Genomic DNA, 72,089 nt, shown 5'->3' on the forward strand with positions numbered 1-72,089 from the left:
TGAGATTTGATGATTGTTTAGAGCCCTTGTCTCTTCCATTGAGGAACAGTGATTTTTTTTAAATTTATTTTTTTGCTTCATACTATTTGCTGACTTGTTGAACTCTTACTTAGTGTAGGGTTAACTATACAATCATTAAGTAAACTGAAAACAGATTTTGTAAAATTAAGTGGGAATGTGAGAGGGAAGAGGAGAAAGGGTTGGAGTGTGTGTGGGAGGGAGGGTATCGGGGGAAGTGTCACTTACATTCATTAGTCTGTATATATGAAATATATCAAACTTATATTAAATAAAATTTTAAAAGGAAGTAAATATTTAAAATTCAAAAAATTTATACCAATAACAAGGAGAATTTTAAAGGTGTTTATATATAATATATATGTGTGTGTTTAATTTATGACATTACAATATAAATGTACATATATATAATTTGCAATATAAATATATAGAGAGCAACATTTTGAAATTTTTATAATGTATTTATCATCAGAAAAGAATAGCTCAGATTTCTGTAATAATCCAGTTTCTGATCATTACAAGAATGAAGAGTAAGCCACCAAGTTGTAGCTCATAAGCTGTTTCTCTGTGTCTCCAAGTCTACCAACCTCTAAAATTAAATAAACATACATGATTCTGGGATAAAAATCACATTAAGATCCCACTATTTTCCCGTGTAATTTTCAGAAAATATGCTAGTATCTAGACACACAATTGGCAAATTTATCTATGTATAAAATATATGTATATTATATATGTTACATATATTCATATATATATATATGTATATTACATTGAGGAGGAAGAATTATTACCCTTGGCTAAAATGGCCCTGAGACACTGTGTACCTGACAGTTTCCAGGGCAACTTACAGAATGTTGGGGGTGATGATGATCTTACAATAAAAGTGAAATCACCATGGCCACAGATTCACAGAGCTAGGATTGGCCTAGAATAAAATATTTGTGCAAAAGAGTGACTCCAGTGAATTTAAAAATTTACTTAAATTTTCATAATTAAAGGTTGATTTCAAGTTCCATGAATGTCTGTAAGGCGAAGAATGAAATCTCCTGCTAATGAGTGATGAAACTGGCCCTAAATTGTTCTCATATACTGTGAAAATAAAATTTGTACATCTTCCAGAATTTGATGGCCTTACAATGTTAAAGTAAATCATGGTAGACTGAAGTTCCCTGCACTAGAATTGGCATAAATTAGGTTATTATTTATTGAGGTGGTAATAATAAATTTGAATCAACATGAAAAATAGAGAAATGTATTCAATATATTGACAGTTGTGTGTACAAATGGTAAATTTAGTAGAAGCAGGAATAAGGTTACAAGGAGATGTAACAGATATTAATAAAAATGGCCCTAAATACACATTTAAATACAGAAAATTTGTGCTCTCTTAAATCAAAGAAAGCTTATGCCATTGAATTCAGTAATTTTAAAACCAAGATAAAATTGTCTTGATCCAATGCATGGAAATTTTAAAGAGAATGACAATTTTGATTCTCGAAATATAAAGAAGCTATAAAAAAGCGTCCTTGAAAGTGTAAAAGAATGTAATGTTCTAAAATTATTTGATAGGCCATAAAGATGGAGGTTGCTAAGACAATTTGAACATTATTTAGTGCATTCATGATATGAAAATGTAAGTGCCCAAAAGAATCATCATTCCTTGGCAGTGCTAAGATTGCTGTCCATGTGGATATTGACATACTCAGATGAAATTAATAAAATGAAAGACAAAATAAAAAATAGAAACCTGATGCACATGGAAGTTAAAACTTTGCCTTGCTGTTAGTAACAATGTGTATTTTAATGTGAGCCATAACTAAAAAATATGTGGATGAATATTTGGTGAAAAAACAGTCCAGAATAAACTGGAAAAATTACAGTATGATACAGACTTGCAGTTTGGAAAATTTCCACAATCAGAAAATAATTTACAGTTCCAGGAGCATCTAGAAACATTAAGAATGTATCCTATGCTGATGACCATGATGGTGCTGGCACTGCAATGTACTCAAATCCTATACACATGACAGTTGCTTGGACAACTTCCAGCATTTAGAGTGAGTTGATGACCACATAATTATAAATCAAACCATGGTACCCATCATTTCCCTGTTAGGAATGTCACAAATTGGGTTATTCATTACACATGCAGGTGATAGTAGTAAATGACAAAATAAATATGCATTCCATGGAAGGCATTTAATTTTGATTATATGGTGTATAAATTAGTAATTTGGAAGAAACAGAGTCATAATCATATAGAGATGGGCTAATAATTGGATGGTAGAGTAGGGAGGGAGCTTACTGCTCTAGCCCAGGAGAAGATAGTTTTAAAAAAGTGGAAATAGAGTAGTCTCAGGGAAGAGTTAGGGAAAAAATGACAGAGGAAATTCTACTGACATGAGAGGGACATGGTGGACCCACATGGAGGGCATGGTGCCCACGGCTCATGACTCCAACAGCTGAGAACCTATGCACTCGAACTGGAAAGTGAGGTGAGACAAGACCACAGTGGCCTGAGCCACCAGCAAAAATGTGGCAGGAACCTAGAGGTAATGAGGCTTAAATATCCAAGGGAAAGTGTGCCAGCCAAACTAGAGGAGAGAAAAAAAAAGGGACAGTACAGACACGTTTCTCTCTCTCCAATCACCTCAAAAGGCATGCAAGCTGATAAGCAGGAGCCATTTTGGACATACATAACATCTGTGCCAGCTTGTGTCTACACCAGGCAAGCAGCCAAGTGGAGACTCCTGATGCTGGTAGGGAAAAATAACAGGAAACTAGGAACTTGTGACTGTGTGAAACTTCTGAAGCAGGACTGTGAAAAAATAAAAAACTGAGGGTGTGCGGGAAGATTTGCGGTGTGACTGGGACTTTGAGCACTCTCAGTGGGAGAGGCCACAAGCTTGGGGGTTCCTGGTTACCTGATGAGAGACATTTCTGGAGAATCTGAATTTATACTGAGGACTACACAGATCCTTTGTGTTGTTCTTTGGACAGAGCAGACAAATATTATACCTACTGGGGCTAGTACTCAGGCACTGGTCTCCATTGAGGAGAAGAGCCCAACTGAGCAGAATATACTTCCCTTCTGATTAAAAAAAAAAGGAGAAATAAGACTTAACATGCCAAACTTGGGTGTGTCACCTGAGGCACACCCTTAACCCTAGAGACTGAAGAGTTCTCTGGCCACATCCACTACAAGCCTCCAGAGATTCAGTGAAAGCAGAAAGGCCACTTATCTACCGTACAAAAATAAATCCACCACAGTGGAATAAAAAAGAAGAAATCTTGCTGGTCTGGACAAGTGGTGGCAAATTCTTTCAATTTCTGTTTGTTATGAAAGGTCTTTATTTCACCTTCATTCACAAATGAGAGCTTTGCAGGGTATAATAATCTGGGATGACAGCTTTATTCTCTTAGGACTTGGGCTAGATTTTGCCATTTTCTCTTAGCCTGCAGGGTTTCTGATGAGAAGTCTGCTGTGAGTCTAATTGGAGATCCTCTGAGAGTAATCTGATGTTTCTCTCTTATGCATTTTAGAATCTTCTCTTTTTGTTTCATTGTGGCAGTTTGATTACAATGTGTCATGGCAAGGTTGTTTTCTGATCATGTCTATTCAAAGTTCTGTGTGCTTCCTGTACTTGGATGTCTCTTTCTTTTTCCAAACCCGGAAAGTTTTCTGCTAGTATTTCACTAAAAATGCCTTCTAATCCTTTCTCTCTCACCATGCCTGCAGGAACTCCTAGAACCAGAATGTTGGTCTTATTTTTTTTTATATATAGTATCCTGTAGATTCCCAACAGTCTTTTTTAGATTTCTAATCTCCTGTTCTTGTGTTTGCTTTGACTGTATACTTTCCTGTACTCTGTCTACTAAGTCTGGTATTCTCTCTTCTGCCTCACTGATTCTGTTTTTAAGGCTCTCCACTGCTTTTTTTATTTGTTGTATTGAATTCTTCATTTCATTTTGATTTCTTTTTAATATCTCAGTTTCATGTTCTGTTGAATTCTTCATTTTATCTTGATTCCTCCTGATAATTTTTATTTCATGGGAGATATTTTCTTTCATGTCCTTCATGGATTTCAGTAGTTTGTGCATTTGCTTTTGATTACTTCTATGTAATCTTATGACCAAATTTTTGAGTTCTATTTCTTGCATTTCTTCTCTCATCATCTTCATGACCTAGTATTGGAATGTCATGTTCTTTTGGGAGCATGATGATGTTTTCCTTATTCTTGCTTCTTGGATTGTTGCATTTGGCATTTGTGGAAATACTCGTCTTTTTTTTTTTTTTCTGGCAGTTTTTATCATTGTATTATGACTATAGATAAATGGACTTTCTGCTTTCACTGAATCTCTAGAGGCTTGTAGTGGGTGTGGCCAGAGAGCTCTGTTCAGTTTTCAAGGGTAAAGGGTATGCCTAAGGTGACACATCCAGGTTTGACATGGTAAATCTTTTTTGAATCAGAAGGGAGTTATATTCTGTTCAGCTGAGTTCTTCTCTTCAATGGAGACCAGTGCCTGAGTACTAAATCAAGTGGGTATAATATTCACTATGTCCCAAGGACCACATAAGGATCTGTGCTCTCAATGTGGGACCTCTGTCCTTAGTGAGAATTAACAGTAAATCTAGTCTTCAAACACCTGTTTAGCTGGGAGCCTAGGAAAAAGTGCTCAGGCAAGTAATATTGTGAAAAATTAGTTCTAAGTAATATGAAAGATAACCCAGACAAAACAGCAGTCCAGCAAATCATTCAACCTCACTGAAACTACCAGCGGCTACATCATTCATTTTCTATTAAATCTGTTTATAATAAGATTTAATTTGATGAACACTTGCAAGAAGCTGTGGGGACTTAAACAGGGATGAAGAGCTATTTCTTATGGGTAGTAATGGAGTTGAAATGGATTAGTTGCACAGCTATTATCTAGATGGGAAATAAAAGAGCTACTGCAGCTAGATGCATCATAGCATTTGTAGCCCTGTTGTCATGGGATAGCCAGGCAACCTAGGAAAAGTGTTCCTCCTGAGGGTATCCTGAGGAACTAACTGAATGTAAATCAGATTTATATCAATCCAGAAAGGACTTTGTAAATTGGAAGGAATAAAAATACACATTTTCAATAAAAATGAGGGCCACCTGCAGGAGCAGGGAATAATGCAACAAAAAAAGGTTGTGAAAAATTATAAGTTAAATTAATACAAAAATGTACTACAGGGGCCAGCACTGTGTCACAGCAGGTTAATGCCCTGACCTGAAATGCTGGCATCCCATATGGGTGCTGGTTCAAGACACGGCTGCTCCACTTCCAATCTAGCTCTCTGCTATGGCCTGAGAAATAGTAGAAGGCCCAAGTGCTTGGGTCCCTGCACCTACATGGGCGATCTGGAGGAAGCTCCTGGTTTTGGATCAGCACAGTTCTGGCCATTGTGGCCAATTGGGGAGTGAAGCATTGGATGGAAAATTCTCTCTCTCTGCTTCTGCTCTTTCTGTGTAACTCTGACTTTCAAATAAATAAATCTTTTTTTAAAAAAATACTACATTTATGCTCCTGCTTCTCTATTGCAATGGGTACGACATGGATAGACTTCATTCCATGTTCTTGTCTCAAGGCAATTAGGAATAGAATGAAAAAGAGTAGAAAAGTGGCATCATGAATGAAAAAGGCATTATGCATTCAGTAATACAGGAAAATTCAGATGAGTGTTGCAACTTATAGGGTTTGAGGTTGTCCCTTTAAAGAATGAGGGTAATGTGTGTGGCAACATCTACTTGCATAATCAAATAGACCTTGGGTAGTGGAGTCTAATCCAGATGTGCACACAGATAAGTTGAAATTTCTCATGGGTATATAGGTCACCACACACTCATTCCCTTGTGTTGCACACAACACTTATTATCCAGGGCCAGGGTACACTATTATGGCTGGAACATGTGTCACTTGATATGCCTATGGTCACATCACTGGTTTGCACTACAATAATGAGGGGAAAGAATCCTGGGTGGCCAAAAAAGCAGCTATAAAACAAGTAACTTTGTAATTGATGAAGATGGTATTCCAAATAACTGTTGAAATAACTGTTACTCAACTTTTAAATATTTATTAACAAAATTTACACAAGAGAGCACAGTTCAGTTCATATACTTGATTCCACTCAGAATAATGAGAAACCAAAAGTTCTGGTTGAATAAGAGAAAAATTTCTGAAGAGCGGTTAACCACTCTCTGTCACAATTCATTATGAAAACTGCCCAATACTCACTAAGGTGTGATTCCACCAAAGAATTCTTCCAAACAAATTATACTTCAGGGACTTCTCTCTGTAATCTTGCTATGTTTTGTGGAAGTTTGCCTAATAATAAAGGTATTTCCTATTACAATAAATCATAGGATTTTTTCTTTCTGTGAGTTGTCAGGTAACCATTGACAGGTGACATATGGTACATAACTTTTCTATGCATGTATGTTTTCTCATTTCAGAGTCTCTTCATGTGAATTGATTAATGGCAGAAAATTTTTTCACATTCATTAAATTGACATTTTACTGTATGAATTCTCTGGTGTTAGTTGATGTTTAATTTCTTTTTTTTTAAGATTTTTATTTATTTGACAGGTAGAGCTACAGACAGTGAGAGAGACAGAGATAAAGGTCTTCCTTCTGTTGGTTCACTCCTCAAATGGCCACAGTGGCCAGAGCTGCACTGATCTGAAGCCAGGAGCCAGGTGCTTCTTCCTAGTCTTCCATGTGAGTGCAGAGGCCCAAGCACTTGGGCTGTCTTCTACTGCTTTCCCAAGCCACAGTAGAGAGCTGGATTGAAGAGGGGCAGCTGGGACTAGAACTTGCACCCATATGGGATGCCAGCATAGCAGGTGGAGGATTAACCTATTGCTCCACAGCGCCGGCCTGATGTTTAATTTCTGGCTATGGTTTTTTGAGTTCTATTGCACTTGAAGGGTATCGCCTTTCTTGAGTTGCATATTTATGCAAACCTGAATTCTATGAAAATATACTTCCACATTCATTACACTCCTAAGAAACCACTTGTGTGAATTTTCTGATGTATAATGCCATTTCTGACAAATGGCTTTTTGTCACACTAATAATATTTCTGAAATTCTTCATTTTCTTTAACAATTTGTGTTATTTATTTGAAAGTCAGAGTTAGAGAGAGACAGGGAAGCAGAAAGAGGTCTTCCATCTGCTAGTTCACTCCCCAGATGGATGCAATGGCTGGAGCTGCAGTGATCCAAAGCCAGGAGTCAGGAGCTTCTTCTGGGTCTCCCACGTGGGTGCAGGGACATCTTCTACTGCTTTCCTAGGACATAGCAGAGAGCTGGATCAGAAGAGGAGCAACTGGGACTAGAACCAGTGCCCACATGGTATGCCTGCATTTCAGGCCAGGGCTTTAACCTACTGTGCCACAGCGCTGGTCCCAACCTTTCTTCCTTATGGGAGTGCCTATTGTATGGGATGTAATTTCCAGCAAAAGGCTCTGTCACATGGTTATGTTGACTTTGGAAAAAGTCCTTCACATTCATTATATCCTTAAGTTCTCTCCCTTGTTTGATCTACATGTTATGAGGTATTCCTTCTGACAAAAGGCTTTCCCACATTTATTACAAGATTTCCATCATGTAATAAATTCTCTGATGTTATATTGTGTAATTTTGGCAGAGTTTTCCAACATTCATTCCATTCATAAGGTTTCTCCCCCATGTGAATTCTGATGTTTTATGAGGTGTTACTTATGGATAAAGGCATTATATCCAAAGTGTTTTCCCCCATATGAATTAGATGATGTGCAATGAGGGCTGAATTATGGGAAAAAGCTTTCCAAGTCATTATGTCCAAAAGGTTTCTCTTTATGTGCATTTTCTGATGCATTCTGAGATGTGACTTATTGCCAAGGGCTTTTCTACAGTCATTGCATTCATGAAGTTTCTCCCTGGTGTGAATTCTGTGGTGTAATATGAGCTATGATTTATAACATGATTTATAAAGGCTTTTCCACACGTACTAGATTCATAAGGTTTCTGCCCTGTGTGAACTGTTTTCATATGAGTATAACTTATAGAAAAAGGCTTTTCCACAGTCATTACATTTATGAGGTTTCTCCCCTGTGTGAATTCTCTGGTGCACGATGAGGTGTGACTTTTGTCCAAAGGTTTTCCACAGTCATTACATTTATGAGGTTTCTCTCCTGTGTGAATTCGCAGATGTTTCCTGAGGCCTGACTTGTATCCGAAGGCTTTTCCACAGTCATTACATTTATGAGGTTTCTCCCCTGTGTGCATTCGCTGGTGCACGATGAGGTGTGACTTGTGTCCAAAGGCTTTTCCACAGTCATTACATTTATGAGGTTTCTCCCCTGTGTGAATTTGCTGGTGTATGATGAGGTTTGACTTTTGTCCAAAGGCTTTTCCACAGTCATTACATTTATGAGGTTTCTCCCCTGTGTGAATTCTCTGGTGCACGATGAGGTGTGACTTTTGTCCAAAGGTTTTCCACAGTCATTACATTTATGAGGTTTCTGCCCTGTGTGAATTCGCTGATGTATGAGGAGGGATGACTTGCGTCCAAAGGCTTTTCCACAGTCATTACATTTATGAGGTTTCTCCCCTGTGTGAATTCGTTGGTGTATGAGGAGGGATGACTTGCATCCAAAGGCTTTTCCACAGTCATTACATTTATGAGGTTTCTCCCCTGTGTGAATTCGCTGATGTATGAGCAGGGCTGACATTTGTCCAAAGGCTTTTCCACAGTCATTACATTTATGAGGTTTCTCCCCTGTGTGAATTTGCTGGTGTCTGATGAGGTCTGAGTTTTGTCCAAAGGCTTTTCCACAGTCATTACATTTATGAGGTTTCTCCCCTGTGTGAATTCGCTGGTGTATGATGAGGTCTGGCTTTCGTCCAAAGGCTTTTCCACAGTCATTACATTTATGAGGTTTCTCCCCTGTGTGAATTCGCTGGTGTATGAGGAAGGATGACTTGTGTCCAAAGGCTTTTCCACAGCCATTACATTTATGAGGCTTCTCCCCTGTGTGAATTCGTTGGTGTATTATGAGGTGTGACTTTTGTCCAAAGGCTTTTCCACAGTCATTACATTTATGAGGTTTCTCCCCTGTGTGAATTTGCTGGTGTATGATGAGGTTTGACTTTTGTCCAAAGGCTTTTCCACAGTCATTACATTTATGAGGTTTCTGCCCTGTGTGAATTCGCTGGTGTATGAGGAGGGATGACTTGCGTCCAAAGGCTTTTCCACAGTCATTACATTTATGAGGTTTTTCCCCTGTGTGAATTTCCTGGTGTATGATGAGGTCTGGCTTTTGTCCAAAGGCTTTTCCACAGTCATTACATTTATGAGGTTTCTGCCCTGTGTGAATTCGCTGGTGTATGAGGAGGGATGACTTGCGTCCAAAGGCTTTTCCACAGCCATTACATTTATGAGGTTTCTCCCCTGTGTGAATTCTCCGGTGTACTATGAGGTCTGACTTCCACAGAAAGCCTTTTCCACATTGAAGGCATTTATGAAGTTTCTCTCCTGTGTGAATTCGCTGATGGTGTATGAGGTATGACTTCTGTGTAAAGGCTTTTCCACAGTCACTACATTCATGAGGTTTCTCCCCTGAGTGAATTTGCTGATGTTTCCTGAGGAATGAATTTTGTCTAAAGGCCTTTCCACAGTCATTACATTCGGAAGGTGAATTAAAACTGAGTGATTTTCCACAAGGTTTACATGTGTAAACTTTTTCCCTTGTATTTAGTCTCTGGTTTATTGCAAGATGTGACTGGTGAATGACAGGTTCAACATACATAATGTACTTATAAAATTTCTTTCTTGTGTGAGTTTGTTGATGCATATTGAGGCTAGAATTTTCATGGATAGCTTTTTCTATTTGTGTTGCTTTTCCAAAAGGGACAGTTGACTTATTATGGTTTTCTGCCATATGAACCCTCTCAGATTTACAGAACATCTTTCTTGTGAAGACTTTTGCTTGTCCAGTGGGTCCAAATGGCTGCTTCATGATGTGAATATTGTCAAGCTGACTAAGAGGCTCACAGAACTGGAGAGATTTTCCAGGTATCTTAGTGTTATCAAATTTCTCTCCAGCCTGTAGTTGATCAGGCCCACTGGGGGGATACACAGTGTGACATTTATTGCATTCCTCAGGCTTCAATCCTGAATAGATTCCCTTTTTAATAATCAGTGTTGGAACATGGCTTGAATTTAAACTAAGTGTTTTTCTTAATTCAATTCTCTTGAGAGCTGATGTCTTGTTATTTTTCATAAAATCCTGATTCAGATTTTTGTCCTGACTTTCCTGGTTGATCCTAATCAGGTCATCCCTTTTCATGACCACTGAAATGAGAAAAAAGCAATCATGTCACTGAATCACATGTAACTGTTTCTCCTGGCATACTCATGTAAAGGGAATGAAGTTACTTGTTATCCAAATGGCATAAGATGTTCACAAAATCAGTATGAGGTACTTATTTGTGACCATTATATGGTTTTTCTCCTTAATACATTAATATACCATAAGGTTTCCCAATGTTCAAACATGATCCGTTCTACTATGGGAATTTGTCAAGGATGGTAGAATGACTTTTGTGCTATGATGTGTGGGATACCTGCATCTCAAAACAGTGTCAGTTTGAGCCCTGGCTACTCTGCTTTCAGTACAGCTCTCTGCCTATGTAAACTGGAAGGAACCAGATAATGGTTCATGTGCCTGGGAACCTGTGAGAAACTAGGGAAGACTAGAGGGATTCTAGAGTTTTGGCTTCAGACTAGTTAGACCTAAGTGTTGCAGGCATCTGGGAAGTGAGCTAATAGAGGACCTCTTTCTCTCTCTCTCTTCTCTCACTATCACTCTGCCTTTCACAAAGATGAAATAACTATAAAATATTTTAAAGAATGGGCAAATATGTAATAAAAACATTCACCCACTACCTAGCAACCATTTTTTCCCTGTGCTTTTTCTCCAGTTTATTTTTATAAAAATTGTGTGCTTTTTGCTTCTCTGATATCTCAACCATAAACATGAAAAAGTTTTACTGATCATTTACTTGCAGGTGGAGAAGAGTGAAATGTGCCTGTACTTTAAGCAGGACAACATTTAAGGAGTAGGACTTAAATCTATGAGTGTCTCATGCTCAGTCTTCCTAGGTAAACGTCATTTGTGGGATTTTTCAAATGAAAAACTACTTTGTCTCTACTCTGTGACAGCTTCCCCAAATTCCTAAGGACACCCAACACCTTCAGCTTCTCAGAAGTACAACAGGTACAGAAAATTCCCAATATACGACTTTAGTTAAACACTCCCAATCAGTTTGAAGAATTTGTTTTTGCAAACCAGGATGTGCTCATCTTCTTTCAAAAGTGGTTTCTAACTCATTCTGAAATCATCAGTGCTGGTTACCTCCTCTAAAGTCTTTCTAGAAACATTCCTGTGTGATAATTTGAATTTCTGGAGGCATTTGATCAGTTGCCTCCTATTTTCACTGAAAGCTTCATTTCCTATGTTTTTCTTATCTTTTTATTTGCATATTTTTCAATGATACTGAAAATAAGAGAGAAATCATACTTCAAACTCCACCCTTCAAGAAATCTGAGCCACTCAACATAACCCCATGAGGCTACTTGACCTTAGGTCTCAAAATCTCATTACTTTCTTGGTGAGTCTAGGATCACTTATTTTCATGTTTTATATAAGTTCATGCTTAGTTTAGGATTTCTTTTTTCAAAGATTTACTTTATTTATTTAAAAGCTAGAATTAAAGAGAGAGAGAAGTCTTTCATCTGCTGGTTCACTCCCCATATGGGAACAACAACCAATGCTGGGCCAAAATGAAGTTAGGAGCCAGGAGTGTCTTTCTTGTCTCCCACATGGGTACAGGGGGCCAAGGATTTGGGCCAACCTCTGCACTTTTCTCAGGTGCATTAGCAGAGAGCTGGATTAGAAGAGGACCAGCTGGGACTTGAACTGGCACCAATATGAAATGCTAGTGTTGCAGGCTGGAGCTTTAACACACTGCACCACAGTGTCATTGCTAGCTTCATAATTTCTGATGTCACAGCACAGAGGCTTACTCATGACCATCTTTTATTTTTTTTTTTTTTAAGATTTATTTATTTGAAAGTCAGAGTTACAAGAGAGAGGAGAGGCAAAGAGAGTAAGATCTTCCAACCAATGGTTCACTCCCCAATTGGCCACAATGGCCAGAATTGTGCTGATCTGAAGCCAGGAGCCAGGAGCTGCTTCTGTGTCTCCCTCAGGTGCAGGAGCCCAAGGACTTGCACCATCTTCTACTGCTTTCCCAGGCCATAGCCAAGAGCTAGATGAGAAGTGGAGCAACTGGGTCTCAAACTGGTGCCCATATGGGATGCTGGTGCTCCAGGCTAGGGTGTTAATTCACTGTGCCACAGCACCGGCCACATGACCATCTTTTAGCATTTACTTATTTACTTACTTGAGAGTAAGAGAGACAGAATAAAGATAAAGACAGACAGAAACAGAGCTTTGCCAACTATAGGTTCACTCCTCAAATGTTTCCAACAGACTATAATTTTCTTATTTATTTTAGAAGCACAGAGGGAAAAAAAGAAAGAGACTAAGAAAGAGAGAGTTCACATTTATTGATTCAGTCCTGAGCAAGTTCTATGCCTGGACAAAATCATGAGTGGGAACTCAATCTGAGCAATGAGTTAGAAATAAGTTTCCAGGGGCTGGCATTGTGGCATAGCAGGTAAAGCCACCACCTGAGGTGCTGCCATCACTTATGGGCACCAGTTTAAGTCCTAGCTGCAGACTGACCTGAAAGGCTCTGATTCAAGCATTCATCCACCATCCATGGCTCTTCTCCTTGCTCCAACTTGAAGATCAAGTCAGGTTTGGTAATGCAGTGCCCTATTAATGGAAACAAAGTAAGACTTTGTAAACTCACTATCTTGGGTTATTTAAAGGACTACAGCTTGGTTCAGGAGCTATGCAACAAATGTTCCAATTTGAATCTTTTGTTAGATGGTAGATATTCAGATTATTCACAGACTCAAATTCTAATCCTGCCCAATATTAAACATTATAAAGTGTTCCCTTATTTGTCAAATAGCAAGAAAATGTTATCACTGGGCATGTGATGGGTGTCACTCACCCAAGGAGAACAGGCTGCTGTAGGTCTCCAGCATCACATCTCTGTACAGGATCTTCTGAGCATTGTTCATTTTCTGCCATTCCTCCCATGTAAAGTACACAGCCAGGTCTTCAAATGCTGTCATTACCTATAATAATACACTTCCAGTCAACATGTTAACTCTGTCACAAAATAAACACTGACAGTTGTGTATGGATATGAAGGAAAAAAGGAAGGATATGGTTTCACATTAGATTTGTGGAGTGTTTAGAAAGCCACACGGAGCATTCAACAGAGTCAAACCCATGATCTACAGGCTGTGAGAAATGCCCAACCTAGAGGGAAACAGGAGGTTCAAATCACAAATGCCACATCTGTCAAGGGGAATTGCACAGCAGGCTAGAAGAGGGGCAATACTGACTCTTGACTGGGCAATGTTAAGGAGAAGTATGTAGAAGCATTGAGAAAAAAGGCAAGAAACCATCAGTGAAACTATGATGGGAATGAACAGAAAACAATTTCCAGGAAAACACCATGCTTATCATTTCCAATATGTCAGAGAAAAAATATATTAAAAGACAGGGCAGACATTTAGCTTAGTGTTGTTTATGATGCCACCTCAGAGTGTCCATGACTTCCAATGCCAGCTGTAGTTTCTAGCTCCCAGATAATGCAAACCTGGGGAAGCAATGGTGATGTCACCAATGAAGGAGGCCTATATTCCATTCCTCAATCCTGGCTTCAGTCCTGCCCCACCTGTTTGGTATGCTTATCTAGGAAATGAATCAATGTGTCAAAGCTCTCTATCTCTCAGTCCATCAACTTTTTTCTCTATCAAGCTAATAAATATTTTTAAGAGAGAAAATACAGGTAAGACAAAGAATACAAATTAGCTTTTGCCCTTGTCTATGATTATTCTACTGATAAACAATTGAAATAACATTATACCTAATTAAAGTGAAAGCAATGGAAATACTTGCCCAAAACATTCAAATGATAAACATTTGAAATGACATTATACATAATTAAATGAAAGCAATGGAATTATTTGCCCAAAAAGAGAACCTGGGAATGTCTGCAGTACAATCTGCATTTGTGACTCACTGAGAAAAATGCTTAGAGATTTGTTTCAGAACTTGCAATAGTCACCAGAATTGTGATCCAGCAGGCTAAGCCTCCACCATCAATGCTGGCATCCCATGTAAACAGAGGACTTGACTCCTTGGTGCTCCACTTCCAATCTAGTTCCCTGCTAATCTGATTGAAAGAGCAGTGAAAATGGCCTGAGTATTTGGACCCTTCCACCAATGTGGGAGACCCATGGAGTCCCAGGCTCCTGGCTTTGGCCTGGCCCAGTCCCAGCCATTGTGGGCATTTGGGGAATGAACACTAGATAGAAGATATATCCTTTTGTCTCCCTGTCTCTCCCAATCTCTGCAAGTCCACCTTTCAAATAAATAATCTTAAAAAAATAAATGAGCCTCCAGTAGATTCTTTTCTCCACACATTCCTTATCCTATTCCAGAATCCAATTCAACTTCTCAAAGGTATTAAGAACTCCATTACTCTAACAATTTGAAAACAAACTTAACTGATTTGTGTTCTAGCACTAGGTAACTCTTCCTCTTGCAGAATGCTAAGTGTTTACTTTATAGGTAGCACTAAAACACTGTTCAGTACATCATCTATGTGTAGAATGTTTCAGACATGACCCCAAAAATGTAGCATATTGTGCTTAGTTTCAACTCAATTCATGTAACAAATATATATTTTGCTATAGCAACAGAAAGACAAGAGACCAAACTGCATTATTATAGATGACAGTAATGTTTCATAATCATGCCAAATTCATCATTCATTTCTGTATATTCTGTGATAACAAATTTTATGTTTATTTTTCTATTTTAAAATTTTGTAAAGATTTATTTATTTATTTGAAAGTCAGAGTTACACAGAGAGAGGAGAGGCAGAGAGAGAGAGAGGTCTTCCATCTGCTGGTTCAGTCCCCAATTGGCTGCAATGGCTGGAACTGCTCCAATCTGAAGCCAGGAACCAGGAGCTTCTTCTGGGTCTCCCACATGAGTTCAGGGGCCCAAGGACCTGGGCCATCTTCCACTGCTTTCCCAGGCCATAGTAGAGAGCTGGAACAGAAGTGGAGTAGCCGGGTCTCAAACCAGTGCCTATATGGGAAGTCGATACTTTAGACCAGGGCATTAACCCACTGAGCCACAGAGCCAACCCCATATTTTCCATTTTAATTAACTAGTATACTGGGACTGGCACTGTGGCTAGCAGGTAAAGCCACTGCCTTCAGTGCTGGCATCCCATATTGGTGCCAGTTCAAGTCCCAGTGGCTTCACTTCCAATCCAGCTTTCTGCTATGGCCTGGGAATTCAGTAGAAGATGACCTAAGTCCTTGGGCCCCTGAACCCATGTGGGAGACCCAGAAGAAGCTCTTCACTTCTAGCTTTGGACCAGTGCAACTCGGGCCATTGTGGCAAACTAGGGAGTGCACCAGCAGATGGAAGACTCTCTCTCTCTCTCCCCCTCTGCCTCTCTGTACCTCTTTCAAATAAATTTAAAAAAATCTAAAAAAATAAATAAATAAACTAGCATTAAACACCTAAAATGAGTACTGACAAGCTGGGGAATAATTAAAAAAAAAAAAAAACACTTACAGGTGATATATTAATTTTCTTTCCTCTTAGAAACATGTGGAGGACCCAGAATCATACCTGGGAGAGAAGGTGAATGGCAGGAGTTCAAAGAAAACTCTAGAGGCCAACGCTGTGGCATAATGGGTAAAGCTGCTGCCTACAGTGCCAGCATTCCATATGGGTTCTGGTTTGAGTACTGCCTCCTCAACATACAATCTAGCTTTCTGCTATGTCCTGAGAAAGCAGTGGAACATGGTCCAAGTCCTTGGGCCACTGCACCTGCATGGGAGACCCAGAAGCTCTTGGGTCTTGGCTTTGGATCGGCTGAGCTCCAGCCTTTGCAGTAATTTGGAGGGTGAGCCAGCAGATAGAAGACTTTCTCTCTCTGCAACTCTGTCAATAAATAAATGAAATCTTAAAAAAAAAAAACCTCTGGTTTCCTTCTGCACTGAACAGTGGGGAAAAAAGGGATATAGTAGAATGAATAAAGAAGAATAAATACATTAACCAAGAAAACATCAGCTTCACTGTGGAGGAATAAACCTCTAAAAATAGAAATACATAGGAAAATGCACCCACCTATATTAAGTGGCAGAGATTAAACAGAAGTTATCATTGGTTTAATGAAAGCATTATCTACAAATTTTGTAAAATAATAATGTGAAAGTAAAAAGAAAAGTTGAGTGTTCAAATGAATAAGGTTATCAGAGATAAACATTATGTTGTTATTAAAGTTTATACTAAAGAAAGTTAACAAATACACATAATGTATATTTAATGCAGTGCACTTTACCAGTAATGATTCCAAGTAGCACCTTTCCCTGTATTCATCCCTTCACAAAACCCTGGATTGGGGTTGGCACTGTGGCCTAGCGGGTAAAACTGCCACCTGCAGACTGGCATCCCATATAGGCACTGGTTTGATTCCCAGCTGCCCCACTTCTGATCCAGCTTTCTGCTATGGCCTGGGAAAGCAGTAGAAGATGGCCCAAGTCCTTGGGCCCTGGTACCCATGTGGAAGACCCAGAAGAAGCTCCTGGATCCTGGCTTTGGATTGGCATAACTCTGGCCATTACAGCCAACTGGGGAGTGAACCAGCAGATGGAAGAGCACTCTATCTCTCTCTCTGCCTCTCCCTCTCTCTGTGTGTAACTCTTTCAAATAAATAAATAAATCTTTTTGAAAAAGACCACGAATTTCACCATTTCAATTGATTTACCCCATGAGATACCAGTAAATGTGATAGAAATAGACAATTTGTAAAATATTTATTTATATGAAAGAGTTGCACAAAGAGAGAAGGAGAGGCAGAGAAAGAGAGAGAGGGAGAAGGAGGAATAAAGAGAGGTCTTCGAACTGCAGGTTCACTCCCAGATAGCTGCAATGGCTGGAGCTGTGTAGATCCAAAGATATGAACCAGGAGCTTCTTTCAGGTCTCCCACAAGGGAGCAGGGGCCAAAGGACTTGGGCCATCTTCTACTGTTTTTCCAGGCTGTAGCAAAGAGCTGGATCAGAAGTGGAGCAGCTGAGTCATGAACTGACACCCATATGAGATGCTGGCACTGCAGGCGGTGTCTTTACTTCCTATGTCACAGAACCAGCCCCAGAAATAGACATTTTGTAAAGTATTTGCCTTCTCAGATTTTCTTTTTCTGACAGTTATCTTCTGAAAAACCCTGGGGCCTGCCTGTTGAAGAGATAGTATGTAGGCTGGCGCCGTGGCTCACTAGGTTAATCCTCCACCCGTGGCACTGGTATTCCAGGTGACAGTCTCAGTTGGGGTACTGGTTCTGACCCAGTTGCTCCTATTCCAGTCCAGTTCTCGGCTGTGGCCTGGGAAGGCAGTGGAGGATGGCCCAAGTTCTTGGGCCATGCACCCACAAGGGAGACCAGGAGGAAGTGCCTGTCTCCTAGTTTTGGATCAGCACAGCATGCTGGCCATAGCAGCCATTTGGGGGGTGAACCAATGGAAGGAAGGCATTTCTCTCTGTCTCTCTCTCTCTCACTAACTCTGCCTGTCAAAAAAAGAAAAAAGAGATAATATATAGCCAAGATTCACCACAAACCTCAGACACTTAAGTGAAGCCTCAATCAGTTCCCCAAATGGCTAAACTCTCATTTCTGCTCCTGGACTGATCATAGGAACTGCCCAGCTGAGTACAGCCCAAAACACAGAGTCAGAACTGCAAATCAAATGGCTATTTGTTAAGCCATTGTGTTTTCTGATTTGTCCTACATCAAATGCTGATATATATCAGTAAGTATGGCAGAAAGTTGAATTACATGCAAACTACAATGCATACAACTTCAAAATTTCATTTGGAAGTTCCCAATGGCCAACAGGCACATGAAAAAATGTTCAAGGTCATTAGCAATCAGGGAAATGCAAATCAAAACCACAATGAGGTTTCACCTCACCCCGGATAGAATGGCTCAGATGCAGAAATCTACCAACAACAGATGCTGGCAAGGATGTGGGGAAAAAGGGACACTAACCCACTGTTGGTGGGAATGCAAACTGGTCAAGCCACTATGGAAGTCAGTCTGGAGATTCCTCAGAAACCTGAAGATAACCCTACCGTTTGACCCAGCCATCCCACTCCTTGGAATTTACCCAAAGGAATTTAAATTGGCAAACAAAAAAGCGGTCTGCACCCTAATGTTTATCGCAGCTCAATTCACAATAGCTAAGACCTGGAACCAACCTAAATGCCCATCAACGGTAGACTGGATAAAGAAATTATGGGATATGTACTCTTTAGAATACTATACCACAGTAAGAAACAACGAAATCCAGTCATTTGCAACAAAATGGAGGAATCTGGAACACATCATGCTGAGTGAAATAAGCCAGTCCCAAAGGGACAAATACCATAGGTTCTCCCTGATCGGTGACAACTGACTGAACACCAAAAAGGAAACCTCCTGAAGTGAAATGGACACTATGAGAAATGGTGACTTGATCAGCATAGCCCTGACTGTTAATGAACAACTTAATACATTATCCCTCTTAGTAGTTTTTTTGTCTGTTCTACTTAATATGACTGGTTTAATTCTGTAATTAATACACAGTTATTCTTAAGTGTTGAAATTTAACTGAAATGTGATCCCTGTTAAACATAAGAGTAGGAATAAGAGAGGGAAGAGATGTACAATTTGGGACATGCTCAAGCTGACTTGCCCCAAATGGTAGAGTTAGAAACATACCAGGGGACTCCAATTCAATCCCATCAAGGTGGCATATACCAATGCCATCTCACTAGTCCAAGTGATCAATTTCAGTTCACAATTGATCATAATGAAAGGACTAAGAGTCAAAGGAATCACATAAACAAGTCTAGTACCTGCTAATACTAACTGATAGAATAAATAAAGGGGAGAGTGATCCAACATGGGAAGTGAGATACTCAGCAGACTCATAGAATGGTGGATGTCCTAAACAGCACTCTGGCCTCAGAATCAGCCCTAAAGGCATTCCGATCTCATGGGCTGAAAAGCCCATGAGAGTATTTCAGGCATGGAAAGCCAAGACACTCTGGGAAAAAAAAAAAAAAAAACCCTAAATGAAAGATCTCTGTGAGTGAGATCTCAGTGGAAAGAACAGGTCTTCAAAGAAGGAGGTACCTTTCTCTGAAGGGAGGAGAGAACCTCCACTTTGACTATGACCTTGTCTAAACAAGATAAGAGTTGGAGAACTCAAGGGGCTTCCATAGCCTTGGAAACTCATGATTGGTGCATAGGGAGATTACTGATGCCATAAACAGGAGTGTCAATTTGTAAAGTCAACAACAGGAGTCACTGTGCACTTACTCCTCATGTAGGATCTCTGTCCTTAATGTGCTGTACATTGAGACTTAATGCTATAATGAGTACTCAAACAGCATATTTCACTTTGTGTTTCTATGGGGGTGCAAACTGTTGAAATCTTTACTTAATGTATACTAAACTGATCTTCTGTAAAAAAAAAAAAAAAAGAAGAAGAAGAAGAAGAAGAAATTATCAATTCCCAACTTGACTCTCACTGGTATTAAACATGACAATAGGTCTGATCTGATTTCATCATCATTTAAAAAATCATCTATTATTTTTCACTTGATGTTTGTGTGGTAGCAAACTGTTGAAAACTTTACTTAATGTATGGTAAACTGATCTTCTGTATATAAAGAGAATCAAAAATGAATCCTCATGTGAATGGAAAGGGAGAGGGAGTGGGAGAGGGGAGGGATGCGGGTGGGAGAGATGTTATGGGGGGAAAGCCATTGTAATCCATAAGCTGTACTTTGGAAATTTATATTCATTAAATAAAAGTTAAAAAAAAAGCTCCTATAAACACAATCTTTGCCTATCAATTAGACCTTAGAAAAGCTGCTACTAAAAAAAAAAAAAAGTCCTGGGATTCATAAAAATAAATTATCTGGAGACCATAAGGTTGTTCTTCACATTTCCGCTTATATATGGTCATTGTGTTCTTTTGGTTTATATTTTAAGAAGCTTATTATATGAAATCTAATTTAATATAATTTTACTATCTCAGAAGGCAGGATAAAGGTTCACAGTAATTTTCTGTAGCTGCATGTATACTGCATATTGTTCAAGAAGAAATTACTGAAAGGGGGAAAATTTTTATGATATGCTTTTTGTTTTTTTTTAAAGATGTATTTATTTATGTGAAAGTCAAATTTATTCAGAGAGAGAGAGAGAGAGATCTTCCATCTGATGGCTCACTCTGCAAATGGCTGCAATGGCCGGAGCTGCACCAACCAAAGCCAGGACCCAGGAGCTTCTTCCAGGTCTCCCACATGGGTGCAGGAACCCAAGGACTTGAGCCATCTTCTACTGCTTTCCCAGGCCATAGCAGAGAGCTGGATCAGAAGTGGAGCAGCTGAGTCTTGAACCCGTGCCAATATGAGATGTGGGCACTTCAGGCCAGGGCATTAACCCACTGTGCCACAGCACTAGCCTCATGATATGCTTTTTGAAGTCATACACTCCAAACATTGCATTAGTAGCAAAAGGAAGGCATGCTCATGAAAGTTTTCTAAAGCAGTACTATTTGAACTGGTGACAATTTCTGAAATGGATCTGAAAAATAAATGTTTTTTAATTAAGTGTGGCAAGATAGAGAACATTAGGCAGAAGTTAAGGTGCTGGGTATTTACAAATCATGTGACACTACACAAAGCACTTTTCTCCTGAAATACAATTTATTTCATCTTTTTTACAGAGATCCTGGCAAAACTTCCTTGAGCTACCATGAAGGACTATTAGAATACAGGGGGCAAGAGTCCTCCAAGATGGTGGAATAGGGAGGGAGCACACTAATAGTCCAAGAAAAGATAGTTTAATAAAAGTGGAGATACTGTAGTTTCAGGGAAGAGTTAGGGGAAAAAACTGCAGAAGAAACTCTTCCAGAACTAGTGGGAAAAGGTGGACCTATGTGGAGGGCATGGGTGCCCATGGCTCGGGACCCCAGCTGCCAAGTCTACACGCCAGTGCTGGAAAGGGAGGTGAGGCAAAACCTCAGTAGCCTAAGACACTGGCAGGGAAGTCGCAGGAAGAGCCTAGAGGGAATGAGGCTTGAAGCCCTGTGGGGGAAAGTCCACTAGGCTAACTAAAAGAGAGAAATAAAATAAATAAAATAAAATAACATAAAATAAAATAAAATAAAAGGGACCAGTATGGACATGATTCTCTCTCTCCACTCACCTTACAAAGGTGAGCAAGACAAAGAGCAGGCACCATTTTGGACATATGTAAAACCTGTGCCACCTCAGGGCTGTGCCCACCCTCAGCCAAGCAGAAAAACCTGACTCTGGTGCAAGAAATAAAAGGAGGTTAGGACCTAGTGATGTGTGGGAGCTTATGAACTGTGACTGTGAAAAAAAAAATTGAGGGTGTGTGAGAGAACTCATGGAGTGCCTGAGATGTGAGTACTCTTGGGAGACACTGCAAACTTGCTAACCTTGGCATCCTGGTGGAAGACTGCAGGGGAATCTGAGCTTACACTGAGGACTGCATAGATCCTTTGTGTGGTCCTTGGGACAGAGCAGACGAATATTATACCCACAGGGGCCATAGTTCAGACACTGACTGCCTTCAATTCCACTCAGCTGTGAGGAATTACTTCCCTTCTTAACAAACAAACAAAAAAAAAAAAAAAGAGAGAGAAAGAGAAAAAATTTAATATGTCTAACCTGGGTGTGTCACCCTTAACCCTGAAGAATCAAACAGAGCTATCTGGCCACACCCATCACAAGCCTCTAAGGATCCATCAAAAGCAGACTGTCCACTTAATCGAGTCATAGTATAATAAGAAAAACCACAACAGCAAAAAAAAAAAAAAAAAAAAAAAAGAAGAAGAAGAAGAAAACCAAAAAATATCTCCATAATGCCAAGCAAGAAATGCAGAAACTGAGGAAACAAGAACAAGGAAGACATTATGATGCCCCCAAGTGAACAAGACACTCCAAGCCAAGATTATAAAGGTGATGAGATAGAAGAAATGCAAGATATGGATTTCCAAAAATATATGATAAGAACACGTAGAAGTTCTCAAAAACAAATTCTTGAACTACAGAAATCCTTACTGGACAGGGTAGAAAATCTCTCTCATGAAAATGAAATCTTAAGGAAAAATCAAAATTACATGAAGCAATTAGTAGAACATGAAATTGTGATAGTGAAGAGAAATCAAAATGAAATGAAGAATTCAATAGATCAAATGACAAATGCATTTGAGAGCCTTAAAAAGAAAGACTACCAAACTTAGAAGACAGAGCACAGGAAAGCATACAGTGAAACCAAAGAAAAGAAGAGGAAATTAGAAATCTAAAAAATATTGTTGGGAATCTACAGGATACTATTAAAAAACCCAACATTCAGGTTCTAGGAGTTCCTGAAGGCATGGAGAGAGAGAAAGGACTTTTTAGTGAGATACTAGCAGAAAACTTCCTGAATTTGGAGAAGGACAGAAACATCCTAGAATAGGAAGCTCATAGAATGCCTAATAAACATGACCAAAAGAGATTTTTGACATGACACGTTGTAATCAAACTCACTACAGTGAAACATAAACAAAAGATTCTAAAATGTGCAAGAGAGAAACATCAGATTACTCTCAGAGGATCTCCAATTAGACTCACAGCTGACTTCTCATCAGAAACCCAACATGTTAGGAGGGAATGGCAAGATATAGCCCAGGCACTAAGAGAGACAAATTGCCAGCCCAGAATATTATATCCTGCTAAGCTCTCATTTGTGAATGAAGGTGAAATAAAACCTTTCATAGCAAACAGACATTGAAAGAATTTGTCACCACTCGTCCAGCCCTGCAAAAGATACTTAAAGATTTGTTACACAGAGAAACACAGAAACACAGCCATAAATATGAAAAAAGGTAAAGGAAGAAAATCTCCCAGTAAAAGATCACAGGAATTTCAAAGCATATATTAGAAATATCTTTGGGAAAATGGCAGGGCAAAGTTACTACTTATCAACAGTCACATTGAATGTTAATGGACTCAAATCTCCAGTTAAAAGACACGGACTGTACGAAAGGATTAAGGAAAAAAACCCATCTATTTCCTGCCTACAAGAAACACATCTTTCCAAGCGAGCCCCGTGGCTCACTAGGCTAATCCTCTGCCTTGCGGCACCGGCAAACCAGGTTCTAGTCCCGGTTGGGGCGCCAGATTCTGTCCCGGTTGCCCCTCTCCCAGGCCAGCTCTCTGCTGTGGCCAGGGAGTGCAGTGGAGGATGGCCCAAGTACTTGGGCCCTGCACTCCATGGGAGACCAGGATAAGTACCTGGCTCCTGCCATCGGATCAGTGTGGTGCACCAGCCACGGCGGCCATTGGAGGGTGAACCAACAGCAAAAGAAAGACCTTTCCCTCTGTCTCTCAGTGTCCACTCTGCCTTTCCAAAAAAAAAAAAAAAAGAAAAAAAGAAAGAAACACATCTTTCCAACAAAGATGCATACAGACTGAAAGTAAAAGGTTGGAAAAATGTATTCCATGACAACAGAAACCAAAAAAAAATAGCAGGTGTAGCCATATTAATATCAGACAAAATAAACTTTAACACAAAAACTGTTAAGAGACAAAGAGGGGCACTATATAATGATTAAAAGAACAATTCAACAGGAAGACGTAACTATTATAAATGGATATGCACCTAATTACAGGGCACTGGTTTATTTAAAAGATATGTTAAGGGAGTTAAAAGGGAGACATAGACTCCAATATAATAGTATTGGGGGACTTCAATACTCCACTCTCAGAAATAGATCAACCCGACAGAAGATCAATAAGGAAACAACAGATTCAATTGACACTATTGCCCAAATGGATCTAACAGATATCTACAGAACTTTCAATCCTACACTTAAAGAATTTAAATTCTTCTCAGCAGTGCATGGAACCTACTCTAGGACTGACCACATACTAGCCCATAAAGCAAGTCTCTGCAAATTTAAAAGAATTAGAATCATACGATGCAGCTTCTCACACCATAGTGGAATGAAGTTGGAAATTAGCAACTCAGAAATCCCTAGAGCATATGCCAACACATGGAGATTGAACAACATGCTCCTGAATGAACACTGGGTCATAGAAGAAATCAAAAGAGAAATCAAAAACTTTCTGGAAGTAAATGAAGATAACAACAAAACATATCAAACTTATGGGATACAGCAAAAGTAGTGTTAAGAGGAAAGGTTATAGCAATAGGTGCCTACATCAAGAAATTGGAAAAACACCAAATAAATGAGCATTCAATTCATCTCAAGAATCTAGAAAAACTGCAAAAAACCAGACCCAAATCTAGTAGAAGAGAAATAATTAAAATCAGAGAAGAAATCAACAGGATTGAATAAAAAAAAATTACTAAAGATCAGCCAAACAAAGAGCTGGTTTTTTTTTTTTTTTGAAAAAATAAATATAATTGACACACCATTGGCCCAACTAACTAAAAAAAGAAAAGACCAAATCAATAAAATCAGATATGAAAAAGGAAACATAACAACAGACGCCAAAGATTTAAAAAGAGTCATCAGAAATTACTACAAGGACTTGTATGCCAGCAAACAGGGAAAACTGTCAGAAATGGATAGATTCCTGGACACAGGCAACCTACCTAAATTGAACCAGAAAGACCTAGAAAATCTAAACAGACCCATAACTGAGATAGAAATAAAGGCCCTCCCAAGAAAGAAAAGCCCAGGACCAGATGGATTCGCTGCTGAATTCTACCAGACATTTAAAGAAGAACTAACTCCAATTCTTCTCAAACTATTCAGAACAATCAAAAAAGAGGGAATCCTTCCAAATTCTTTCTATGAAGCCAGCATCACTTTAATTCCTAAGCTGGAAAAAGATGCAGCATTTAAAGAACATTCAGACCAATATCCCTGATGAACATAGATGAAAAAAACTCAATAAAATTCTGCCTAACAGAATGCAATAACACATCAGGAAAATCATCCACCCAGACCAAGTGGGATTTATCCCTGGTATACAGGGATGGTTCAATGTTCGGAAATCAATCAATGTGATACACCACATTAACAGACTGCAGAAGAAAAACCATATGATTATCTCAATAGATGCAGAGAAAGCATTTGATAAAATACAACACCATTTCATGATGAAAACTCTAAGCAAATTGGGTATAAAAGGAACATTCCTCTATACAATCAAAGCAATTTATGAAAAACCCATGGCCAGCATCCTATTGAATGGGGAAATGTTGGAAGCATTTCCACTGAGATCTTGTACAGACAGGGATGCCCACTCTCACCACTGCTAGTCAACATAGTTCTGGACGTTTTAGCCAGAGCCATCAGACAAGAAAAAGAAATTAAAGGGATACAAATTGGGAAGGAAAAACTCAAACTATCCCTCTTTGCAGATGATATGATTCTTTATCTAGGGGATCCAAAGAACTCTACTGAGAGACTATTGGAACTCATAGAAGAGTTTGCAAAGTAGCAGGATATAAAATCAATGAACAAAAATCAACAGCCTTTGTATACACAGGCAATGCCATGGCTGAGAAAGAACTGCTAAGATCAATCCCATTCACAACAGCTACAAAAACAATCAAATACCTTGGAATAAACTTAACCAAGGACGTTAAAGAGCTCTACGATGAGAATTACAAAATCTTAAAGAAAGAAATAGAAGAGGATACCAAGAAATGGAAAAATCTTCCATGCTCATGGATTGGAAGAATCAATAGCATGGAAATGTCCATTCTCCCAAAAGCAATTTATAGATTCAATGCGATAACAATCAAAATACCGAAGCCATTCTTCTCAGATCTGGAAAAAAATGATGCTGAAATTCATATGGAGAAACAGGAGATCTCGAATAGATAAAGCAATTTTGTACAACAAAAACAAAGCCGGAGGCATCACAATACCAGATTTCAGGACATACTACAGGGCAGTTGTAATCAAAACAGCATGGTACTGGTACAGAAACAGATGGATAGACCAATGCACCAGAATAGAAACACCAGAAATCCAAACATCTATAGCCAACTTATATTTGATCAAGGATCCAAAATCAATCCCTGGAGTAAGGACAGTCTATTCAATAAATGGTGCTGGGAAAATTGGATTTCCACATGCAGAAGCTTGAAGGAAGGCACCTACTTTACACCTTACACAAAAATCCACTCAACATGGATTAAAGATCTAAATCTATGACCCAACATCAGCAAATTTTTAGACAGCATTGGAGAAACCCTGCAAGACATTGGCACCGGCAAAGACTTCTTGGAAAATACCCCAGAGGCACAGGCAGTCAAAGCCAAAATTAACATTTGGGATTGCATCAAATTGAGAAGTTTCTGTACTGCAAAAGAAACAGTCAGGAAAGTGAAGAGGTGACCAATAGAATGGGAAAAAATATTTGCAAACTATGCTACAGATAAAGGGTTGATAACCAGAATCTACAAAGAGATCAAGAATCTCCAAAACAAAACAAACAACCCACTCAAGAGATGGGCCAAGGACCTCACAGACATTTTTTTCAAAAGAGGAAATCCAAATGGCCAACAGACACATAAAAAATGTTCAGGATCACTAACCATCAGAGAAATGCAAATCAAAACCATAATGAGGTTTCACCTCACCTTGGTTAGAATGGCTCACATACAGGCCGGTGCCGCAGCTCACTAGGCTAATCCTCCGCCTAGTGGCGCCGGCACACAGGGTTCTAGTCCCGGTCAGGGCGCCGGATTCTGTCCCGGTTGCCCCTCTTCCAGGCCAGCCCTCTGCTGTGGCCAGGGAGTGCAGTGGAGGATGGCCCAGGTACTTGGGCCCTGCACCCCATGGGAGACCAGGAAACGCACCTGGCTCCTGACTCCTGCCATCAGATCAGCGCGGTGTGCCTGCCGCAGCACACCGGCCGCGGCGGCCATTGGAGGGTGAACCAACGGCAAAGGAAGACCTTTCTCTCTGTCTCTCTCTCTCACTGTCCACTCTGCCTGTCAAAAAAAAAAAAAAAAAAGGAATGGCTCACATACAGAAATCTACCAACAACAGATGCTGGCAAGGATGTGGGGAAAAAGGGACACTAACCCACTGTTGGTGGTAATGCAAACTGGTCAAGCCACTATGAAAATCAGTCTGGAGATTCCTCAGAATCCTGAATATAACCCTACCATACAACCCAGCCATCCCACTCCTTGGAATTTACCCAAAGGAATTTAAATTGGCAAACAAAAAAGCGGTCTGCACCCTAATGTTTATCGCAGCTCAATTCACAATAGCTAAGACCTGGTAGACTGGATAAAGAAATTATGGGACAGGTACTCTATAGAATACTATACAGCAGTCAAAAACAACAAAACCCGGTCATTTGCAACAAAATGGAGGAATCTGGAAAACATCATGCTGAGTGAATTAATCCAGTCCCAAAGGGACAAATATCATATGTTCTCCCTGATCTGTGACAACTAACCAAGCACCTAAAAGGAAGCCTGTTGAAGTGAAATGGACATTTTGAGAAACAGTGACTTGATCACCCCTTTTCCTATCTATTGATGAACAACTTAATACTTTATCCCTTTTAGTACTTTTTTGTTCTACTTAATACTTTGGTTGAACTCTTTAACACACAATTATTCTTAGGTGTTTAACTTTAACTGAAAAGTGGTCCTTGTTAAATATAAGAGTGTGAATAAGAGAGGGAGGAGATGTACAATTTGGGACATGCTCAATCAGATTTGCCCCAAATGGTAGATTTAAAAACGTGCCAGGGGATTCCAATTCAATCCCATCAAGGTGGCATATACCAACGCCATGTCACTAGTCAAAGTGATAAATTTCAGTTCACAATTGATCATAATGATAGGATTAAGAGTCAAAGGGATCACATAAGCAAGAATAGTATCTGCTAATAGTAACTGATAGAATTAAAAAGGAGAGAACGATCCATCATGGGAAGCAGGATACACAGCAGGCTTATAGAATGGCAGATGCCCTAAACAGCACTCTGGCCTCAGAATCAGCCCTTAAGGCATTTGGATCTGGCTGAAGAGCCCATGAGAGTATTTTAGGCATGGAAAGCCAAGACACACTGGAAAAAAAATAAAAAAATAAGAAATAAAAGCCTAAATAAAAGATCCCTGTGAGTGATATCTCAATGGATAGAACAGGCCTTCAAAGAAGGAGCTACCTTTCTCTGAAGGCAGGAGAGAACTTCCACTTTGTATGACCTTGTCTAAGTAAGATCGGAGTTGGTGAACTCAAAAGGCTTCCACAGCCTTGGCAACACATGACAAGAGCCTAGGGTGATTACTGATGCCATAAACAAGACTGTCAATAGTTAAATCAACAACAGGAGTCACTGTGCACTTACTCACCATGTAGGATTTCTGTACTTAATATGTTGTTCAATGTGAATTAATGCTATAACTAGTACTCAAACAGTACTTTACACTTTGTGTTTCTGTGTGGGTGCAAACTGTTGAAATCTTTACTTAATATATGCTAAATTGATCTTCTGTATATAGAGATAATTGAAAATGAATCTTGATGTGAATGGAATGGGAGAAGGAGCCGGAGATGGGAGGGTTGCAGGTGGGAGGGAAGTTATGGGGGGGGAAGCCATTGTAATCCAAAAGCTGTACTTTGGAAATTTATATTTATTAAATAAAAGTTAAAGAGAAAAAGAATATAGTGGGCAGAAGCATAGCCCAGGTACCAAGTATATAACAGACTAGATTTTACAGACCTCCATTTCTAGAGATCCTGATAGTGGAATGATGTAATGGGCATGTGGTAGGAAGCAATGCAAATAGTGACTCTCAGACTGGAGAGGTTATCCCTCCACTCCAGGCTGCACCCTTAAGACCACTGTCTTTCTAATCCACTCACAACTCTCTTTTGAATGCTGGTCCAGAACTTCTATTACCACCAAGTTTTGAAAACTAATGGATGAGGTAATGTAATATTAAGTACATCTTGTTCACTCTGGTCAGTATGATCCATAACTGCTTGAACCATGCAACTAGGATCTTTACTTTTTAATGATTCTTCTCTCTGCTCTGAGCCTTAAGGTGTTATCTCAGAGAGCATTAAGTTGTATTCTGTTAGAAAAGATTCCTATTTATTGAGCTCCCTTCTTCAAATGCCATAAAAACTTCTCACTTCCAAAGGAAATGGGACTGTCCCCCAGTACCCAAACTTCCATGTTCCCAGAAACTGTTTATTGTATAAGTTCTGTAACCTCAAATGAGTAGCACTGGGAAGGCTATACAGTGCAGGAAATAAGAAACTTCATTTAAAGAAGATACACCAGAAACCCCATAAATGCAATTGCAACACAGTGTAAGTCAGCGTACACACATTTCACAGTGAAGACATTTCACTAGTATTGTTGCTCTGCTAATCTAAAAGATGAGTAAATAGTGACAGAGGTGCAACCTACATTCAGCTCATATACAATTCAGCTCAAAAGGTCTGAATACCCATCTCCATCCCACGGCCATCTTGTATGAGACTAGATGTCTACAGAGATTTTAGAACCCTTTTCTGTATACCTGGAGACCCACTGGTCTTCTGTCAGACACATCATCGTCTCCTTTTTAAAAAAGATTTATTTTTATTTATTTGACAGGCAGAGTTACAGAAAGGTGTAGAGACAGAGAGAGAGCTGTTCCATCCGCTGGTTCACTCCCCAAATGGCTGCAACCAAGCTGTGCCAATCTGAAGCCAGGAGCCAGGAGTTTTTCTGGGTCTCCCACATGGGTGCAGGGGCCCAAGGACTTGGGCTATCTTCTACTGCTTTCCCAGGCCACAGCAGAGAGCTGGATCAGAAGAGGAGCAGCCAGGATTAGAACCAGCAAACATATGGGATGCTGGCACTTCAGCCCAGAGCGCTAACCCACTGAGCCACAGCGCTAGCCCCTCATCTTCTGACAAAAAAAAAAAAAAATCCTTGAAAATCCAACATTATTCATTCCTTCTATGACTTTGGAACTGAGGATCTACCACTGGTATCCCTTCCTGAACCAGCCAAGGTCTATAGGGCGTACCTGAAAGAGAGATTATAATGTCTCCAATCTACAACTGCACCTATGCCATCAAGAGACAGGAACCTGTCCTGCTCTCCAAAGTTCCTTTTACCCCCACACTAACATTCACAGACATAGAAACCAATCACACAATTCTTGAGCAATATGAGGACAGCTTCAGGACCAGAAATTCTCTAAAGATGGTGGGAGTGGTTGCAATGGCATATGCTGAGAAGGAAAACAAAGGAGACTTTCCATGATCTTTCCCTGTTGACATCACAGGCTGATGAAGCAACTTTCCCTGTAAAACAGTGCACAGCTCCATTAGGAATAAATTTGCTGGAAAATCAACCTCTTAAGATACAGCGAAGATACATAAAACTTGTCTAACCACATGAGGTACTCGCATAATATTCCAATTCCTCATTAATTCCTGGCTTGGCAAATACATTTGAAAGAAACATACTATAACTTGGCCAGCACCACGGCTCACACGGCTAATCCCCCACCTGCGGCGCCAGCACCCCGGGTTCTAGTCCCAGTCGGGGTGCTGGATTCTGTCCTGATTGCTCCTCTTCCAGTCCAGCTCTCTGCTGTTGCCCAGGAGTGCAGTGGAGGATGGCCCAGGTCCTTGGGCCCTGCACCTGCATGGGAGACCAGGAGGAAGCACCTGGCTCCTGGCTTTGGAACAGCACAGCGTGCCAGCCGTGGCGGTCACTTGGGGTGTGAACCAACAGAAAAAGGAAGACCCTTCTCTCTGTCTCTCTCTTTCTCTCACTCTCTCACTGTCTAACTCTGCCTGTCAAAAAAAAAAAAAGAAAAAAAGAAAAGAAAAGAAACATACTGCCGGCGCCGCGGCTCACTAGGCTAATCCTCCGCCTAGCGGCGCCGGCACACCGGGTTCTAGTCCTGGTTGGGGCGCCGGATTCTGTCCCGGTTGCCCCTCTTCCAGGCCAGCTCTCTGCTGTGGCCAGGGAGTGCAGTGGCTGATGGCCCAGGTGCTTGGGCCCTGCACCCCATGGGAGACCAGGAAAAGCACCTGGCTCCTGGCTCCTGCCATCGGATCAGCGAGGTTTGCCGGCCACAGTGCGCCGGCCGTGGCAGCCATTGGAGGGTGAACCAATGGCAAAGGAAGACCTTTCTCTCTGTCTCTCTCTCTCACTGTCCACTCTGCCTGTTAAAAATAAAAAAAAAAATACTATAACTTGAGAAATTAAAATGTGGAAAGAATTTTTGGAAATTGTCATTATATATTAATATTTTTTAAATTCTCATAATTAAATTGTGGTTCTAAAACCTCAAATACTTCTACAGATACTTAGAAAAAACCTTCAAGGACTCACTTTAACTTTAGTGTTTAAAGAAGAAAATAATATCCTGAATAAATCATTTTTAATCCTTTAAAATGATGCTTGATCTTACCTATTAAAATAATTTGTGGACCATCAATGGATCATATTTTACAGTAAAATAGTAATAATTTGGTGCATTAATATGGCTGGAAAACAGGGTGAATGCCTTGTAAAGTCTTTGTGAATATTTAAAACTGCACTATCTAGAAATTCTTTACCCAAAACATCCTGAATCCATCTATCCATCACATCCAGTTATCTGTATATTTTTAACAAAGCTATATTTTAAAAAACCCACACTTAATTAGTGGTTTCTGACACAAATTAGGCCAGAGACAAATATTAGGGTGTCACGGAGCTCCCGCTTTTACTCCTCTTCTAGTCTAAATGAGAATTGCCATGAAATTATAGACAAACTCTTGAGGATTTGAGTGATGGTCTCATGGGCCATTGACTGTTGGCCCACAGCTACTGGTCATTTTTTCTATGTATAGTGTATGAATTGTGCCATGCAAGTGCCTATATCAGCACTTAACTGGTAATTGCCTTTCAGTGACTTCATTCTGCAAATTGAAGGACCTCAGTCTTGAACTTCAATCTTACATAACTTCACCTCAGACCCAGAATAAAATTATTACTTAGTTCCCAGCATCATACAATGTAAACAGAAGATGAAGTTGTAGGCATCAAACAAGAATAGTATCATGAAATAGTGAATTCCCTTGTCCTTTCTAAAAATTATTGCTCCCCATAGTGGTAGCCACACACTTCTGACAGCAGGAGTTGCTGATTTTAGAATTATGGTTGAAAATTCTGTGGATTTCCTGAGAAGAAAGTGGGAAGGTAGCACGCAACACTCAATTGTTGTTGATTGATCTTTTACAATTCATTTTCTCTCACTGATTTTAAATACACCTTTGTTTTTATTTAACAGGTAGAGTTATAGACAGTAAAAGAGAGACAGAAAGGTCTTCCTTGTGCTGGTTCACTCCCCAAATGGCCGCTGTCACCAGCGCTGCATTGATCCAAAGCCAGGAGCCAGGTGCATCTTCCTGGTCTCTCATGGGGGTGCAGGGGCCCACGCACTTGGGCCATCCTCCACTGCCTTCCCTGGCCACAGCACAGAGCTGGACTGGAAGAGGAGTAACCAGGACTAGAATCTGGTGCCCATATGGGACACCAGTGCCACAGGTGCAGGATTAACCAAGTGAGCCATGGCACCAAACCCTAAATACACCTTCTGACCAGCATTTGTAATTTCAAGCACTTAGAAATAGGAGCTCTAACACTTGATTTTACTGAATCAATAATGAAAAACATAGTCCCTAAGATATAAAGAGAGTGAGGATCACAGACTGAAACTAATTCAGGATCCTACAAGGACTAAATTTGAGGTCAAGCTTGAGCTACTTATCACTAATAGAAGCAACCAGTGTTATCTGATCAAGTTTTACTAGATGGGAATGGTATCCCATATTTGTGCCAGTTTGTGTCCCAGTCTCTCCACTCCTGATCCAGCTCCCTGCTATTGAACCTAGGAAAATAGCAGCAAAAGATGGCCCAAGTGTGTGGGCCTCTGCCCACACCACAGTGCCAGCCCTAAGAAGTCTTAAAATCCTAAAGAAAGAAAATGTATAATATATCAATTATAGTTGTATATAGGTATAAATTTCTGAAAAGTACATAATTTCATCCTTTTAGTCATCTAAAACTTATTTGTAAATTATATAATTAAAAAATGATAAAAAAGACATTGATTCTTATGTCTCTTCAGCATAAGACATCAACTTTTCCAGGTTCTAGATGCATTTATTCACAGATTTTCATAGAAGTACTCAGTAATGTGGCTCAAATAACAGTCTTACCCAGGGAATCCCCCTAAATTTAAACAGGGTGCTCAATACCATTTTAGAAAAGTTCCAAAATATGTATCAGAAGAAAAAAATTATTTATTTGATACATCTCATTTTAACTATAGTATTACCTAAATTTCCAATAGTCAGATGTACTCAAAAAATCTCACAGGTGGGAGAAATGGCCTAACACAGCAAGTAATTATTAAAATAAAAATTTTAAGCTACAACTTAACTAGGGAAATAACACTCCACAGGTCCCAAACTAAAATAATTAAGATGACATAATAAAAGGAAACTCAATGTCTTCATGCATTAAAATTTATTACATTAAACTTAATAAACAAAAAGGTGATTATTCCAGCTGTTTCCCACTTGGCAGCCCAATTTTACCTGTTGAATCTGGAAAAAAGTAAATGGCATCTCATGGTAGATTGCTAAAATCTTAATGCTATATGCCATCGATTATGTCCACCATACTTTATATATAATATTAACATATCTGATGCTTCTTAGTAGATAAATGACCTGTCTTAACTATTACAAAAGTGGCAAATGTGTTTTTGCTCAAAGCTTTTCCAACAGCTCTTCAGTCTAGTTTGCCTTCACTTTGAAAAGACACTTTTTCTAGGTTATACATGAGCATCTCATTGACTTGGCCATCAAACATAATTTTTGCAAAGAATTTAACTGTACCCAGCTTTTGTCAGGAGCACAAGAATATATCACATTGATGACTTCCTCCCTTCATGAGACTATTTGACACACTTCTGAAGAACATACAATACTAATACCTTTTAGTCCTTCCTGGGTTTTGGTGCAATGCATGCCTCATTTAAAAAATTAATTGTCATGGATGCTACAAAGCAGTCCAGCTTATATGGCCCCTTTTCCAATGAAAAGTCAAATTGAATTCTGTAGGTACTATCCTTAGTGCTCTCAGTGACTTCTTCACTCGAGGAGATCATATGCCTTCTAAATCCTCTGGATCATTTGTGATATCCATTACTTCTCAAGGGCTGTGATGCAAGGAATAACCTCTCTTGGAACCTTGCTATGTGCCAGTAAAATTAAATTAGATTTCTATTAATTGTGCTATACTGGAAAAAGTCACCTACACACCTTGAGCCTGTGATTCTCCAAACCTTGTTATCTAGTAGGACTTTGGCCATGGATATAGAACAGTAAAACATGAGAATGGCTACTAAGGCCTCCTTAATAGATGATGCACCCAAACTTGACATACTCCATTTGGCAAAGGGGATGGCTTCCAATGTCTGCTGTCTATGTCCAGATGCCAGGGTACAGCAGGAGGTCACTATTCTAACAATAATAAAGAAAAACCATTTAAGTTCAGCTGGACACCATTCTACTGACTGCTGATTTCATTACTATTAATCTGGATGCCTTCACTGGTGACAATCCAGAGACCCAAAGTAGTCACAGCTGTTATCTGCTAACAAAAGCTTAAACCAAGAGTTATGGATTTATATCTGCTATAACACAATTCCTCAGAACCCATCTAGTCCAAACCTTGAGAGTTGGAAGCTGTTATACTTGGCCCACCCATAAATAGGATGTTAATTGTGCCAGATGGGCTCTATATCCTTGTACTGCAAGGAAGATGTCATATCATAGATATTGATGCTCCAAATTTATCCAGCTCCCTGCTAATGTCTCTGGGAAAGCAGCAAAGACTTGCCCAGATGCTTGGGCCCCTGAACCCATGTGATATCTGGAAGAAGCTCCTATCTCATGAGATCAGCCTGGTCTAGCCCCAGTCATTGCAGCCATTTTGGAGGAGAACAAACCAGAAGGAAGATCAGTCTCTCCCTTTCTCACTCTAACACTGCCTTTCAAATATATAAATAAATCATTTAGAATGTAATCATTTCAATAGATTCCTCAGTGCTCAATCATGATGACTTTTACTATCTTAAGGACATTTTCATTTCTTTTTTAAAGATTTGTTTATTTGAAAGGCAGAGAGGAGGACAGTGTGCTGCAGTATGCAAAGCTGCCATCTGTTATACTGGCATCCTATATAGGCACCAGTTCAAGTCCCACTTGTTCCACTTCTGATTTAGCTTCATGCTAATGGCCTGATAGAGTGGAAGATGGCCCAAGTACTTGGACTCCTGCCACCCCCATGGGTGACTCAAAAGACGCTCCTGGTTTCAACCTGGCCCTTCACCAGCCATTGGAGAAACCAGGGGTGTGAAACAGATGATGGAAGATCTCTCTATGTCTCTCTCTCTCTCTCTGTAACTGTGATTTTCAAATGAAGAAGTAAATAACTTTTAAAATGATTTTAGAAAGGGCAGAGAAACACACAGAAAGTGGGTGAAGAGAGAGAGGAAGAGAGGTCTCCCATATGTTGGTTCACTCTCTAAATGTCTGCAACAGCTATGGCTGGACCAGGCTCTCAGGTCCCCTAATAAGTAGTAGATCTTGCACTTAGGTGAAAGGAACTGAAGAATTTGAGCCACTACCCCATGCTTCTCAGAGATATTAAGCAGGAAACTAGATTGGAAGTGAAACACTGAAAACTTAGATTAGCGCTGCAATATAGAATGTGGGCATCACATGCAATGACCAACAAATTAGAAAACCTGGAAGAAATCAAGACACATGCTAGGTAAAAAAAAATGAGCCATGAAGACATATAGAAAGCCTAAACAAACCAAAAACCAAAAGATATTGAATCAGTAACAAAAACCCTCCAAAGAAAAGCCCAAGACCAGAAAGCTTCACTGCTAAATTCTACCAGATTTTCAAAAATAGAACTAATTGGCCAGTGCCGTGGCTCAATAGGCTAATCCTCCAGCTTGTGGCACTGGCACACCAGGTTCTAGTCCCAGTTGGGGCACCAGATTCTGTCCCAGTTGCCCCTCTTCCAGGCCAGCTCTCTTCTATGGCCCAGGAGTGCAACGGAGGATGGCCCATGTGCTTGGGCCCTGCACCCCATGGGAAACCAGAAGAGGCACCTGGCTCCCGGCTTCGGATCAGCACGATGTGCCGGCTTCAGCGTGCTGGCCGTGGCAGCCATTGGAGGGTGAACCAATGGCAACGGAAGACCTTTCTCTCTCTCTCTCACTGTCCACTCTACCTATCCAAGAAAAAAAAAACTAATTCCAATTCTCCTTAAGCTATTCAAAGCAATTGAAAGAGAAGAGTATTCCCAAACTCCTTCTATTTGGCCAGTGTCACCTTATTTTGTAAACCAGAAAATGATACAATAGAGAAAGAGAATTAAAGAACAATATCTCTGATAACCACAGATCCCAAAATTCTCAACAAAATACTAGCTAATAAAATGCAACAACAGATCATAAAGATAATTTACCTGGACCAAGTGGAATGTACCTATGGTATGCAGGGATAGTTCAACATATGCAAATCAATAAATGTGATATGTGACACTGGCAAACTAAAGAATAAAAACCACATGATGATGAATAGATGAAGAGAAAGTATTTGATAAAAAACAGCCTTTCACTATAAAAACCTTAAGCAAGTTGGGAATATAAGGAACATTCCTTATCACAATCAAGGCCATATATGACAAATCTTCAACCAACATCATATTGAATGGGAAATCGTGGAAGCATTTCCACTAAGATCTGAAACCAAAGTTGCTCTCCCTCACTACTGCTGTTCAATACACTACTGACAGTTTTAGCCATGGCAATAATGCAAGAAAAAGAAATCAAAGGAAAACAAATTAGAAAGGAGAAAGTCCAATAATTTGTTTGCAGATGACATGATCCTAAATATTGGGAAACCAAAAGACTCCACCAAGAGATTATTGAAACTCACAAGAAAGTTTGGCAAAGTTGTAAAATATGAAATCAACACACAAAAATCAATAACCATTATATACACAAAAATGCCATGGCTTAAATATAACTTATCAGATCAGTGCTATTCTTGATAACCATAAAATTTTTTATTACCTTGGAATAAATTTAATCAAGGGTGTGAAAGATCTCTATAAGAAAAATTACAAAACATTAAAGAAAAAAAAAGAAAACACAAAAAAAGGAAAAATCTTTGATGTTCATAAATTGGAAGAACAAATATCATCAAAATTCCCATCCTACCAATAGAAATTATTTTTAATTTTACTTTGACAATCATTTATTTATTTGAGAAGAAGTTAATAGACAGAGAGACGGAGAGACAAAAAGTGATGCCTTCTAACTGTTGGTTAATTCTCCAAATAGCTGTAATGGCTGGTGCTGGGCTGATCTGAACCCAGGAGCTAGGAGCTTCCTCCTCATCTCCTATGTGGATACAGGAGCCCAAGCACTTGGGCCATCTTCCACTGCCTTCCTAGGCCATGAGCAGAGAGCTGGATCAGAGGACCAGCTGGGACCCAAACTGGCATCCATATGAGATGCCAATGCCACAGACAGAGGCTCAAACTACTATTCCACAGTGCCAGCCCCTCAAAAGCAATTTACAGATTCAACATGATCTCAATCAAAATACCAACAACATTCAGAAAGAAGACCTTTCTCTCTCTCACTCTGTCTATAACTCTACCTGTCAAAATAAAAAAAATAAATAAAAAAATTTTAAAAATAAAAGAACATACAGCATCACCTGATGGTTCAGGAGCATGACAAGTAGGGCCCTGTGGTGGCTTATTACTGAATAGTTGCTCAGGAATTGATCTGAGGGGTGTTTGTTGTCAGCCACTGTTTGATCATTATGTATTTCATGAAGGGGGTCATTTATATGCCATGCAAACTAGAATGAAGATTCATAATAAAACTCATGAGTGTCATAAATTTTTATCAAAATTAACAGGTCAGTTAGGAGCTCTTAATAAATAGTTGGGGGGCTGGTACTGTGGTGCAGCAGGTTAAAGCCCTGGCCTACAGTGCTGACACACCATATGTGCTCCAGTTCAAGTCCCAGCTGCTCACTTCTGACTCAGCTCTCTGCTCTGGCCTGGGAAAGAAGTAGAAAGATGGCCCAAGTCCTTAGGCCCCTGCACACATGTGGGAGACCTGGAAGAATTTCCTGGCTCCTGGCTTCAGATCAGCACAGCTCTGGCCATTGTGGCCATTTGGGGAGTGAACTAGCACATGGCAGAGGCCAACTCTCTTTCTGTTAGACCGAACTTGGATGGGACTCAATTATCCCAATGAGAGACTTCAGTGATGCAAAAGCAAAGAGGTTTATTGTTCTAGCTTGATCTAGGGTCCACTCCTCCAATCATCACAGTGGTCATCTAATGAGGACCCATCCCATATACTTTGTGGGGTTTATATAAAGTTTTCAGAGACATTCTACATATTATAGCACCATTCAGAAAATCATCTCATTCTGTGGGAATTTAAAGAACATCTCTTAAAATTGATTAGTAAATCCAGTGATGGGAATAGACCTAGTAAAGGTGGTTAGATGGTTTTGGGGTTGATGCTTTTTAAAATGATTGGCTAAAGTGTAGGGTCCAAACCGCTAGGGTGTGTGTTCCAAACTACAGGGTTTTGGGATGTTATCAATCGCCTTAATGGCCTAAAAAGACACCTGGAAAAGATTCAGATTCCTTTTGAAGCATTCATCAGTAGCCTGAACCAGTTTTATTGTCCATTTAATGGCTCCAATAATTTAGGGGTACATAGGGCTGATGTTGGCAAGATCCTAAAAACACCCTTTGAACCCTGCTTCAGCAAATGAAAACACAGAAAATATATATTGGAAATAAGCTTTATTAATTTACATACATGAAGAGAATTTTTTAAAAGCCATAATATTTGGACAGATCATGTTACTTTGCTGTAAAATTCTAAATCTAATGAAAGAGTCCAGAATTGTCTAGATTAGAGATTACCCTTTTGTTTTCCTTAAGGCTTATAAAACAAATACAAATGTCCTAAAGTGCTAGATTAACCTGAAAAAATTATGTTCAAAACACAATTTTTATTCATTAGAGTTTAACATTGACAGAAGGGAAAGTCATTCAGTAAAGAGGTAGAAATGCTTTCAGACTTAATATTAAGAATGTTGGTTTCCCAAATGCTTTTTCTTATCCATTCAGCTTAAGGCGAATTGGTATTTGCTGCATCAGCAGTCTGACTGCATGTCTTAGAGAATGAAAAATAAAGGTCTGTAGAGATGCCTGAAGAGTTGGTGCTTTTAAGTTAAGATTCTTCTCAGCTGCTGAGGAGTACATTCCATCGAGTGCATAACTATGAATGATTCAGAAGATTTATAAGACTTAAGATACTCAGTTGTTAACTTTATGAATTTTGTGGGAAATTATGGACTTACTGTGTCACCTGAGTTTGCTGTGTTAAAAAAATGAATACAAAGATTCTTTTTAAAGAAAACTTAAAAAAAGTATAGGCTTGTATTGAACAAGATGTATCTAAACTTCATAAAATGCTGTTATTTTAATACAAAACATACGTAAGCATATGTTTTAAACATAAAAAATTGATTATAAAAGCTTGTGTTTCTACTCAAATACACTTGTGAAAAGAAATTACAATTTATCCCCAAAATAATCTAGAATTTCCTAACAGTATCTAACTTAAATAATGAAGGAAAACATCCTAAAACATCTTTTGTTTGTGTGAACTTAATTACAGTACCTTAAATTAGCATTCTCCATCCCAAAAGTTATTAAAAGTTTTGAAAGGGAGATAAACTCCATGAGGTTGGTAGATTTTCTGTTCTAAATTCTTCATGTACTTGGGGCTGGTGATGCGGTGCAGAGGTTAATCCTCTGCCTGTGGTGCCAGCATCAAGTATGAGTACCGGTTCTAGTCCCGGCTGCCCCTCTTCCAGTCCAGTTCTCTGCTATGGCCTGGGAAAGCAGTGGAAGATGGCCCAAGTGCTTGGGCCCCTGCACCTGCATGGGAGACCAGGAAGAAGGAGCTGGCTCCTGGCTTTAGATCCATGTAGATCTGGCCATTGCAGCCATCTGGGGAGTGAACCAATGGAAAGAAGACCTTCTTCTCTGTCTCTCACTCTCCCTCTGTCTGTAATTCTACCTCTCAAATAAATAAATAAAATCTTAAAAAATATATTCTTTAAATATTCATATTAATTACAACCTCTTATTTTAGAAAAATGAGGGTTAATGGTTTATGACTTCTGCTAGTCTGTGATTGTTACAAAGTAAAACTTCTAGTCAAGGTATGAATTTGTAAATTCCTTATTGGCAATGAAATTATTATAACAAAAATTGTCATACTGAGTTAATAGTCTTTAAATAAACACAAATTAGGAGAATATTTATTTAGCAACTTAAAAACACCTGGCGGCTGGTGCCATGGCTCACTAGGATAATCCTCCACCTTGTGGCACCGGCACACCGGGTGCTAGTCCTGGTCGGGGCATCGGATTCTGTCCTGGTTGCCCCTCTTCCAGGCCAGCTCTCTGCTGTGGCTTGGGAGTGCAGTGAAGGATGGCCCAAGTGCTGGGCCCTGCACCCCATGGGAAACCAGGAGAAGCACCTGGCTCCTGCCATCGGATCACCACGGTGTGCCGGCCACTGCATGCCAGCTGTGGCGGCCATTGGATGGTGAACCAATGGCAAAAGGAAGACCTTCCTCTCTGTCTCTGTCTCTCACTGCCCACTCTGCCTGTCAAAAAAAAAAAAAAAAACACACCTGGCTATCAAAATTATTCAGATGCAGACAAGATAAGACTCCTTGTGGGGTAACCACATGCTGAATATCTGTTTTTTTATTTACATGTCACTGTCACAGCCTGAACAGCAACAGAACACAGTATGAGAATGATGAGCACTCCTCTAATTCTAGAGACATATGTGCCCTGTCAGGACTTCATTGGCCTAACTCATCAAAAGACTCAGGAATAAATGTTTCTGTTTTCAAGAGAATTGTGGGGCCGGTGCCATGGCACAGTAGGTTAATCTTCCACCTGTGGCACTGGCATCCCATATAGGCACTGGTTCTAGTCCCAGCTACTCCTCTTTCACTACAGCTCTCTGCTATGGCCTGGGAAAGCAGTAAAATGTGGCCCAAGTGCTTGGGCCCCTGCACCCATGGGCAACTAGGAAGAAGCACCTGGCTCCTGGCATTGGATCAAGCAGCTCCAGCTGTTGTGGCCATTTGGGGAGTGAACCAATGGATGGAAGACCTTTCTCTCTGTCTCTACCTCTCACTGTCTGTAACTCTGCCTCTCAAAGAAATAAATAAAATCCTTCAAAAAGTCTGTTAAAGTGAATTACAACCACCATTGTATGTTTTCTTTCACAACTTCAAGTGGACATAGCTCATAAAATAAAATAAATCATAGGCTGAGGCCATGGCTCACTTGGCTAATCCTTCACTTGTGGCACCAGCACCCCAGGTTCTAGTCCCAGTTGGGGTGCTGGGTACTAGTCCCATTTGCTCCTCTTCCTGGGTCCAGGAGGGCAGTGGAGGGTGGCCCAAGTGCTTGGTTCTCTGCACCCGCACAGGATAACTGGAGGAAGTACTTGATTCCGGGCTTTGGATAGGCAGAGCACTGGCCATAGTGGCCATTAGGGGAGTGAACCAACGGAAGGAAGACCTCTGTCTCTCTCTCACTGTCTATAACTCTGTCAAATATAAATAAACAAACAAATAAATAAATAATAGTTTCATAAACACTAAAGCTTAGACAATTGGTACCAATTAATAGCTTCTTTCATAGTCTCTCTTTATAAATAATTAATAAACCAATTATTTTCTTCCTACTCTGCAAAGCCAGTCAATGTAATTGATTTCAAATTTAGAGTTTCCAAATCACCCAGAAATGCACAATGTTAATGCTTTTGCAGCGATATAAGAGCATAAAATAATAGCAATTTTTAATTCTTGCACTTTTTGACATTAGAGAGTTCTAAGACATTAAATGGCATTTTTTTCTAACCCATGTAAGACTAACAATGTGCAGAAAAACATGAGGATTTTTGTTATGCAGATAAATAATTGTGCTTTGCCTAGAATCATGCTTCAACTGTGGTTATTTTTCCTCTCCACTGAAGCCAGGAAGAAGAGAGTCCTGTGAAACTAATGAAATGCCCCTGGTGTTCTTAAATGATTACTTTTTGGCAGGAACTTCCAAGGAACAACACCACAGTCATAGTGAACTTTTTCTATGGTTGGAATCTTCTCTTTGCTTCCAGGAGACCAAGAGAAGCCACCTGGAGATCTCAGGGGAAGGCCACATGGGAATGAAGAGGCTTGTATCTTCTCTGGAAGCAGTTGTGTCTGTGAAATTTTTTGCTCATAGTAAATTTGACAGGTCTCTATCCATTGATAAAGAAGAGACTCATCATAAAAATTAGTAATACATAAAAAAAATCATTGAAATCTCATTTTTTTTCTGCCACAGGCAAGTGGAACAACATCTCTCACAGTAAAACAGACTGTAAAGAGTCTATCCAATATCTCTGGCTCTCCTCACATTCTAAGGACAGACCTCAGAGAACTTCCAGCTGCCTCTTCCAGAAAGGTAAGTCAATAAATAAATTATTAATAAAAAGAAAAAGGAAGTAACTTTTTTTCTGTATTTCTGGATAGGATTCCTGTCTTTGAATCACTATCTCATGATTTTTATTCATTTTTCCTTCTTTGGAATTGGAGTAGGAGTAGGCAAAAACATGCATGAAAGAAGGGGGAAAAAAGCTTAAAGTACTAGATTGTAAAGTAAGAACAAATGGACAGGAAGGCTGGAGGTGAAGGGGTAAAGACTAGGTTAGGGAAAAAAGCCAGCTTATTAAATCCTTAAAAAGAGAAAGGAAGAAAGGAGGGGGAAATAGAAAAGTATGGTTATGTTCTTCTGGAATTACCATCTTATGCAATCTGTTCTCTTTGCATTAATAAAAATAAAAATGTTTAACAATTGAAAGTTCATTCCTTTATTGCATCACTACTGCCTCATTCCAACACTCTATGAAAGCAGAATCCAAAGGCAGGCATAGGTTGCAGGGTGGAAGTGACAGTGCTAGCTCTATTTCTCTAATGTCAACCTCTACACCCCAACTTCTGATCCAGCAAAATTCTATACAGTACCCAGAATCAGCTTCATAAAATAAACCACTTAGGGCAAAAGCTCAGAAAAAATCAATGTCCCCATTATTCTTTGCCTATGAAGTACTCATAAAAATTAGCATTCTGCTAAAGAAAATGAGATTGTGTCCAAGCTATGTATAAAGAACATAGGGATGCAAAGTCAGGAGGCAGTTTGGTGTTTTATGAGCACCCAAAGTGAACTGCAGATGATGGAAGGGGATGCATTACAGAATGGGAGCTGAGTAGGCAACCCAGGCAGTAGTGACCACCAAGCCTTTAACCTGAGATTTGTGAGTATTTGTGAAGTGTACAAATGAGTTCTACCTATAAGAACAGTAATTACTTTTGCCTTAGGACACAAGGCAAAGCACATTTTTTCAAATTTTTATCTGTTTTTCATTTTATTTGAAAGGTAGAGGGAAATGGAGAGGGAGAGAGATTTTTTCCATTTTCTGGTACACACCCAAATGCTCACAACAGCAGGCAATGTTCAGCCTGAAGCCAGGATCCCAGAACTCCATGCAGGCCTGGGTGAGCTCAGTTGATTCTGAGGATACACAGCGTTCAGTGACACCTGTCTTTATAAAGACACATCTCAATACAAAATAAAACTCCCTACTCAGGACTCTTGAGATCCAAGAGAAAACTCAAATATTTTCCAGATGAGTGCAAAACAGAAATCTGGAGCCAACAAGTTCCCTGCCTACCTGAGAATCAGCCTGGTCACCAGGGAGATCTAGGGAAGAGGACCAAGCAAAGCCACTTGGGACCTGTGCCCAGAGTCTTATCTCTTGAGTGAGCATAAAGGCAGCCCAGTCATTGGGCACTGGCAGTTTTGGACCACCTTAATCCTGAAGTGGTTACACAAACTAGTCAACTCCAATTTGGGCTGAGTTATCAGACGGCAGTCCGGCCAAAGATTGTCACCCATTAAGGAATCTGGACACAGGAATGGCCAAAAAAGAACCATCAGGAGATGCACACAATAGGAGTCAGAGTACTAAGTGGGTAATAAATGCACAGATCCTAGACCAAGGCAACAGGCAGTTCCAACCTTCTCTTTTGTTGCAAAGTTTTCTTATTTTATCTTAAAGGCCTTGAGAAACAGATCTGTAGACATCTCATGTGTAAGACAAACATGCATCATTCATAATTGGCCTTTAAATATTAGCATTCTTGGCCTGATCAATAAGCCTCAGGAACTAGCTCAGGGAGGGGCAAAGAAAGGGAATCACTTCTGTCTCATTTCTAGGGAAGTACACTTCCTCCATGAACTGCTTCTTACAAAATATTTCTCCAATTTTCCAGGAGAAATACATCAACTCTGAAGAGGCTACTTTTTTTTTTTCCATAGAGCCCAACACCTGTCTTGGGAATCACCTGTGATGCCAGGTAGATGGATAAGAAAGCCAATTGGAATCATCTACTAGAAGACAAGATACTTTACCCAAATCACTATATTTTACTCTACAGAAAAATGTAAACTGAATCACAAAGAACTCCAGTCGATCAATCCCCTGGTTTAAGCAAAGGGCATATTTGCATTACTCCAGATATGCAGGCCTCTCTTTCTGCTGTACCTTCATGTGGACTATCTGCATAGGGATACAGAGTGAGGGGGAGGCTGCAGCAGTAAAAATGGTCAATGTTTCAATTATGAAACTGATTTTTAATTATCTCAAATTCAGTCATAAAAATTCTGCTCTAAGCAAGAAACACATAAAGCCAAGCTCATCCCTTTCTCAACAAAAATTTAATGCTAACTGCATATTTAGGAGTGTACTATTGCATTTAATTCCAGTACTTCTCTACATCTTATTTTTTAAGATTTTATTTATTTGAGAGGTCAAATTATAGACAGTGAGAGGAAGAGACAGAGATAAAAGTCTTCCATCTGCTGGTTTATTCCCCAAATGACTATAACAGATGGAGCTGCACTGATCTGAAACCAGGAGCCAGGAGCTTCTTCTCTGTTCCTTCTTGGGTACAGGGGCCTAAGCACTTGAGCCATCTTCTACTACTTTCCCATGTGAGAGCAGAGAGCTGGATCAGAAGAGGAGAATCTGGGACTAGAATGGTGCCCATATAGGATGCCAGTGCCACAGGCAGAGGATTAAACTACAATGCCACAGTACCAGCCCCTCTACATCTTACATCTGTAAGAAGAAAACTGAAAAGTGAGTCCAGTATATCACAAATTATGCTAGAAATTATCTCTAATTAAAAAAAAAAAAAGGAAAACCCTATAATAGAAACCTGCACAAATGACCTGTGTCCTATTACTTTATCCTTTGGAACACTTTTCAAGATTTCTTCTGGCCTTCCCATCTTCCCTTGTTCCTCATACCCTTTCAATATCACTGCCTCTCTGTCCCTACAGCTCTCTCCCTTTGGAAGCAGTCTTGTGGACTGTCAATCATTATTTCAAAATGTAACGTAGGAAGGGCCTGAATGGCCTTCTAATGTCCCTTAAATATTTCCATAAAACAGATAGAGGGGCTGGTACTGTGTCCCAGCAGGGAAAGCTGCTGCCTGCACTGCTGGCATCCCATGTGGGCACTGCTTTGAGTCTCGGCTGCTCCATTTCTGATCCAGCTCTCTTCTAAGGTCTGGGGAAGCAGTAGAAGATGACCCAAGACCTTGGGCCCCTGCACCCATGTGGGATAACTGGAAGAGGCTCCCGGCTCTTGGCTTCAGTTCAGGGTAGCGCCAGCCATTGCAGCCATCTGGGAGTAAACAAGAAGATGGAAGGCCTTTCTCCCTCTCTCTCTCTCTCTGCCTCTGCTTCTCTCAAACTCTATTTCAAATAAAAATAATAATAACAATAAAAATAATAATAACAATAATAATAATAATAAAAACAGACAGTAGAGCATAGTGGGAAAGCTGTTGCCTGTGATGCTGGTATTCCACATTGTGCATGAGTTCATGTCCCAGCTGCTCTACTTCTGATCCAGCTCTTTCATGTGCCTAGGAAAGCTACAAAGTTTGCTGCCTATGCTCCTACTCCCACATGGGAAATGTGGAAGAAGATACTGGCTCCTGACTTTAATCCAGTTTCAACCCCAGGTGCTGTGGCCATTAGGGGTGTGAAACAGTGGATAAATGATTTACATCTCTCTTTCTCTCTTTGTAACTCTGCCTTTCAAATAAGTGAATATTTTTAATTTTTTAAAAAATTTAACAAATGGCCCTAAATATTCTGACTCATCTTGACATATAACAAGAGCCAAGAAAGTTGCTGCTGACTTTATGTAGTGCCTCCTCAATTCATTCTATAAGAAAAAAAAAATATGTATTTCTTTTGCTCTCCAAGCACTCAAATCCAAAAGAAATAATACTACCCAGTACAGCTCTCTTTAAGGCTGCTCTTGCACTGAAGAAAAGTAAAGGAGCAAGGGACCCAAACCCTGTGTGGCAGGCTGGCAGTCCCCTCCTTACTCTGCATCTGAGTTTCTAGTTAGAGATAGAGACAAAGGCAACTCCAGATACTGCAGTGGTACACAGCCTCAATCACAGACACGCCTTGTGTGTGTGCAACAGAAGGAGAGCACAGAGCACTATGTAAGGGAGGAATACAATGAACAAAAAAGGAAAGGATGTGAATGGACATAGCAAAGAATTTCCCCACTCTGCTGATCATGATCTCAAGGATGTCCAGGCCAGAATTCCATTTCACTTTGGAAAACCCACTCCTTGAAGTTTTCTCCACCTAGGTGTATTCTTCTGTGAGGAATCTGTCCTCCTGTGAGAGAGGGCACCACCACAAATTGAAAACCAGTCAAAAAGCAGAGTGATGGCTTTAATTCTCAGAGGTGAATGGACAACCACATCTATGAATTCTGTCTTGAAAAATAAGCTTCCTTCTGCTCTAGGAATCTATATAGGTTTGGGCTAAAATGAGAAACACAGAGACCAGCTGGGTCTGTTAGGTGAGAAGAAAGGAAGCTTGATTTCCAGTTGTTACTTTGTAGCATGTTAGTTTTTGAGAGGATTTCATTTTCCACTTCTACTTGAAGAACTGGAAAGGTAGAATCAGTTCCAGCCTAACACACAGCAGCTTTAGCCACTGATGACATCACAGCTTGCTACCCAAAAGTGGCAGCCAAAATAAACTCAACAAATGAGAACCAAAATAAAACAGAAGAGTCTAACATAATACCAACAGTTGTTCAGCAGATATTACCCAGATCTTGACACACAAGTCACCAGGATAAAGGGTGGGGCTGGCTTTGTGGCACAGTGGATTAAACCACCACCAAATAAAATGCTGGGATCCAATATGTGTGCCCATCCTTTAAAAAAGATTTATTTATTTGAAAGTCAGAGTTTTGGGGGCCAGTGCTGTGGCACAGCTGGTTGAGACACTGGCCTGCATCCCATATGGTCCCTGGTTCAGGTCTTGGCTGCTCCACTTCCAATCCAGCTGCCTGCTAATGTGCTTGGGAAAGTGGCACAGTATGGCCCAAGTCCTTGGTCCCCTATATCCACATGGGAGATCCAGAAGAAGCTACTGGCTCCTGGTTTCAGATCAGCTCAGATCTGGCCACTGTGAACCAGCAGACTGAAGACCTCTCTATCTGTCTCTATCTCTATCAGTAACTCTGTCAAATAAATAAATCTTAAAAAAAGTCAGAGTTATGGAGAGGAGGGAGAGTCAGATGGGATGGCATTGTGGACTAGCAGGTAAAGCTGCTGCCTGCAGTGCTGGCATCTGGTATAGGCATCAGTTCATGTCCTGGCTGCTCCACTTCTGATCCAGTTCTCTGCTAGTGGCCCTGGAAAAGTAGAAGATGGTCCAATACCTGGGTCCTTGCCACCCAAGTGGGAGACCTGGATGAAGCTCTTGGTGCCTGGCTTGGGCCTGGCCCAGTCTTGGCCATTGCAGCCATCTAGGAAGTAGACCAGCAGATGGAAAATCTCTTTCTCATTCTCTCCCTTTCTCTATCTCTGCCTTGTAAATAAATAAATAAATGCTAAAAAAGAGAGATCTTCCATCTGAGATGGCTGCCATGGCCAGGGCTGAAGCACACAGAAACCAGGAGCCAGGCACTTCATCTGGGTCTCCCACATGGGTTACAATGGCCCCAACACTTGAGTCATCTGCTGCTGCTTTTCTCAAACCATCAGCAGGGAGCTAGGTTAGAAGTGGAGCAACTGGAACATGAACGGCTGGTCATCTGGGAAGCTGGCATTGCAGATGGTGGCTTTCCCCATTGTGCCACAATGCCAGCCCCATGAGTGCCAGTTTGAGTCACAGCTGTTCCACTTCTGATCCAGCTCCCTGCTAATGCAACTAGGGAAGCAGAAACAGATGGCACAAGTACTTGGGTCCTTGCACCAATGTGGGACACTGGGTTGGACTTCCAGGCTGGGCCAGCATTATTCATTGCAGTCTCTTGAGTGAACCAGCAGACGCAAGATCCCCATCCTTCTGTCTCTGCCTCTTTCTCTGTAACTCTGCTTTAAAATAAAATTTTTAAATCTTAATAAAATAGGGTGAGAGAGTAGCCACAGTAAAGTAACAGAGCAAAGCTACAGTTGTGCTGTCCCTCAGCAGCCTTCTATCTTAAGTGGGAAGTCTCCAGCTTACAGACACTGACATAAAAGACACATTCACAACACATTTCAAAACAAGAGATGAGAGGTTTACAAGGCATATTGACTTTATGATGACTTTCATTCAATAGGTACACTGGGTTTAGATATATGCCTTTTGTGCAGCCAAGTTAACCCAAGGTCTAATTCAAAGAGACGTAATGAGGAAGATATGCTGCCAGGGGAGAGAGCTGCAATGTCTCATTGCTCTTGTAGTATCATAAAGAGAAGGAAAAGGGCTACTCATGTTCATGGTTATAAGGAGGACAGAAGCACAAACATTTCAGAAGGGAGGAGCAAATTTCAAATATAGTTATTTTCAGAAAATAAAAGGAAGTAAATTTCAGAATATAATGTGGGGTAGAAACACACCATCAGCTCATCAATTCTCATAGGGATCCAGGAAAACTGCCCTGCCTACCCACAGACCAAATGTTTCAAAACACATTTTCTGATTAAATTCAGAAGATTACAGGAATCAGTATGCTGGGTGTTCAAATGCCAAATTAAGTTTTAGTTTCCACTACAGGCAGATGTAGAAATTCACTCAGATCATGAGAAAAACTTTTCCATAAGAAGGAACATGAAATATGCAGTCACACAGAATAACTGTGCTTAGTACTCAAAGTGAACCCCAGGATAAGCACCCAGAAAACCTGTTAGGTCTTGGGGCCAGCACAGTGGTGTAGCATGTAAAAATTTATTTATTTATTTAAAAGGCAGAGTTACAGAGAGGCAGGGAACAGAGAGAAGTTTTTCATGCACTGATTCACTCCCCAAATGGCTGCAATGGCCAGAGCTGGATCTATCTGAAGCCAGGAGCCAGAAGCTTCTGTCAGATCTCCCATGCGGTGCAGAACCCAAGAACTTGGGCCATCTTCCACTGCTTTTCCAGGCCACGGCAGGAAGTTGGATCTCAAAGAAGCACCCATACGGGATGCCAGCACTGCAGGTGGCAGCCTCACCTGCAATGCCACAGTGCCAGCCCTCAAAATAAACCTATTTTAAAAAACATTTTAACTGAGGGATGGAAGAGAGTTTGTTTATCCAAAGCAAGGATAACATAACATAACTACTACACAGAAGAAGCTCCTGGATCCTGGCTTTGGATCGGCACAGCTCCGACCACTGTAGCCAATTGGGGAGTGAACCAGCAGATGAAGACTTCTCTCTCTCTGCCTCTCCTCTCTGTAACTCTGACTTTCAAGTAAAATAAATAAATATTTTTAAAAAAGTAAGATAACTACTAGTACTCATTAACTTAAAAAATATAGAAATTTAATGAAACTCAAAATACAACCAAAACCATCATCTACTGCACATTATAATCTTTATTTTGAGAGTTATATTAGAAAAAATTTAACCCCTCCCCCTCTTTGAAAAATGCACATGGGACTGGTGTAGTAGGTTAAGAAGACCCTGGCAGTGCCAGCACCCTACATGGTCACTGGTTCAACACCTGGCTGCTTCATTTCCAATATAGCTCCCTACTAATTCACCTGGGAAAGCAAAGGATGATGGCCCAAGTATTTGGGCCCCTGAAATCAAGTGTGAGAACCAGAAGAAGCTCCTAGCTCCTGGGTCCACCTGGCCCAGCCCAAGTCATTGTGGCAATTTGAGGAGTGAAACAATGGCTGTAAGACCTCTCTGTGTCTCTCCATCTCTCTGTAAATCTGCCTTTCAAGTAAATAAAATGCATTAAAAAAAAACCTATACAATGTAGTATTTTGGTTATTCCCTCATACAAGGAAAGCTCAGATAAACTGTAGAGGAATCCTCCTGGCTTGATGCAATTCAGAAGGAGGATTGCTTCTGTCACCCTATGCTAGACATCAATGAGAGTTATTAATGGAAAGATGAATGGACACATCAGACTGCTTCCTCACATGGCACCTTTTCTTAAAGACATCACTGCTGCATTACCAGATTATGTCTCTCGTGAAATATGTCTCTCCTAAAAATTTTAAAGAACTTGCCAGAAACTTATTGCAGAGCAGGGAATGATGTGCCAAGGACAGTGAGTTAGCCTGAGTAGTCCAGGAATCCTGTTCTTGGCTGTTTTCAAGTTTGTATTAATGTACACACAACATAGTTGCTGAGAATGTGTCTTACAGTTGTTTCCTGGGTGTGAAGCAGCTCTTTTCAGCAGAAACACATAACTGCTTGTCCACTCACAAGCACTGTGATAGGGAGTACATGGGAGAAAAGGTCAAAAACACACTGGGTTTGAGAGGAAGAATGCTGTCACCCTAGCAACCTCTATCCAGGATTCCCTTTCTATTCTTACTTCCTAGGTAACCTTACCATGCTACATGAGTTTCACAGATTAGTAATCTGGTGACAACAGGACTCAAACAGAACCTTTGAATCACTCAGTTAATCAAGTGAAAACTTCATTACACTGAAAGTTAGTCTATAGCAATAGTTTTCAGGGCCACATCTCTCTTTTTTTAAAAGATGTTTTATTTATTTATTTGAGAGGTAGAATTACAGATAGTGAGATGGATAGACAGACAGAAAGGTCTTCCTTCTGCTGGTTCACTCCCCAGTTGGTCAAAATGGCCAGAAAATCTGCACTGATCTAAAGCCAGGAGCCAGGAGCTTCTTCTGGGTCTCTCACATGGGTGCAGAGGCCCAAGCACTTGGGCCATCTTCTACTGCCTTCCCAGGCCATAGCAGAGAGCTGGATCAGAGGAGCAGCTGTGACTCAAACTGGTGCCCATATGGGATGCTGGCACCACAGGCAGAGGATTAACCTACTGAGCCACAGTGCCAGCCCAAAGCCACATCTTTTACCGTACTGTGTGGGCATCTCTGTGGGGGAGAGGGGCACATTTTCTCTTTTCTTCCTTACCTGTCTTCACATTAACACCTTGTACAAAGGCTTCCACAGACCAGTCATTTTGAAAATCTATCACTAATATCCTCCCATGTTGAAAATGTCATGGGGTTAAACACAGAACCCAGAATAAGAAAAGTAACTTGAAGCTGGTATTGTGGCTGAGCGGGTAAAACCATATGGGTGCTGGTTCAAGACCTGGCTGCTCCACTTCTGATCCAGCTCTCTACTATGGCCTGGGAAAGCAGTGGAAGATGGCTTTCCCAAGTGCTTGGTCCCCTGTACCTGTGTGAGAGACCTGGAAGAAGGTCCTGGCTTCTAGCTTCAGATCCATGCAGTTCTGGCCATTGTGACCATCTGGGGAGTAAGCCAGCAGATGGGAGCTCATGCTCTCTCTCTCTCTCTCTCTCTCTCTCTGTGTCTTTGCCTCTCTGTAACTCTGCCTTTAAAATGAATAAATAATTTTTTTTTTTTTAAGTAACTGGCCAGCGCCGTGGCTCACTTGGTTAATCCTCTGCCTGCAGTGCTGGCGTCCCATATGCACACCGGATTCTGTCCCATTTGCTCCTCTTCCAGTCCAGTTCTCTACTGTGGCCCAAGTGCTTGGGCCCCTGCACCTACGTGGGAGACCAGGAGGAAGCACCTGACTCCCGGCTTCGGATCAGCACAGTGCACCAGCCATAGTGGCCATTTGGGGGATGAACCACCAGAAGGAAGACCTTCCTCTCTAACTCTGCGTGTCAAATTTAAAAAAAAAAAGTAACTGGCCCCCTTAATTAAAACCGTATGGACTGTAAGATAATCAGCTTGGTGGAGCATTGAGTGACTGTAAAGAACTAGACAAGAAAAATTGATACTTTTCTGTATTTATGGTTTCGTAGCTCTCCACTATGAAAATCCAGATTGAAGTAGCTCTTTATTAACTCACATGGTAGACTTGCATTAATTTCAGTTCACTTCTCACTTTGTAAAGGGATTAGCAGCAGGTAATAAAAGTTCGCATCCCTAATAACATGAGAAGAAAGAAGGGTTGAAGACAGAAATCAAAAAGCAGGAAAATAAATCAGCTACGTTTCCATGGCCTCAAGCTCCAGATTGAAAAAGTCTGTTAATTAAACACAGAGGAGTGATCAATCCACAAAGCTACTGCACAAGCTTCACGTGCTGCTGGGAAAGTCAGCCAAACACATAGCGCCCCAGCTGTCAGATGTGTCCGCGGGGTCCAGCATGGGGGCCAGGAGCCAGAGCCTACTCTGATCTTCCATCTCCACTTCTCCACTGCCTCAGGCTCTGGCTGAGGGCCACCAAGCCCCGCCCAGCTGGAACTACCAGGGGATATAGCCAGAGGCCCAGCCACAAGGCATTCTCTGACCCACCCAAAGTGGGAACTGGGCTTATTTAAATATAGGGAATGGGACTCCTTCCTTCAGTGTGCTCTCAACTGCCCTGCTTGTGCCGCTCCTCATCCAGTGTACTTTAAGGAGAATTTGAGAGAGGCAGCCCATGGGACCGGCCGTGCATCGGGAGACTGGGAAGCGGCAGTGGGAGACACAACACCTGGGCCCCAGACTTGACTCTGCCAGAGAAGCTCCCAGCATCACTGAGAAGCAAGTGATCGAGGTCTGGGAGCTGCCACCCACCATCGCACCCTCCCCTCTCCCACACACGCATAGATGCCCCTCCTGTTCTCCATACTTGCTGTGGAAAATCTCGAGAGCACATCCCCTTTCTTCAGGACACACGGGGAGCAAAGCGGAGAGTGTAGGACAGAAGTCGCTGGAACTTGGGGCCCACGGTGGCAGATGCAGAGGCACAGAAGCAGTGGGCGGCAGGTCTGGGGTGTGTGCTCCCAAACCACCTGCAATTGCACTTGCAAAGCAAGTCTCCCCAGTGAATGTGGGAGAAGGAGCAGCGCGGCCTCTCAGGGACCTCTCTGATCAGTAAATGAACTTCTGTTCCCAACCTGGAACCACAGGGAAAGGCACGCGCATGCGCACGTTCTCCCACATGCACACACACAGGCATTCAGAGCAGGAAAGTTAGAGCACCTGGTGACTCTGGGAAATGGAGTCCAGGCCAGGGCATTCCTAGATAGACTTACTGGCCCTCTCCTAGGGCTTCAGTGCGGGGTGGGTGGAGACAGGCTGGGAACCAGAGAGCATTTGCTTTTGTTTACATCCCTCCTTCCCTTCCTTCCCACCCCAGATCTCAAGGATCAGCTGCTGCTCTTCCTTTCTTGAACAAAATCTTAAGAAGTGACAGCCACTGCTGCTGAGTCCCAAATCCCGGTTCCCTCACACACGCTGTTTCCCTCAGGAAAATCCCCTGCTGCTTTATTCCTGGACAGCTTCTCTCAAGTAACGAATGACAAGGATTTCAATGTAACTCTCAGCACAGGTGTACACAGCATAGTTTAACATCTAGATTTGAGAATACAATTTTTACTTGTGTCTTTTATTTGTGGTTCCTTTCAAAGCATTTTACACCACCCTGTAATTCACCAAGTACAAAAAAAAAAAAAAGAGAGAGAACTGGATACTGGATACAGGACTAACATTTTCAAGTATTTTCTAGGGGCCAGATTAACAGAGTAAATGCCTTACTTTGTATCAATTATACCTTAGGTTAATTCTGGAGACAGAATTCTCAATTTACAAAGAGAAAGCTGAGGTGGAAAGAGATTAGAATTGAATTTGCCCATGGAAGTATGGTAAAAAAGTCTAGGTTAAAGGCCAACCAACGTCAAATATTGGTTTAAGAAGTCTTTTAGGACCAGCACTGTGGCATAGTGGGCTAAGTCTCCGCCTTCAGCACCGACATTCTATACGGGGGGCTAATTCAAGTCCCTGCTGCTCCACTTCCAATACAGCTTTCTGCTGTAGCCTGGGAAAGCAGCAGAAGATGGCCCAAATGCCTGGGACCCTGCATCCACATCAGAGACCCAGAATTTCCTGCCTCCTGGCTTTGGATCAGCTTAACTATGGATATTGCAGCCATTTGGGGAGTGAACCAGTGCATGGAAAACTTCTCTCTCTCTCTCTCTCTCTCTCTCTCTCTCTCTCTTTCTCCCTCTCTGCCTGTGCCTCTCTGTAACTCTGCCTTTCAAATAAAAAAAAATCTTCTTTAAAAAAAAGAAATATTTCTTTTATCTTGGAGCTCAGTTTCTAAAACCCCAGATTTCTCATCTCTAAAATAAAAAGTGAGGGGGAGGAAGAGTATCTACAATCCTAATCTTCACTGTAGAGAAACACATAGGATTATAAATTATCTAAAAAAGAAAGGAGGTTCAAAATTGCTATTGCTGTATGGTTATTTTTCTCATGCTTAATATCAAGATAGCATATAAATATTATGCATTCTTAGGTATATATGTGTGGTGTTTAATTTTTAAGATTTTAAGTAGAAATGTAAATGGAAGTAGGATGACATGGAGTTCTGTTTGTGATTACTTCTGTCAATTATAATTCATGGGATTAGAATTGCTGGATTAGGAATGCTTAAATGTATGGATACATTCATTTCACACTAATGTTTATTATGTCAGGTGATATTCTTTGTGTAGACTGCTTTTTCTTGCCAGATTGAAAATTCAGGAGGGCAAGAAACATGTTTGCTTTGACATTGAAACTCAGCATCTTTTATTTGAATGAATAAATGAGGCTATAAAAATTAAACAAATACAATTTCTGATCCCCAATAACTACCTAGTTGAAGAGACAATGAAATAGATATCTATTTGATAACACACACAAATAGATGAATGTATAATTTGTTGCTCAGAGACAACATTGCTAATAAAGGAGACATATTAATAATGACACAGGGTTGAAATGTATAAACAGAAACCATCCAGGGCCAAGCAGGTTAAATGTTCACCCTAGCTTTGTAAGGCATTCCATTCATTATTTAACAAGCATTTACTGAGCATTCTTTTGTGTGGTGTGTTGAAAGAACTACCAGCCACATGATTTTCCTAGTTATTGGAGTAAGAGAACCTGAGCAATCAGAAAAATGTTTGGATGAACTAAGAGGCTTTACACAAAGGTAAGAAAAACAAAAAGCAGAGAGGTCAATTAAAAAGTATATCAAAGGTAATTTAGTAGGACTTGAACCAAGGTATGGTGGTAGTGGGAATGAAGAAGAGGCAACAGATTACAGGGAGATCTAAAAGGCAGAAACAACAGGATTTCAATGGTAGATGAAGGCAGAAGGGAACTCATGTGTAAATCTTCATTTGGATTTTATTATTTAATGGACAAGGAGTTCTCAGTACATTCATGTTCATCAGTAATAAAAGGCTACCTCCAACTGACTTATAAACTTCCCCTAAATCCAGCACACAATCTCATGGGTAGCTACTATCTATAAGCCTTATGTTGATCATCAAGCTAAATATTTTTAACTGCTACAATCTACAATGGTCCTCATTATAATGCAGTTACTTAGAAACTAGAAGACATAATCCATTTCTATAAGAAAGGTCTAAATAAAAAAGTAAAATTCAGGGGCTGGCGCTGTGGCACAGCAGGTTAACACCCTAGCCTGAAGTGCCGGCATCACATATGGGCCCCTGTTCAAGACCTGGCTGCTCGACTTTCAATCCAGCTCTCTGCTATGGCCTGGGAAAGCAGTAGAGGATACTTGGTCCCCTGCACCCACATGGGAGACCTGGAGGAAGCTCCTGGCTGCTGGCTTTGAATCAGCACACTTCTGGCCATTGTGGCCAATTGGAGAGTGAACCATCAGATAGAAGACCTCTCTCTCTCTCTCTCTCTCTCTGCCTCCCCTCTCTCTGTGTAACTCTGATTTTGAAATAAATAAGCAAATAAATATTTAAAAAAAAAGAGTAGTAATGGTCAATATTTATAAAAAGGTCAGCGCCGTGGCTCAATAGGCTAATCCTCCAACTTGCAGCACCGGCAAACCGGATTCTAGTCCCGGTCGGGGCACCGGATTCTGTCCCAGTTGCCCCTCTTCCAGGCCAGCTCTCTGCTGTGGCCAGGGAGTGCAGTGGAGGATGGCCCAAGTGCTTGGGCCCTGCACCCCATGGGAGACCAGGAGAAGCACCTGGCTCCTGCCTTCGGATCAGCGCAGTGCACCGGCCGCAGCACGCCAGCCACGGCAGCCATTGGAGGGTTTAACCAATGGCAAAAGGAAGACCTTTCTCTCTATCTCTCTCTCTCACTGCCCACTCTGCCTGTCAAAAAAAAAAAAAATTATAAAAAAAAGTTAAGTTAAAAAAACCACAAAATCATATATTTCAAAGCTAAATTTGGAATACCTCCCTAATTCACAATTTATAGATTCATCAACCTTAGGTAACTAAAGCACAATTAAGCAGGAATGAAGTAAAAAAAAATTCCTTGGGGAGAGGCCAGCACTATGGCATTGGGGGTAAAGCTGCCACCTGCAGTGTGGCATCCCATATGGGCATCGGTTCAAGTCCTGGCTGCTCCACTTCTGATCCAGCTCTCTGCTATGGCCTGGGAAAGCAGTAGAAGATGGCCCAAGGCCTTGGGCCCCTGAACCCATGTGGGAAACCTGGAAAAGGCTCCTGGCTCCTGGCTTCAGATTGACACAGCTTCGACCATTGCAGCCAATTGGGAATGAACCAACGGATGGAGGACCTTTCCCTCTCTTTCTTCCTCTCCTTCTCTCTCTGTGTAACTATTTCAAATAAATAAATAAATCTTTAAAAAAAATTTCCTGGAATAGCCAAAATGCACATTATAAAGTCCAAGTAAGGTATCTAGCCACTGGCTCACCATCATGACTCATAAAAACTCACTGTCCTGGCTACTCTGATATGAGTGGATGGACACAAAGCAGAAAAGAAAGCAATAGGTTTGAGCAGTGAATAAATGGAAAGGGCTCAAACAACAATGCTGCAGAGCTCTGTGGCCCCTAACTGAATGGGATATGCAGGCAGGCATCTCCTTAATTTCTGCCATGCTCTCAGTTGTCATAGGACCATAGAACTGAGCACAAGAATCAGAGCTTTCAAGGCCAACATCCACAATTCACTTAGTGATAGTGGAGCGCTGTAGCTTTTTTTCATGAGTACAACTAAACCTCCACACTTGATATGTCATCCTGTTAGGATCCACTGGAACTGGAGAGCGTATGGGGTCAGAGGAAGTAGAGGAGCATGGTCTGTGGGTCTCATGGTGGTGGTAGCTGTGCAGAGGGAGGGGTGGAGGAGGAGAAGAGCAAGAGCCCCTAGCACTGTGGGAATGAGGAGCAGAGGAGGAAGGGAGACAGGGGTGACTTGTCTGCATTATGCCTGGTACTCTCCTGGGTATGACTGATGCAATACGAATAATGTGAATATCATGATTACCCTAAAGGTGATTTCAGTCCTGGTGGACAAATGACAAGGACATAGATAATTAAAAATGATGTGACAAAAGTTGTGGGTGCAGAATACAATCACCTACATCATTTGTGGATGCCATGCCCATCAGGCAGGAACCACCAGATTAAGGTCAGATCTCAGGGCTGGCATTGTGGTGTAGAGGGTAAAGCTATCCCCATCAGTGCCAGCATCCCATATGGGCACTGGTTCAATTCCCAGCTGCTCCACTTCTGATCCAGAACTATGCTGTGGACTGGGAAAGCAGATGGCACAAGCCCTTGGGCCCCTGCACCCTCATGGGAAGACCTGGAGGAATCTCCTGGCTCCTGGGTTCTGAGCAGTGCAGCTCTGGCTATTGCAGCCACCAACTGTGAAGTGAACCAGTGTATGGAAGACCTCTTCTCTCTCTGCCTCTCCTTCTATCTCTATATAACTCTGACTTTCAAATAAATAAATAAATCTTTTTTTAAAAAAAAAGAGTCAGATCTCAGAGGTAGCAGAGCCCAGAAATGACACCATTGTATGAAATGAAAATAGGCAGATGGTAGGTAGAAGCTTGGTAACTAAAGCTGGGATCAGCACATGGATCTTGACTGGCAGGCTGTCAAACCAATCATCAACTTGGACTAGGCTGGGATCTCCCAACTTCTATCCTAGTGCCCATGTCTTGGCAGAGAGGCATAACCAAGAAAGAGAAAATCATCTCTGGCCTTGGCTGAGGGGACTGTGGGAGCTCCCCACATTTGAAGCCAGAATCTTTTTAACCCTGAGATTTCCTCTTTCATAGGAAGGCTCTTTCCTGACCTTGTCTTCTTAGCATAAACCTCTCAAGCCACCAGACCTCCCATAGCCCCACATCACCGGGCACATGTGAATGTGAATGGCTGAATGAAGAGAATCTTGATGTATCATGTAAATGGAAGACTCATGAATCTATTCTCACCTTATGGGTGTACTTAAAGGTGAGAAAACTGAGGCAGGTGACTTTGGTCATGTTCAACCATAGTGTCCTCCTTACAAAGCAAAAAACAAAACACAGAAAATCCTGTTCACACTTCAGGAGTGCCCAGCCATCCACCCCTGAGTACATGCTCCTGGAACAATGACAAATCCCCTAAGACCAGAGTTGGGCAGGCACTGTCTTGACAGTGTAGAAAACATTTGGGGAGGAAAGGCCCTGCCCCTCTAGAGTCCATTGGTTAAAGGATCCAGCAGAAGACTCAGAGGCTTGCCACATCACACATCTGCCCACAGAGTAGGATGGTCACAGATGTGCTGTGAGCTGTGGCCTCGTGGTACTGGCTGCAGCTGTTGACACATCAGGGATGACTGGTGGCAGTGGTTTGAACTAATCCTGCCTCTGTCTGGCCAGCATTGCAGTATGCATGGAGCGAATCTGCTCCTGGAGTGCCTGATGAGGCCAAGGGATGTGTGTAGACCTACAGTCAGAGGAAGTATGCAGCACTGGCCTCAAGGTTGGAAAGTAGCCATAGCAACAATATTTTCAGAAGGTGATGTGGCAGGGGTAGCCCTGCAAGGCAGGGTGGACTCCTGACTACATGTCCATCCCCTTATGCTGTCTGAACTTAGAGGAGCCTGAATTGAGTACAACAAGCTGGGTGGGTGATATTGAGAGACCACCAGATGAGATTCTGGTTAATGTATGCAGGTTATGGGTCATAATGACAACTTAATGTGCAATGTTGGGTGCTGTCCCATGTGTTCACTCACATGCTTGATATGAATGAGGGTCATACAGAGGAAGAGTGGGCAATGGGATTTTCTTTTCTTTCTTTCATTTTTTTTCTTTTTCTTTTTTCTTTTTTTTTTTTTTTTTTGACAGGCAGAGTGGACAGTGAGAGAGAGACAAAGAGAAAGGTCTTCCTTTTGCTGTTGATTCACCCTCCAATGGCTGCCGCAGCCAGCGTGCTGTGGCCGGCACACCACGCTGATCCGATGGCAGGAGCCAGGTGCTTCTCCTGGTCTCCCATGGGGTGCAGGGCCCAAGGACTTGGGCCATCCTCCACTGCACTCCCTGGCCACAGCAGAGAGCTGGCCTGGAAGAGGGGCAACCGGGACAGAATCCGGTGCCCAGACCGGGACTAGAATCCGGTGTGCCAATGCCACAAGGTGGAGGATTAGCCTAGTGAGCTGCAGTGCCGGCCGCGCCATGGGATTTTCAAGAAGAACCTGTGAGCAAGTGAAGAAGGCTGATTTCTTGCCTGGGGCTACTAGAGAAGAAGAAAGGTTTGCAGGCTAGAAAATGAGCAAAGAGACAGGAAACACAGCATCTCCTTTGCCCCTTCCCCAAGATGCACACCCAAGGTGAGCAATTGCCTTCCTCTTAAATCTGAATTGGTGCCAGTAATGATGTTGGAACTTGTGAATAAAGGGCCTAATGTGGCTAATATTCTGCTTATCTTTCCTACACATGGCCGAACAAATGATATTTGCTTAAAACAAATATAGGCATGCACATAGCTTGAGACTTGACTGAGAGTTCTTGCAAAATGTAAAAAAAAAAGTACTCCTTGCTGACTTGAAAGATGCTAAATGTGTGGCTCCATATTGGGGATTGGGAGTTCTGTCATTAGAGCTGGATTTTGCCATTGGTGGTGCACATTATTTTCTCAACTAGGTCTCTGACAACTCCTACAGCATTTACCCTTGCTAGACATTTCCTCAGGTTCCCAGCTGAAAGGCAGCCAAACATGAATCCCATTATTGAAAGACTGACATCTGTGGTCTCTTTGCGTGAGACCCTCAGCTGTCAGGCTGGAAGAGCAACAGCATCTCTCCACAAGAAACACTGGAGACAGGCCTGATGAGCCTGTCTGTTTTTTAGCAATCAGGCTCAGAATTTATAGGGGAAGAGGGGAAGAAAAAACCTTGGGTGGCAACAGCAAGTCTATAGAGCAGAAGGGGCAACATGCCAAAAGGCCTCCAACTAATTGACTTATAGGCCACTTAGCACACATAGACCCCTGGGCTCCTTTGTGCAACCAGCCCATGTCTGGGAGTTGCTTATCAGCTCTCTGTTTATGAACCACAAAAACATAGCCACAAGGCTTCCAACAGGAAGAGGGGATGGAGGAAATGGGCCTGGAGTTCTTGCCACTTGCCAGCAGCCAGGCTGTGGGATCCCTCCTGGGAGGCATAGCGCACCATGCCCTCTCAACCTCCTGCATGGGCAGGGTAGGCAGTCCCATGGGATCACCCACAGAAATCTATCTGAACTGCAAAAGATTGTGATTGGCTAAATTTTATTATAGAATTTATATCAGAAATTTCCCACCAAAGTCTGCTTTATTCTGACTTTGTCATACACAGTGATGGAGAAAGGACAAAAATCCTTATGTCCATGTTGATCTCTCACCTACACAACAAGCAGTCCCCTGTTTCTCTGTCTTGCTAATACAGCCTCTCCCCCACCCCACCTTGACCAGCCTTGCCCTGCCTCAACTTTTAGACACAACACTATGTGAAAACTCTGCTATCAGCCTGAGATCTCCCCCACTCCTCCCAAGCTGTATCCCTCTATCTCAGTGCTCAGCCTCAGAGCCCAGCCTCAGCCCAAACTCCTCCCAGCTCACACTGTGACCTCAAAGGACCTTTAAATCTAGCCCAAGCTCTTCTCTATCTCAGCAGTCCTGCTTTAGTTCAGACCTCCAAGCTCCTTCCCACCACTTTGTGCTATATAAAGCACCAGTCTGTAAGACAGGGGGTTCTCTCTTTGCTGTGTTTACTGGGAACTCTCTGCCATGCATTCACCTTGGAGTGAATCAACCTTCTGAATAAACCTGGTCTGCCTGTGGCTCCATGCTCTGTCTCCTCTTTCTTGGCACACAGCTTGTCTTATTTTGTGGACTTGTGCATGGAGATTTAAAATTACTACCCCAATCCCCGACCATTTAAAAGCTAATTTATAAACATGGACTTGGAATGTGGCTCCATTAATGTGTGTCTGTGATCTTAGAAGTTCTTTTGGCTGCTTTTATTGGGAGGTGACTGTCAGGAAATAAACTGCTAGGAAGAGATTGATGAGATTTCCTTTGAATTCTGTGGTGCTTCACTGAAACTTGGAACACTTTGGTGATCTAAGATGAAAAGCTCATTAACAATTCTTGCTCAAAGATGCTAAAAATAATCAGCTATCTAGATCATAGACCTTGGGTAAATGTTCTCTCCAACTTGAAATTTCTTTTCTTTTCTTTTCTTTTCTTTTCTTTTCTTTTCTTTTCTTTTCTTTTTAATTTGACAGGTAGAGTTACAGACAGTGAGAGAGAGAGAGAGAGAGAGAGAGACAGAGAGAAAGGTCTTCCTTCTGTTGGTTCACTCCCCAAATGGCCACAATGGCTGGAGCTGCACCAATCTGAAGCCAGGAGCCAGGTGCTTCTTCCTGGTCTCCCATGCAGGTTCAGGGGCCCAACCACTTGGGTCATCCTCCACTGCTCTCCTGGGCCACAGCAGAGCTTGACTGGAAGGGGAGCAGCTGGGACTAGAACCTGGTGCCCATAGGGGATGCCAGCACCGCAGACAGAGCATTAACCAAGTGAAATTTCTAGAGAAGACTTCACTTAAATGTTTTCAGCATTGATGTTTTCAGAAAGGAAATACAAAGAGCTACCCTTTTCCTTTGACTTAGCTGAACTTAGTTGTGGGAAGGAAGGGGAATGTGGAACCCAGTGACTGGTGATGTCTGGAGACCTAAGCTCCTAATGGCTACTTCCATGATTTCCTACAGCTTTTAAATCTGAGTGAAATCAGGTGAGAAACTCTAGTGTGCAAGCAAAGCACTCTGACAATCAATATGTGGTCCACAGTAGAGACTAGGGTACCTGAGGAGTCAATATAGTCATTTTTCAGCATGGTGATTGCCTTAGAGCCATGAGCTTCAGCCCCCTGGGTGTAAGAAATTCCCAATTTTTGGTCCCCCAAATCCAGAGAGGATTCGGTACAGCTCATGACAAGAGAAGTTTTGACCAAACATGTGAAGCCCTTTTTGCATTCTTGATAGGATTTCTCAGGATCAAGGTTCTAAGCATTTTGACCTTGAGATTTCTAGCTGGACCCTTGGATATGTCAAAGGATAATTTTGTATTTTCTAAAAACACTTGAAATAAGTTTAGCAGAAAATATTCTTAAATACAGATCTTAGGCTACTTTAGACACTAATTTCCAGAATGCTGCGGGAAAGAGAAAAACTAAATATCCCATTAAACTGCTAGTAGAGGGGCCAGTGCTGTGGCACAGTGGGTTAAAGCCCTGGCTTGACACTCCAGCATTCCATATGGGCACCAGTTTGAGTCCTGGGAGCTCCACTGTTGATCCAGCTCCCTATTCATGTTCCTGAGAAAGCAACAGAGGATGGCTCAGGTCCTCGGGCCTCTACATCCACATGGGAGACCCAGAAGAAGTTCCTGGATCATAGCTTCAGATCAGCTCAGCTCCAACTGTTTCAGCCACTTGGGGAGTGAACCAGCAAATGCAAGTGCTCTCTCTCTCTCTGTGTGTCTCTGTCTCGCTCTGTAACTGTCTTTCAAATACACAGAATTAGTTACATGAGATTGAATTAATCATATTTATGGATTTCTATGCTTTTATTTAAATTTTTTTGGTTCTGTATTTCAGTGTTTCATCTAGATTCAGGACGATTTCTACAATTTCTATTGGTTACTATACTTTAGTATAGTTTTATAAATAGATGGAAATGTTTACCTTTCTACCTACTTAATTCCTCTAAAATGCAAAACTTTTTTGATTTCTTGTGGCAAGGTTATTGTATAAGCTCAGTAAGAATCCATTATCAGGGCTGGCACTGTGGCATAGCAAGCAAAGTCGCTACCTGCAGTGCTGGCATCCCATATGGGCAATGATTCAGGCCCCAACTGCTCCACTTCTGATCTGGCTCTCTGCTATGGCCTGGGAAAGCAATGGAAGATGGCTCAAGCCCTTGGGCCCCTGCACCAGTGTGGGAGAACCAGAAGAAGCTCCTGGCTTCAGATCAGCCCAGCTCTGGCCATTGTGGCCATTTGGAAGAGTGAACAAACAGATGGAAGACATCTTTCTCTCCCTCTTGCCTCTGCCGCTTTGTAATTCTGGCTTTCAAGTAAAAATGAATAAATTTTAAAAAAGAAGAATCTATTATCATAATACCACAATATCCTTGAAAACGTTAGCATACACAAAAATTATGCACAGAATATCTGGCATCATGAACTCCTAGCCTTGCAATTAGTGAATAGAGTTTTCACTTCTTAGTGAACCCCAAAACTTGAAAATACCAGATATTGCTGTTAAAAAAGAAAATATAAGCCTGTTTTGGATTCAATTTTTAACTTTCAGAATTTTTGGATCAGACATTATACATATTTCATGTAAGTAGTTAGCACACTGTAATACTCCTTCTTTCATATCACAATTCTATTCATTGTTTTTGTTTTATTTCAAAGATTTAGTTTTTCATTTATTTGAAAGGCAGAATTACAGACAAAGAGGGAGAGACAGAGAAAGAGAGGTCTTCCACCCATGGTATACTCCACAAATGGCTGCAATATATGGAATGGGGCAAGGCTGAAGCCAGGAATCAGGAACTTCATCTGAGTCTTCCCCATGGGTGACAGGGGTCCAAGCACTTATGTCATCTTCTACTGCTTTCCCAGATCCATTAGCATGGAGCCAAATAAGAAGTGACTCAAATTGGCACTCATATGGGATGTAGGCATCAAAGATGGCAGCTGAACCACTGGGCCACAATACCAGCCCATGTTCATGGGCTTGAAAACTTTCACTGAGGTTAATAAGCATTTCCTGTGTACATATATGATATTAATTATGGTATTCTGCTATTCGCTTGTAACCTTGTTCGTTGTTTTAACATATAACTTCTGTATAGCTTATATGCATAGATGTAACTCAATTTGTTATCATCTTGTTGGTTTTGTTAAAGACTTTTATTTTGAACTTTGGGCCTATTGAATGGCATACTTCTGCGGAAGTACAATTCCCAGCAAAATAATTCTGGCTAGGTACTTTGGGGCAACGTTTATACAGAACAGATATATCTAAGTTTAGCAATGGACTACAGATAAAGTTAGCCTGATGACCACTCCTAAATCTTCATTGTTAAACAAATGTGACTAAAAACATATTTACACTGAATTCTTCTCATCAAATGTTTCTATCTTGACATGGGTCTGCATGAAAAACCAGGTCAAATACAACTTTGCAACAAGAGACAGGTGGAACATGATTGATCAGTTGTGATTTCAGAACTAGATCTTCATCATAAGGAAGAAACAAAAGTCAAGATGTAATGAGTCACTGGTGTGAACTCTAAAGCAAATTAGATAAAGCAAAGAAGTTATAAAGATTTTTAATGAATGATGGGTAGTAACTAGCACAAAAAGACTCTGCTAGAACTACAATCTCTAGAGTGCCCTCCCATTTTGAAAAAGAGATGAGAACTAGATATGATACTTAATATTCTCACACCTAATGCTACATCTATATGCTATTTAAAATGATTGTCATTCTATGAGTCTACTGTGTGGACTGCTTCCGAACTCAACATGTCTTAAAATGCAATGTCTGGCCTCATTCTAAGTCTTATTTATTTTTGCTAAATATTTATTTATTTATTTGAAAGATAACCTTACAAAGAGAGTGAGGGAGAGACAGAGAGATCTTCCATCTGCTGGTTCACTCCCCAAATTGCTGCAACAGCCAGAGACGGGCCCACCCAAGTCAAGAGCCAAGAGCTTCTTCCAGGTCTCCCAAGTGGTTGTAGGAGCCCAGGACTTGGGCCATCCTCTGCTCATTTCCCAGGTGCATTATCAAAAATGGATCAGAAGTGGAGCATCTGGGACTCAAACCCATGTCCATATGATGCTGCCAAGACAGGCGGTGGCTTTATCCTCTACACTAAAGTGGAAGCCCCATGCACACAAAGTCTTAATCAATGACTCTTCCTGGTTTTAAACTGAAAGTTTTCAGGCAGAAAAATCACTAATTTCTCTGGTTTCATTTGAGGTACAGAAATACTAACATGTTGCTTTTATTACTGCTGTAGAATGGTAATGCACCTGCAAGATAAAGCTATGCAGAAACTGGCTGTGTAAACCTTCTATTTATGCAGATCACTACAGCTAAACCCAGAACTTGGGAGTTTTTTCTTAAAGAAATACCTACAGCAGCTGCTGTTGTGGTGTAACAGGTAAAATTGCCAACTATGACTCCAGCATCCTATATGAGTACTGATTTTAGTCTTGGCTGCTGCACTTCAATCCAACACTTTGGCCTTTCAAAAGCAGTGGAAGATGACCCAAGTACTTGTGCCCTGGCTGCCCAGGCAGGAGACCATGAAGAAGCTCCTGACTCCTGGATTTGGCATGATTAAGCCTTGGCTGATGCCACCATCTGGGGAAGTGAAACAGCAGGTGGAAGATCTCTCCCTCTCTCTCTCTCTGTTAATTAATAAGTAAGCAAATAAAGAAATTAAAGAAATGCCTACAAGCTCCTCTCTTTTCATCCTTAAAATACCCTCACATTACCCCATAAATTTCATGAAGCACTCCAGGCTCTCAATGTTATCTGGATAATATCTCTTCAAATGCAAAAAGAATTGGTTGACTTTTCCAAACACTTTGTATTGAAGAGACTACTTATTTTTCTTCATCTGTTCTAGACACCTTAAAAGTCAATTGACTGGCCAGCTCTACAGCTCAATAGACTAATGCTCTGCCTGCGGCAACAGCACACCAGGTTCTAGTCCCGGTCGGGGCACTGGATTCTGTGCCGGTTGCTCCTCTTCCAGTCCAGCTCTCTGCTGTGTCCCGGGAAGGCAGTGGAGGATGGCCCAAGTGCTTGGGCCCTGCATCCGCATGGGAGACCAGGAGAAGCACCTGGCTTCAGATCAATGCGGTGTGCTGGCCGCAGCAGCCATTGGAGTGTGAACCAATAGAAGGAAGACCTTTCTCTCTGTCCACTCTGCCTGTCCAAAAAAAAAGTCAATTGACTATAGGTTAATGACTTATTCTCTATTCCGCCCCATTGCTTAATGTATCTGCTTTAATGCCAGTGATATGCTATTTTGATTACTATAGCTCTGTAAAATATATTTAGTGTGACCATTCCAGCATTCTTCTTTTACTTCAATGTTGACTTGACTATTCATTATCCTTCACAGTTCTGTACAATTCTGGGGACTTTAAAATATTTTGTTAAAGAGGGGCTGGTTGGCACTGTGGTTTAGTGGGTAAAACCACCACCTGCAGTACCAGCATCCCATAAGCGTGCCAGTTCAAGTACCGACTACTCCACTTACGATTCAGCTCTCTGCTATGGTCTAGAATAGCAATGGAAGATGGCCCAAGTCCTTGGAGACCTGGAAGAAATCCTGTTTCTTGGCTTTGGATCGGCACCCTGCCGCAGCCTTTGTGGCCATCTGTGGAGTGAACAAGTGGATGGAACACTTGATTCTCTGTCTCTGTCTCTCTGCAATTCTCTCAAATAAATAAATCTTTTAAAAAGTTTTGTTAAAGAATAGCATTGAAACTTTGCAATTGCACTGAGTCTGTATATTGCTTTGGATAGTAAGAATATCCTAATACTATTCTAACTTATGAACTTGAGTAATGTTTCAATTATTTCTGTTGTATTCAATTTCTTTACCAACATTATAAAATATTCAGCATTCAGGTAATTATCTTCCTAGATTAAATTCACTTCTATATATTTATTTTTTCTGCTAGAATTTGTTTTTCAAAAAATTGGTTCTTAGGTTATATAAATTCTCTTAATTTTGTATTCTATAACAGCTGCAAAGAAAAAAGCATCTGGCAAAACAAACCCAGATTCATTATTTAAAAATTTCAAGAGAGGGCCAGGGGCTGATGCTGTGGTGCAGCAGATTAATGCCCTGGCCTAAAGCACCAGCATCCCATATGGGTGCCAGTTCTAGAACCAGCTGCTCCTCTTCCAATTCAGCTCTCTGTTGATGGCCTGGGAAAGCAGTAGAAGATTGCCCAAGTCCTTGGGCCCTTGCACCCAAGTGAGGACCTGGAAGAAGCTCCTGGCTCCTGGCTTTGGATCAGCAAAGCTCCAACTGTTGCGGCCATCTGGGGAGTGAACCATCAGATGGAAGACCTCTTTCTCTCTTTCTCTTTCTCTCTCTCTCTCTCTCTCTCTCTCTCCATCTGGGGAGTGAACCATTGGATGGAAGACCTCTTTCTCTCTCTGTGTGTAACTCTGACTATTAAATAAATAAATCTTCAAAAAAGAGAGAGAGAGAGAGAGAAGGCCAGTGTTGCAGTACAGATGGTTAGGCCACTGTCTACAGCATCAGCATCCCACATGGTCACTGATTCAAGACCCAGCTGCTCCACTTCTGATCCAGGTCTCTGCTACTGTGCCAGGGAAAGCAGCAGTGGATGGCCCAACTGCTTGCACCTATGTTGGAGACTTGGATGAAGCTCCTGGCTCCTGGCTTTGACCTGGCGCAGCCCTGCCATCAGTTGGGCATTCATTTGGGGAGTTGAACTAGTGAATGGAAGATCTCTGCCTCTACTCTCTCTTTGTAACTCTGACTTTCAAATATTAAATAAATCTTTTAAAAAAAGAAATGTATCTCAATAAAATAAAGGCCATAAATGACAAGCTCACAGCTAACACCACAGTCAACAGTGAAAATTTGAAAACTTTTCCTCTTAGGCAGACATCGTGGAATACTGGGTAAAGTCACCATCTAATGCCAACCTCTCATATGGCATTGGTTTGTGTCCCAGATGCTCCACTTCTGATGAAGCTCCCTTTTAATGACCAGGAAAAGTCAGCAGAAGATTCTCCAAATGCTTGGGCGCCTGCAACCCATGTGAGCCCCAAAAGAAGACCCTGTCTTCGGGCTGGCCCAAGGCTGGCCATTGCAGCCATCAGGAATGAACCAGAGCATGGAAGATTTCTCTCTGTCTCTCCTGACTCCTTGAAAATATAAACATTTCCAGGGTCAGCGCTGTGGTGCAGTGGATTAAAGCCCTGGCCTGAAGTGTCAGCATCCCATATTGGTGCTGGTTCTAGTCCAGCTGCTTCTCTTCTGATCCAGCTCTCTGCTGTGGCCTGGGAAAGCAGTAGAAGATGTCCCAAGTCCTTGGGCCCTGCACCCATGTGGGAGGCCTGGAGGAAGCTCCTTGCTCCTGGCCTCTGATGGCACAGCTCCAGCTGTTGCAGCCATCTGGGGAGTGAACCAGCAGATGGAAGACCCCTCTATCTCTCTGCCTCTCCTCTTTCTGTGTAACTCTAACTTTGAAATAAATAAATCTTAAAAAAAGAAAAGAAAAACATTTCCTATAACAACAAAATATATAAGGATGTCTACTCTCATCACCTCAATTGTGTATAGGACTGAAACATCTAGTGGGAGCAATTAGTGACAAAAAGAAATAAAACTGGAACTTAGCTATTTAGAAAACCCTAATGATTCCATGAGAGGCTATTCATTGTCCTGAATTGTGCAGCATGTCAAGCCATTGTTTGTGTTGCCAGCATTCCATATCAGAGCACCAGCTGTAATCCCAGCTACTTTGCTTCTGATTCAGTTTCTTGCTAATATGCCTGGGAAAGCAGCAGAGGATGGTCCAAGCCTTATGTGCCTGTTACCCAATGTAAGAGACAATGATGGCTGCTGGCTTCAGCCTGCCAAAGATCTGCCTGTTGTAGCCATTCAAGAAATAAACTGTCATTCTTACTCTCTCTCCCCATCTGTCTCTGCCTATCTCAGAGTCTCCTGCTTTTAAGACAAATAGGGACCAGCACTGTGGCAGAGGAGGTTAAGTGGCCTCCTGTAATAACAGCATCTCATATGGATACCAGTGTGGGTTCCATCTGCTCAACTTCCATTCCAGTTCTCAGGTAATATACCTGGGTCCAAGGTCCAAGTGCCTGGGCCCCTGCAACCACATGGGAGACCTGGAAAGAAGCTCCTGGCTCCTGGCTTTGGCCTGTCCCAGCCCTGGTTATTGCAGAAGTGAACCAGCAGATGGAAAAACTGATTCTCTCCCCCTCCCCCGTAACTGCCTTTCAAGTAAATAAATATTACAGCAAGCAAACATAGCAAATAAATATTTTTCAAGATTTCTTTCATTTATTTGAAAGGCAGAGTTACAGGGAGATAGAGAGATCTTTGATCTTGGTTCACTGCCCACATATGTACAGTGGCATGGCTGGGGAGCCAGAAGCATAGGTTGCAGAGGCCCAAGCACCTGAACCATCTTTCCCTGATTTTCCAGTGCATTAGCAAGAAGCTGGATAGGAAGTAGAGGAGCCAGGACTCTAATCAGTGCATGCGTGGTATAGCGGAATGGCAGGTGGTGGCAGGACTGAAATAGATATATCTTTAAAAAGGAAAATTTAAAAAACTTTTAAATCCCAAAATGCATTCCATAAAGTTGCAGGATACAGAATCAACCAGGTTGTAGTAATTGTGCTACATCAAAAATGTTTGAAGCAATGCAGATTTATCTTGGAGAAGGACAGACTGAAAGATTAATGCCAACTGGCGCCGCAGCTCAATAGGCTAATCCTCCACCTGAAGCACCAGTACACCAGGTTCTAGTCCTGGTCGGGGCGCCGGATTCTGTTCCAGTTGCCCCTCTTCCAGTCCAGCTCTCTGCTGTGGCCTGGGAGTGCAGTGGAGGATGGCCCAAGTGCCTGGGCCCTGCATCTGCATGGGAGACCAGGAGAAGCACCTGGCTCCTGCCATCAGATCAGTGTGGTGCACCGGCTGCAGTGCACCGGCTGCAGCGGCCATTGGAGGGTGAACCAATGGTAAAAGAAAGACCTTTCTCTCTGTCTCTCTCTCTCACTGTCCACTCTGCCTATAAAAAAAAATGAATGCCTTGCTAGTGAATAAATGTGGAATCTGATGTTACAGAGTAAAAGATGTAAGCATATGAACGTGTATTGTTTCCTAAGCTGCCATAAAATCATGACAAAATAGGTGACTTAAAACAACTAAAATGGGATAGGCATATAAAAATGTGGACTAAATATATATATTCTTTTTCTGTTTTGGAGGCCAGAAGTCTGATATCAGGGTGTCGGCAGGACCATGTTCCTTCTAATGGCTCTGGAGAAGAACGCTTCCTTGCCTTTGCCTAGCTTTTGATGATTGCCTGCAATCACTGACATTCAGTGGCTAGAAGCTGTATCTCTCTAATTTCTTCCCCTGTTGTCATGACATCTCCTTTCTGTGTGTCTTCATATGGCTTTCTTTTTTTAATATTTTATTTTTTTGACAGGTAGAGTTACAGACAGTGAGAAGCAGAGACAGAGAGAAAGATCTTCCATCTGCTGGTTGACTCCCCAAATGGTGGCAACAGCTGGAGCTGGGCTGATCCAAAGCCATGAGTCAGGAGCTTCCTCCAAGTCTCCCACATGGGTACAGGGGCCCAAGGACTTGGGCCATCTTCTACTGCTTTCCCCGGCCGTCAGCAGAGAGCTGGATTGGAAGAGGAGCAGCCGGGACTAGAACTGGTGCCCATATGGGATGCCGGTGCCACAGGTGGACATAAACTTCTGTGCCACAGCACTTTCCCCTATATAATCTGCTTATAAAAACAATACATATTGGGGGCCAGCACTGTGGCGTAGCAGGTAGGGCTTCCACCTGCAGTGCCAGTATCCCTTATGAGCACCACTTTGAGTGCCAGCTGCTCCACTTTTGATCCAGC

At 41.4% G+C, this 72,089-nt stretch overlaps 1 protein-coding gene across 1 annotated transcript; it reads right to left on the reverse strand.

The window, feature by feature from the left end:
• Positions 1–4,797: 4,797 nt before the first annotated feature.
• On the reverse strand, positions 4,798–53,968 carry LOC108176237 (zinc finger protein 665-like). The gene is given in 5 exon segments (XM_051841188.2): positions 4,798–8,527; positions 8,530–10,389; positions 12,848–12,940; positions 13,185–13,311; positions 53,706–53,968. Coding segments are annotated over 5 exon segments (2,745 nt in total). The 5' UTR covers positions 53,733–53,968; the 3' UTR covers positions 4,798–7,889.
• Positions 53,969–72,089: the final 18,121 nt, after the last annotated feature.

This window comes from Oryctolagus cuniculus, unplaced genomic scaffold (genome assembly GCF_964237555.1).
Source record: "Oryctolagus cuniculus unplaced genomic scaffold, mOryCun1.1 SCAFFOLD_68, whole genome shotgun sequence".
Lineage (NCBI taxonomy): Eukaryota > Metazoa > Chordata > Mammalia > Lagomorpha > Leporidae > Oryctolagus > Oryctolagus cuniculus.